Source organism: Sabethes cyaneus, chromosome 2, assembly GCF_943734655.1.
Source record: "Sabethes cyaneus chromosome 2, idSabCyanKW18_F2, whole genome shotgun sequence".
Classification (NCBI taxonomy): domain Eukaryota; kingdom Metazoa; phylum Arthropoda; class Insecta; order Diptera; family Culicidae; genus Sabethes; species Sabethes cyaneus.
The window spans coordinates 59804693-59874917 of NC_071354.1; the positions used below are offsets into that span (position 1 = coordinate 59804693).

The 70225-nt window shown below is 38.3% G+C and overlaps 7 protein-coding genes across 8 annotated transcripts; 3 read left to right on the plus strand and 4 right to left on the minus strand.

The window, feature by feature from the left end:
• Nucleotides 1-319: 319 nt before the first annotated feature.
• LOC128734474 (lysine-specific demethylase 4A-like) lies at nt 320-17633 on the minus strand. The gene is made up of 5 exons (XM_053828692.1): nt 17444-17633; nt 15480-15739; nt 3719-3900; nt 3530-3653; nt 320-3459 (listed from the first exon to the last, which is right to left on the minus strand). Exons 2-5 carry the CDS (start codon nt 15600-15602, stop codon nt 757-759), a joined length of 3132 nt encoding a protein of 1043 aa, XP_053684667.1. The 5' UTR covers nt 15603-15739; nt 17444-17633; the 3' UTR covers nt 320-756.
• Nucleotides 17634-24101: 6468 nt separating this feature from the next.
• Nucleotides 24102-26978, plus strand: LOC128734478 (zinc finger protein OZF-like). The gene is made up of 4 exons (XM_053828701.1): nt 24102-24300; nt 25713-26495; nt 26555-26700; nt 26762-26978. The coding sequence occupies exons 1-4, from the start codon at nt 24166-24168 to the stop codon at nt 26925-26927; spliced, it is 1230 nt and encodes a 409-aa protein (XP_053684676.1). The 5' UTR covers nt 24102-24165; the 3' UTR covers nt 26928-26978.
• A 6336-nt stretch (nt 26979-33314) lies between these two features.
• On the plus strand, nt 33315-40830 carry LOC128734485 (kielin/chordin-like protein). Its single transcript, XM_053828709.1, has 5 exons — nt 33315-33507; nt 39368-39452; nt 39625-39759; nt 39821-40203; nt 40268-40830. Exons 1-5 carry the CDS (start codon nt 33429-33431, stop codon nt 40456-40458), a joined length of 873 nt encoding a protein of 290 aa, XP_053684684.1. The 5' UTR covers nt 33315-33428; the 3' UTR covers nt 40459-40830.
• A 3164-nt stretch (nt 40831-43994) lies between these two features.
• On the minus strand, nt 43995-45495 carry LOC128737746 (uncharacterized). Its single transcript, XM_053832449.1, has 5 exons — nt 45374-45495; nt 45164-45248; nt 44974-45105; nt 44317-44699; nt 43995-44252 (listed from the first exon to the last, which is right to left on the minus strand). Exons 1-5 carry the CDS (start codon nt 45414-45416, stop codon nt 44044-44046), a joined length of 852 nt encoding a protein of 283 aa, XP_053688424.1. The 5' UTR covers nt 45417-45495; the 3' UTR covers nt 43995-44043.
• Nucleotides 45496-54433: 8938 nt separating this feature from the next.
• On the minus strand, nt 54434-55775 carry LOC128737836 (uncharacterized). Its single transcript, XM_053832572.1, has 5 exons — nt 55673-55775; nt 55519-55603; nt 55331-55462; nt 54728-55110; nt 54434-54661 (listed from the first exon to the last, which is right to left on the minus strand). The coding sequence occupies exons 1-5, from the start codon at nt 55713-55715 to the stop codon at nt 54462-54464; spliced, it is 843 nt and encodes a 280-aa protein (XP_053688547.1). The 5' UTR covers nt 55716-55775; the 3' UTR covers nt 54434-54461.
• Nucleotides 55776-58247: 2472 nt separating this feature from the next.
• Nucleotides 58248-59818, plus strand: LOC128737671 (uncharacterized). The gene is made up of 4 exons (XM_053832362.1): nt 58248-58394; nt 58508-58736; nt 58802-59178; nt 59241-59818. Exons 1-4 carry the CDS (start codon nt 58352-58354, stop codon nt 59432-59434), a joined length of 843 nt encoding a protein of 280 aa, XP_053688337.1. The 5' UTR covers nt 58248-58351; the 3' UTR covers nt 59435-59818.
• Nucleotides 59819-63027: 3209 nt separating this feature from the next.
• LOC128737575 (uncharacterized) lies at nt 63028-65311 on the minus strand. 2 transcript variants are annotated; one of them, XM_053832248.1, is made up of 3 exons: nt 65106-65311; nt 63875-64084; nt 63028-63816 (listed from the first exon to the last, which is right to left on the minus strand). In XM_053832248.1, exons 2-3 carry the CDS (start codon nt 64046-64048, stop codon nt 63427-63429), a joined length of 564 nt encoding a protein of 187 aa, XP_053688223.1. In that variant the 5' UTR covers nt 64049-64084; nt 65106-65311; the 3' UTR covers nt 63028-63426. The 2 variants fall into 2 exon arrangements, with proteins under 2 accessions (XP_053688223.1, XP_053688222.1); XM_053832247.1 differs by having other exon boundaries at nt 63875-64089; nt 65106-65308.
• Between the last annotated feature and the right edge of the window lie 4914 nt (nt 65312-70225).

A 70225-nucleotide genomic window follows, 5' to 3' on the forward strand; every position in this document is an offset into this window, starting at 1 on the left:
TAATCTCTTTTTAGAAGAATTAGTAACGCCGTTTAAGCAACTCTTGAAGTGTTCTGAAACACTTTTCATTAAATGAGCTTTAAACTGAAATCCCCGTGCACAGTACACGTTAATAAACGGTATAGATATTTTTAAATGAACAACCAAAATAATAAACAATAGGTAAACACACAGTGAAAATAAAAACGAACAACACGTACAAATGGATAGGTACTAGAATGGATTTTTCTCAAACAATAACAAAAACAAAAGCGGGAGTCTAATTGACATAATCATAGTTTTATATTAAAACAAGACGAAAGAAATACTATTTCACATGAATAGACAGTGCGAGGTGGCACTTCCACTTTAAGCACGCATACATTCTTTCCGAAAAAACGATAATCTACACAGCATGAACTGAAATACAGCTCACGGTATCAATCAATATAATTAGGAATTATAATTTACACATCTTTTATCTTTCTCAGTCCTTTTAATCACGATAATTATGTATAGTAATTTCTTTCATCGAAAGAAAACTTAATATAAAAGAAGGTGAACTGAAGAGGGAAATGGAGTCGAAAATAAAGTGAAGATTTAGTTAATACTTAAAATTTCGAAAACTATAAAAAATAAAACCGTTCCTCGGAACGGTACGCGCAGCGAATATCTACTGGACTCAGGGCGACTGGTGGGATGATGGGGAAGCTGTGGAACTTACCGGGATGCAAAAAAAAAGACACAGATAAAACGAACGATAAAACGCTACTAGTCCTAGTGATTAAATTCTACTATTCGTTCACTCAGAAAACCGTTCTGATTGTTACTACTACTGTTCGGCCAAACGAAGCCGGTGCCGACAGCGCTAATGACAGCGGCGGATTGCACCTGCTGCTGCTGGTTGAGTTGGTTATGGCGGTGATTACCGTTTACTAGCAGCATCGCAGCGATTTCACTTTCCATCTGCAGGGTATTGGAAGTATGAATACTGTCAACAATGGTAGGTTTCTCGTAGACGACCGACTGCTGGTAGGGACCGGGAATTTCGTTTCCAGCTATATCGAAATATCGAAACTGTTCTTCTCCTGGGAACGGTTGCAACGACATCGACGATTCGGTTAGCTCCTCTAGCTTTTGCGGGGAAGGTTGTTGCTCTATTACTTGCGGCGGGTGGAGTACATAATCCGGTGGCTGGTATTGGAGATTCAGTAGGTTGTTGCTAGGGGGAATCTCGATTATCGAAGCTGCAGCTGGCTGTAAATTGTGTAGCTTAATTTCCTCTTCTTCCGGTGTTGGCTGCTGGCGGATGACAATCTGAATACTGCCCGCAGAGGTCTCGAATGTTCGACAGCTGTTTGCCAGTGGATTATCGGCCACGGATGGACGGTCATGCGATGGTTTCAATTCGGGCACTTTTTCTATCTTTCTGTCCAAAATTGGCAAAATGTCCGCTCGCGCAGTTTTCACTAAGGGTCTTCTGGGTGCCAGAGTTGCTGTTGGTTGTTTATTATTAGTTTCAATGAAAGCATTGAATGCACTCATGTAATCCATTCGCTGTTTCAATGGAGTAGGAGGTTTGGGAATTTTGACTGGAGGAGGAACATATTCTGATGGTCGGTGAGGAAGTTTCTGTCCCTCCGTCATTTTACCAGTATTGCAGTGAGCTGGAACGGACGAACGGTTGTACGAGGGATGACTTTTAGCTTCACTAGCATCGATTTGCGTGACCACCAAGTGCGGAATACTGCTAATTTTCTTGGCTAGTCCACTGTCGTTCATTGGTGGCGTTGTTGATTTTCCATTCACCACACCATTACTCATCGGTTCCCGTTTAATGCCGTAACCCGGTTTATCTATCACAGTCAACGTTGTTGATGATGGAATCGGTAAAGTAAGTTTGCCAATAGGCGTTACCGATTTGGTTTCACTTCTGCTAGTGCTGCTGCTACCTTCCACATTGGTATCACCATTGCCATTGACCTCCTCGGCACCGGGCTTCTTTAGATGCGGAATCTTACCTTCAAACTTCTTGTGATGCTCCAACATTTTCAACTGAGGGGGCAATTCCTTCATCAGCTGATTTTTTATCTTTTTCAAGGTGGATGTTCCATTCGACGATTTTTTCGAAGGCGATCGTTTCTCTTTGGTCATCCGATCTTTTATTCGTTCCATCGCCTTCCGCTGCAATTCCGACTGACGATGTTCTTTCTTTTCCATTCGCTCTCGTTCTTTTTTCTCTCTTTTCTCCGCCTGTTTCCGCTTCCGTAATTCTTCGCGGATCTTTTTCTCCTCCTCACGACGCTTTCGCTTTTCTTCCAACTTCGCCCTTCGTTCTACTCGTTTCTTTTCACGGTCTTCCTTGGCTGCCTTTTGTTCCTGCGAAAGCCGCTTCCGAGGAGAACCAATTTTGCGTGTTCTCCCGTGTGAAGAATACCAATCATCGTCGTAATCGCTTCCGGTGCGTTTCCTCTTCTTTCGCCGTTTACTTCGGGAACCAATTTCTTCATCGTCATCGTCATCGTCGTCGGAATCGAACGGATCGTACGATGTAGATTTGAAGCTGTCAGATGTGGTATCAGATTTGCTGGGTGATTTGCCGGAATCTTCCTCATCAAACTCTTCCTCCGGATCATCCCCTACTGCCATTGTGAGTGCTCCACTAAGGACCATCTTCACATCGTCCGGAATATGGGGATTGTTTTGAATGTCGTTCAGATCCAAGTCCGGATTTTTCTCTTTAAACGACATTTTGCGAATATTGATGGCTGTCATATTGCAGGCTTTCTTCATAGGCGTTTTTTCGCCGTCCTCAGTGAAAGATTCGATACCTTCATCTTTCTCATTGTCTGCGAAACGCGGTGGAGGACCAACTATGTGCGTCGGATCCTCTGGGTGTGGCCCAAAGTCGGTTCCATTCATCCATGCTTCATACTTATCTGGTTGAAAGCGTTGAACGAATGTGTCCATAGAGATCTTTACCATGTCGGAGCTGCAATAGCACTGGGTAGCCCGTTTGCCGTATTCGATCCACCGCTGGAGTGCGAAGTTAGTTGATTCGGCACAATTAAAACCATGGTTAAAGCCGGCATGATATCCGAACGGGAAAGTGATCATGATTTCATTCTCCTCCTGCGTTATCTTGTCGAATGGGATGTTGTGTTGCTTCAATATTTGCGGGCTTATGAGCGTCATCTTGTGCCTTAGATAGGCTGGACACGTTTGAAAGCTTGCCGGAAAGCAACTGTTAGCTAGCTTCTCCAGTTTGCGACCATGTTCCGGCGGAACAGCGTACCACGTTTTGGGGGCACCAAAATGCAGGTAATTTATCGAGTACAGATCCATGTCTTCTGTGTGCCATGCAAAGGTAGTTTTCCACATTCCGAAGTACAGATAAGCCGTGTTCACCCCATCGATGGAGATACCATAATCCTGATTAACGAAATCCAGTATCGTCCCAAGACGATTGATGTTCCAAACCTAAAGGCGCATAAAATTGAGTCAATTAGTATCTGGCTATTAAACCAATGGTGAAAAATCATTAACTCACATTGCAGTCATCATCGGTAATACTGCCACACACATCGGCACCGTAAATCGGGGCCACGTAAGTAATATTCTTCCAATATTTGCGTTCCAGATCTTCAAAATCGAAGTGCTTCGGAGTTGCATACCTAGAGTAGCAGAAAAAAAATTAATTTCGCTAACCATTTAAAGAATGTCGTAAGCCATATCATACCTTTCTGTGTTGGCTAATTCGGAAAACTGTTTAACCGTGAGTGGATTCTTTTGAATATTGATCTGCTGGTATAGTCCCTGTTTACCCGCAACGACTTGACAAATCGGGGCTGGTATTGTCAGGTTTAGACCGTCCAAGTCGTAGCCGGCTTTGCGCGGTTTCCATTCTGGTGGCGGGATGATCTGCAACATGAATAATAACAAAATATTATACCTATCAATATAGTATGGAATACTATGAAATCTATGAGAAACTTATGACGTATAAGTCTGTTTTCTTGAATAATAAAAAAATTTAGGAGAGATTCAACAAATAATTTTATGCACTTTTACAAATGGTAGACATTTTATTTTTTTTTTCTTTTTCCGGGTAATCCAACTGGTCACTTAATAGTGTATAAAACTTTGCGCTGGGCTCTCAAACATCCGTTCTACCTGACGAGACAGGCAATGTCGCCCTCTAAAACACAGGTAGAGCCCCAAGCATAGCCTATTACGCAGGCGGAGGCGTTCCGGCCCTGCGTGGACTCCACGAAGTGACTGTAGGATCTCTCTACCAAAGGCCGGAATGTGACATTTTAAATATAATGATGATGATGACGATGATGATGATGAAAAGAAAAATGATAGATCGAATTTGTAAATATGCTTTGGACTTTTTGTACCACTCGAGTTGCAAAATGTGGTTTAGTGAAAAAGTGGAGGATTCGTCAGCCCCACCTGGCACCGGTCCTCAACCGGGCGCTCGCCTTCAATTTTCCAACACAAACAACCACAAATGAATCAATAGGCAAGACAAATTTCGGAGCATTAGTGGTTATCAACTTATCAGGGCAAATATAATCTTTCATCCCCCTAGCATTCATGCACTGTCCCAAGATACAAAGTAAACTGAGCGCAGCACAAGCTGGACGTTCGCGGTAGTCGACAGAAGCTTCAAAATATAGAGACTCATCCGCCTTCCAACCCTCGAGACCAAAGAGCTAGTGCAGTAAAGCTGTGGGCTTAAACGTCTCTCTAAGACTCGACCCCTCCCCATCGACAGACCCCGCGGGCGGCTATCAGAGCACAGGACAGCCACGGGGCCAGTGCAAAAATCCTACTGACTCCAGCTAGCAGCACCGCCCAGCCGAGACTCGAACACACGATACGAATTGATCTAATTTTCCCATCTACCTAAGCACTTCTGTTACTACCCGTAATCATTATAGAGTGGTCCTTCGGCATCCAACCGTATCTGGTATCTCGCTTACATCCCCTAACTAACCCTAAGCCCCCGACCGACCCAATCAATCCAACATTTTTCAGAGATATTTATGACAGCTGTGATAAATAAGGATGAATCCCGGAAACATTCATCTATTAATTATAAGAGATCCCCATAATGGCCTTATTCTAGCTCTTTTTTGACAGCAAAGCTCTTTTGCGATACAACATGTCACGTCCTGTCCTAGGTTAAAAAGCCCTACACTACGACAAAGTTCAGTTTTATCGTAGGGCCAAAGTTTTTAAAGTTTAAAAATTACTTTAAAATTAACATACATACCTAACATTTGTTGATTACATTTTACAAGAATACCTACAGCGTTCTAGACAATTTTTAGAGCACGCAGAACACACCTCTGGCAAAAGATTACAAATCTGAAAGGCATTTCTTTGTGTTGCAGACCGATCCAATAGAGACGCAAACACTTTTAATACATCTTTTCACGAACTTCTAATTCTAACAGATAATAAGATTTAACAGATATGTGTAGTCGGCGGTTTCCGGTTAGCAACTGATTGATAACAGCGCTATATTCGATGTAGGTTGTACCCAGTGCTGCTATTCCAAGGCGTCCAACACTTTGCAAAGTTAGTGTACTTTTTTTTAACTTACCAAGCAAATAGGATAGAATAAAACAAATGAAGACATGAAATTAGTGTTTCACCTTGAAGCTTGGGTCAAGCGCTATAAACCTGTATAGGTGCATAAATATGCATTAACTTTGCAAGGAAAAACCTTAGGAATTTGTCACTTTTTCAATGCCGTGTCTTTGGAGTGCCTTGATAATAGTCTAAAATAATGTATTCTTGTAAAATAGCACTAACAAAAGTTAAGTATTAAAGGATTATTACGCATAGCCACTCGAATTTTGAAAAAATAAGTTCAAAAGTTTTTGTCACCTCCCCCCCCCCCTTGGAAATTGACTTGAAAAATCGAGGGGCAAAAAATAATTTGTAGGACGAGTTTATTTTTTTTCATAAAATCGATTGTCTGTGGGATCTCCAGCCTGAAAAACTGAAAAATGAGTGTACGAGTTGAGTTAATGCCTCTAGCACGATTTCATTTCTGAAAATTCGAACAACAGAATTTCCGAAAATCGGCCGAAACAATTTTCTTTCGTTTTTGTCTTTTTTTCGTAGATTTTTGCAAGGAAAATAATAGCGTCTATATTAAAAGCAAGAATAGATTTGGTTTTCACGTTTAAACTTTAAGTAAAAGTGCCTGAAATCAATTTTTTTGCTCGATTAAAAAAATCTTTGTTTTTTTTTCGACCCCTCCCCCCCCCCCCTTCAGTGACCCAACACCGGAAGGATAAAAGCTTTATAAAATATTTGTAATGGCCTTATTAATATTATTCCTACTGCAAAAAGCTTCGGCGCTGTCCCCAGCTAATGCCAAAACTTTCATCACGAGCGTGCTGTGGCTTCTCCATGCACCAGCTACACACTGACCACGACTTAAATATACAAAGCTAGCTAATCAGAATGTAAACATCAAAAGCGACAACCTCATCAAAGTCGTCTGCGTAAAAATGTGGTATATTTTCACAAATTTATCTACGTTACTAACTTGATTGCAAGAAAAGATACATTTTTAATAACAAAGTATTTAACAACATCGATAAAAAATCGATACTGCATACTACATATCGCCGAAGTCAAGCCTGATGACGTCACAAAAAGAATATCCACGGAGTAGCAAGCCTTGTTTACACTTTTTTGTTTATCTTCTATCTTTTTGGCAACCAAAACATGGCTGCCAGTCAACTACTTGACTATTTCATAATCACCGAGTGGAGCAAGAAAAGAATTGCACCAAAAAACATTTCTGGTGCCAAAGCAACTACACCAAAAAACGAATATAACGAGAAAATACCTATTGAACAGCTAACAAGCAGAAAAAACAACCGACCTATTGTTGAAAATTAAAGTTCTAAACAACCACAACGAATTAGTTAACCGAACGCGGCGCGGTTCGAAGATAGTTTCACTACTACCAGAGCAACACTGTTTATTACCGGTCGCATTCACTAACACATGAAACAGGACGTGAATGATTTGCCGCAAGCGCCGCATGTAAACAAACCGAGATAGTATTGGTGCGGCAGCATAACTGTCAAAATCAGCTGATCGTGGGACTACACCATTTGTCAGTGTAACAGAACTTCCTTTTACATCGAGTTAAATGTAAACGTAAATTTGTACGTGACCATTCAGTCGTAGTAACGAATGACTAATTATTTTTCAAAGCCACTCGCAAAAAAAATATGAATCACACAACAAATTTCTTCTGCCCAGCGCCAGCTCTATTTATTTTCTGCTGTATTCGTATCACACAACACTTCAACCGACTCCGCTCCCTCTACCGCAACGCGTCGCACTTTCCATTCAAATACGAAAACCCCGTTGTACAACGGCCGCACGGTAGCAAGAAGTGGAAGAAACGTGCTGCGTGCTGTGTACAAAACACCAACCAGAGAAATACGTCGTCATAGTCTTTTCCCACCGGAGAAGCGCTTGCTACGGGCAGTGCAGTGCAGCTAGTCAATGGATGAGAGTGCAGAGATGATAGCAAAAACAGGTTGATAAACACAACAAACGTACGCCAGCCAGACGGACCGACCATGTGCTTGGTCGGAACTGTTCGTGTCTTTGCTGTTGTCGTTCATTCTTCGCAATGAGACGCGCTAGCTTCGGGTGTTATGAAAGTGTGTGTAGGCGGCGACAACGCAACGAAACGAAATCAAAACAGACAGCGACAAAAAAGAAGCTGAGAAGCAAATCACCGCCACAAGGCTCGCTGCGCATAATCAGCTCATTCATTTTATGCGACCAATCAACTCTGTCGAGCCCCCATCAAATCCTATCATTCAACAGGATGTAGTTAGGAAGGGTTGCCAATCTGTTAACAAAAAGATTAGACCGTACAAACAAAACAGTTTGCTGTTGTAGCTGACCGTGCAAATCTTGTAGAATTTTACTGGTTTATTCATACAGCCTATTCCTAAAAATACATGTGCATACGATCCATTTTAAATAAATTTTAACAAAACAATCATTGAATAAAAAGTTAATGCACTTTACGTTCGGGACGTCAACGTTGTCTAATCGTTTAAGGCAAACAAGTCAAATTTGCACCAAGATATACCCAAGATAGAAGCATATAGATTTTACAGGTGGAGCGATTATATACCTGAATCTGTGGAAATGTCACCGAACTGATGTAGGGCTCATTATAGTTCACAGCAATTGTTTCCCATATAGCTTTGGAAGCAAAAATGCGATCCATTGGTGTTGGCTTTTCTGGTCTTCTATTGACTGCACGTGGCACCTGGCTCTACCCATTTCTAATCATCGTTCGACATTCCGAGCTAATAAACACGTTCTCTTAAAATGCTCCTTGCAGTTTTGCAACTGAGGAGCCTCGTGTGCAATTTTTAAAACCGTGTTTATTAGCATTTTCGGAACGCACGCATTCAGTTTTTGCCTAACATGCCACCACAAGTGATCAGAGCGTTTTGAAGAGACTGGTATTTTGGTTAAGACGCTGACAAGCTACTAATCTGCTTAATGCGTACCGTACATAACCCCACCGAGGATTTAATCATTGACAACGTCAGTTTTAATTTTTCTCTCCATCATCATTTGGACATCGTATCATGCTACAAGAGAAGCTATTTTTGAAAAAATCATTATCTGAAGGTTGCTCATTCGAAATCGGGAAAACAGGCTGTCGGCTATGTTTACATATAGTACGTATTCAACATTGTAATAATGAAAGTTACGCTTCGGATAAGAATAAAACCTGATAATGCCGATGAAAGATCTGCTGTAATCTGTAAGCGAGGATTTCGGTCATTTTAAAAAACGAAATCTGTGGAAACCTATAACTTTTTAAAATATCTGTTGTTTTATGATCACAGTTTCTGTGCTGTAACAGTGGAAAAATCTGTGATTTTCAGAAAAATCCGTAATGGGAAGCAACACTGCTTATAACCCACTCTGGAATAACAATATAGCTATAGCTAGCCTTAAAGTGTTATTTCTTATTCTATTACCTATGTTTTCGAGTAAGAAATCAGTTTTGCATCTTTAAAAAACGGTTTACTTGCACGACATTAACTTGGTCTAGGTTTAAACATAATAAATTTACCTATTACGTCATCCCTGTTCGGAAAACTGTCAGTTTTCCCTGACATCGAAGTAAACGAAATCACAGTTTTACCATCGGTCACTGTCCGATGTCCACCATCCACATTCTACATGACGCCGAATTCACCACATGTCCAACGTCCGCAACATCCAATCCAATTCGACCGATTCTGTTTAGAAATTGTATAACCATCTTTTTGGAGATGGAAAAACACTAGCTATTTCAGCAAATATGCGGCCGCCATCAAGAAATTTGCGTAAAATAAATTGTTTGCTGGCCTTATGGTTTTACATGGTTACCAAAAACGTTTGTTTGCCGTTGCTAGATAACCTACCGGTGAATTTAAATAGTGAAACAAATGAGTTCTTGTGAAGGGACGGTGAGTTACTTTCTCACGTCCCTTCTGGTACCTGGAAAAATCGTTCGCGTGTTGTCTGTATAGTTTGTGGCTATAGGGGTAATAGGGGCATAATGAGCATACGGGGCAAAATGGGCCACCGTTCGTTTGGGCATATTGGACAGTCAATTTCGCTAATTTGATTAATGAACTTGTTGATAATGTTCTTAATAAGCATTTCAACAAAAACTGCATCCAAATTCGTTGACATGTCTGAGATATTGAGAAAAAACTCGAGCCGACTCAGGATTGTAAAAATGCTATAAGAATTGCAACCCACAAAATAAGCTCTATAGCTATTTGTTGCGTGCTCTGGACTTCTCCACTCCATATATGGTTACTATTACCATATATGAACAATCGCTTTGTATAATTGAGATATTTTTTTGTGTTATCGCATTATTATAATTATTTTTGATTAACATAGCTGTAAGGGGCATAATGAGCATACCTGGCAATGTGTTTGTACATAAACAATAAACGCTGGAAAGTAATATAAACATTAAAATGACACAGCCAAGTATAATGCTGCGTGATTGCACATAACAATCAACCCGAAAATAGCGGTTACAGAGCAAAAGTGGTGTCTTTCATCTACCTGCCACTTATCCGCCATGTTGCCTATGTTGTTCAACTGAAAAAAAATCGGTAAATAAAAACAATCATAAAACAACCGCTAAATGAAATGAAAATAGTCACCATTTCGCTTTTCTTTGTATTGATTTAATCTTTTATGTTATTCTCTAGTAAAAACTGGCTAAAATGGTAACTTCAACTAAAGTGCCCATATTGCCCCGTATGGTTTTTGAACGAAGCAAAAAGTATCATTTTTTAAACATTCAAATTTGATGGCTGTTCATAGTTAATCAATATTCTAACATTGTTAATTTATCATAGACATATCAAATCGTAAGTTTATGGCAATTACCAGAATTTTGATTACGCGCTACATGTTTTATGACGCGTTTTGCTTAGGTGGCCCATATTGCCCCTACCACCCCTACTGTTCGATTTTGTTATTTCAAACTTTTCTAGTTCTTTATTCTGTGTAATGGAGTAGTAAATTTGACGTGTTTGACTACAGACTGTCGTTTGATATTCCCGCATAAGCGCACACCATTCACCATGAGACACGCAATGCCATTTTTACAATATCTAATAGATTGCCTTTTGACGTAGAACTACGTCTTACAGCAGGGTGTTAATCCAAAATTTGGATTCAAGCCAGCGTCACGGAAGAATGAAAGATTTTCAACGCTAATCACTCTTTCAATTAAGAACGGATTTTGGTAGTTAGCATACCCTTCGATTCAGAAAAGATGCAGCAATTGTATGGCTTTTTTAAAAAGATGATTGTTTTCCAATCGCTAAATACTGAAAATTAACGAAAACTTTCAAGCTAAAATTTTCCCACACATTTTCCGTGTGTTAGCTTTGCTTCCCAGGCACGGACTACCATTACAAACGCCAAGCTTGTGGCTACTGCTGCTGCTTCAAGACAAGGTAGCAGAATAAACTTGTGATGGTTGCGTAGTCCCGCCGTGTTGACAAGGCTATTGAAATGACATAAAAAGAAAAGCAGAGCTATTATTGTCATTCATTCGCTACTCAACTTCCGAGCTTGAACTTGGAATGCTCGATTTAAACTTGGTAAGCTTCATTTTCGATCATATTTAAAGCACAGTACGGCCTAGGCGCTACATTCTGTTCTTAATCTTATACGATAGACCTCACAGCCAGGTGTAAGAGTACAGGACAATTGCAGGACTAGTGCTACAATCCTATTGGCTCTTACAGCATCTCCCAGTCAAGAATCAAACATGCGACGTCTAGCGTGTTAGACCAATGTAGTAGCTTGAGCCGAACTGAGAGTCTCAGGTGTTTTGCTGGCTACATAATGCTGTAAACAAGCGACATATGCATTCATGGACTGGCTAATGTGAATCGATTTTCATGACTTGCCGGTTACAGCCGCAGGAATGTATAGAATTAAGTGGTATCTGAACGACAGACTTGCTTTTTGATAATTGTCTGCGGATAAACGTACGTTAAATGTAGAATTATTTAAATTTTGATGAAGTAAGATTAACCGACGACTCTTAATCACATGTTATTTTGAATTACTTAAGTTTTCTCCTCGAATTTTGTTAAGAGCTGGGTGCGCAAGGAAGATTTCTAATCTGAAATTGAAATACTCCGGATTTGGCATTGGTAAAAATATGGCATCACAAAATAGCTCACCTACCAAAAATACGATACAATTTATTAAGCAAGTTTATTAAGCACAACCGTTTTTATGTTAGGTTTTGAAACAAGCCGAACTGTGCCGATGCTGTACCGAAAGTGCCGAACTGTCAGATTTGTTAAATTCGTTATAATCTGATAGATCTGTCAACCGTGGGAGATGATTTCGACAACTGGCAGTGCTCCCATTTCATATGTAAATTGAACCGGAGGTGTGCCGCTTGATATCTCTGGAGTACCGGGGCACAATGTTCTGAGTGTCCGACCCCTTGGTCGCTATCCTATTGTAAACCACAAGGTCCATAAAAGGAAAACGGACATTCCAATCTGTTTTAAAAAATGTCCAAAATATAGAGATTTGCAACATAAATTGATTTTTTTAGGCTTTATCGAAAGTTACTCGTATTATAGTGCCATCGGTTGCGTGTTTAGCGTTACCAGTTTAAAATAATTCGCGGAAGAAAACTACTCAAGCACTAACACGTCCACTAATGGTTAATTTGCCCTACATGGATCAATATGGTGTAGAAAGTTTTCTTTAATATTCAAAGTTTCTACGCAAAAACCAGCCTAACGTAGTTCTACGCCAACTACGCGGTCGTGTCTGGAACACAACCCTTCTGTTTTTTTTCTTTTTATTTTGAGAATCCAAGATTTCACGCCACAAAACGTCGATTCGAACATTACGACGAATAGAATTTTTAGCACAAGGTTGTTTACAAGGAGGTTGTTCCATAAAATGGTTTGATTTTTTTTTCTAATTAAGTCAGCCGTCGTATGACCGCTTACCCTTCCATTATCTGAAACACTGAATCAGTAAATTTAATACCTTTAAAAACCTACCTACATCTACTACGTTCAGAGATAGAAATATGCATATTTAAATGTCTTAAAAGTTTTATCTATTAATTTTGGTATCGAAAGTCACAGATCACCTGTGCTACCATGGGACTAGGTCTGTCGGTATTGGGCGCTTTTGGTGAAAACCGGTATTTCGGTATTGGAGTAGAAAATACCGGTAAAGTACCGGTATTGGCAGATTATTCGAAATCAATGGAAATGTCGATGTTTTTCAGTAAATATTTTTATTTTAGCTCTTAGCTTTAAACTTTAGCTTCAATATTGTTGCTTAGCAAAGTTGAATTTAAGCAAATATAATACTTTTAGCGATTTAATTCCCTTACTAGAACGAATTTTATTGTCAACACTTCCAACAATTGAAAAAATTTCCGCTTTCATCGATGTCTAGTGAACGGCTCTAAGCACATAAGGAATTTTCCATTCATTTCTTCAAATATATAGTAGGGAAACCCGCCTTTAATTATTTACAAAATATCTTGTATTGTAGCTTCCAGCATAATTATTGCCCCGGTCTCCTACAGCCTCTCAACAATTTTTTCTCCATCCCCAAACCGGATTCTGAACAGAACCCGGCATCGTCGAAACAAATAATTGAAGCTAACTTTCCCTTACCTTCGCTTCATACATGAAGCGACTTCATTTGTTGAACAGAACGTTTCAAGCAAGCTTCAGCTGAAGCTACTGACTCTGTCAAATGACGACGATTGACAGTCAGGCACGATTTGTCGATGTTGAGTAGATTAATCATAATATGCGTTAAATTATAGGAAATGTTACTCAAAATCAATTCAATTGCATTCAAAGTCTAGGCTGATTTTTTTTTTCTGAATTCACTCTCACAATTTCACTCTCTTCATTGTTAGTAGTCGAAGAATCTCGTTGGCATTAACACCAAGTTATTTTTCTAAGAGTTTTATAATCTTTTATCAAATTTAGTTCTTATTCGAATAAGGAGTTGGAAAAAACAAGCAGATTGGAAAATACCGGAAATACCGGTTTTTTGCCTTTCCAAAACCGGTATTTCGGTATCCAAAAATTGACCGGTATTACCGGTTTCGGTACTATCGGTACTACCGGTTAGACAGCCCTACATGGGACAGACAGGGTATAGGAATCCGAGCTCGAATGTCAAAATTCCAAGCGGGTCACTCCGTATGAGCACTTTTAATTCAAAGGATTCCTACTGTTTCTGGCTGAATACAGTCTAAGGAAATGCGGTTCATTTCACCCAGGCAAAAATAAAATTCTTGAAAAAAGTTACAAAAAATGAAAGAAGCACTAGAAAATAATTTAAAACGACTCAATTGGGAAAGTATGTATGTATGTAGGATCGTTTATTCATTCAGAATGCTTATTTTCTGACGACAAAATGTCATAAGAAATTAAAGCTGTTAGAACGATAACCAAATCATGGAATTATGCTAACAAGTGCATAATATTTTATGTTTAACATTAAACCTTACTTCGCTTCGGCACAATTTAACAGTTTGCGGGAGTTTTTTTTTAACCAAAAGATGTTTTACATATGTGAAGTGCCGGGTTCCACTCATATATATTTCATTGTTGTTTAAGAAAAAGAGCTTTTGTAAAAATATTAGCAACAACTTTAAAATTAATGTATTGTTATCAAGCAAATTGCTGTAGGGGAACTGTGGGTAAGACGAACAGGTTCAGAAGAACATCTAATATAATACAGAGAACTTATGATTTCTAAAAACCTAAATACAGTTTTCTTCAGTTCAATATATCGTTTTCAAATGCGGCTAGTGAAATATTTAACAAAAAATGTTTGTCAATGTAAATTTTGAGGAAGGACAGGTATTATAAATCGCCCCAACAGAGAGCATATTAATTTTTTTTTGACCATTAACAAATTGAATACGCCAAGTATGGAGGTGTAGCGTGGAAAAAGTAAAGGGGACAGTTCACGCCCTCCCACCAGTGGCAACAAATCGAAAATTGTTTGGCAGCGGCAATATGAACAAGCATTCCAAAAAAATGTATTTCATGCCTGGCTGCTGCTAATTTGTTTGAAGTCCACATTTGCCGGTTAAATTTTTATTTATATGCATGAAATATTACTAAGAAGCAAAATCAACAATTTTATTGTAGTATGTTCACTGACTTACCCTTTCCCACACACATTTTTTTAAAGCGTTCACTATTTTTCATATATTTGCATATTACTTATTTTTTCAATGCAGTCGTTACTTGAAGAGGTATTAAATCGAAATACTTTAGTTATGGGTAACATTTTAGAATTGAACCACTCAAAAAGCTTAATTTCGATGGCAAAAAAGTTACATCCGCACGCACAATCATTTCCAATTTTCAGTTTTTCTGTACATTAGCAAAATTTGAAAATTCCAGATGATGATGGAAACGTTCAGACACCATGAGATAGTAAGATGGTTGGATGCCCATCAAAACATTTACGAACATTAATGCTTAGCTGGTAGAATCAATCACCTGTCCGTCTTACCCACCCTGTTCGTCTTACTCACAGTTCCCCTACAATTCATACAATTTATGCTCTTCTGGTGGAAGAAGGTTCAATACTAAATTTTCGCCAAATTCGGTCAATTTGATTTCGATAGCCTTTTTTACAGGCTACTAAAACACATCAGTCTAAAATTCACAGAGGAGCTGCTACAACCGGAAAAACACTGTATTTAAAAAATATTCTAAATAATAATTTATTAACATTAAGTAATGTACCAGTTTGGCAACATTCAACTTTTACCATCCTGTCACAACTAGTTTAGCAAACCCGTACAGGTAAAAAAAGAACTTAGATAAGACAAATTATAGACCTGCTAAATATAAGAAAAACAGTCTTACCTTTGCCAATCCAGCACGATGGGCACCGAGAGACTCTATGTGTTCGATGTATTTAGGAAAATCCTTGAATTCCTCCCAAGTTGGGCGAAACACTTGTATCTTTATTTTAGGTTCTTCAGCCATTTTTCTACGTCCTCACGAAATGAAACTAACTGATCCAGTATCTGTCGGAAATATTATACACTATCACTTGAACACCGTTGCCAACAAACAGTTTTCGGCCACTGGAGCACGCTACACGCCGTTTCTACACACCAATTCTAAAAAGAGAGACAGAGATATGATTATGCTTTAATGCTGCAGAGCATAGTTGAAACGCGAAAGCAGTGGAAGGCAATGAAAATGGCTGCTGATGCTGCTCCGTCACCAGCAAATAAGTGTAAGAAGAACAGAAGAACGATATAACCTATCCTGCGTGCTCTGGATGGCCAGTGCACGTAAATACAGGTTTAAATTCGGTAAATGACAAAGACGTATAACGTGGAAACAAATGCGGCTAACCAAAACGGTTGTCAAGTACCTACATTCGACTCTATGGCGGCTGTTTGTCGCTGCTCGTAGAACATTATTTTTATCATGAAAAATCAAAATTATCTCAGCAGATTTGTATTACAGACAACATCCGCACGTTTTGAAATGCAATGAAAATATGTATAAACATAATGAGCATAAATTTTATACAGTATTTTTTTCCCTTAAATTTGGTTTTGCTACATATTGCGAAATACGAAGCTGAAAATTATGTTAGACTGTCAGTATACACGCTTCTCCTTGCCATTATGTTTTACTCCCGTCCAAGATCACGTTTAGCGTTTGTCTTTAGGAATACCGCCATATCTAAACGTAGCAAACTGAATATCATAGGATAATTTCGATATAATTAATAAAAATATTATTAGTACGATATTTTAGTGTTGTTAGAACGAGTATTTTAGAAATCAAATTGTATACTAGTTTAAAGTTGTAATTATTGTTTATTTAGTCAATCTGTTGGAATGGATTCATGTACTTTTCTGGACTTGACTAAATGTTTTATGTAACCGACAAGGTTTTCGTCAAAATTATAAATAATTTAATTACCTAATACAATTTTTTATCATAATATATTTTTAATCTATAATCATACGGATATTCAAACGCAAATGCATTTTTTTAAATATGTTTCATGAAAAGTAATGTATTGTAAAACACATGATAAAAATTATCAACAAATTTTATTACATCTTAATATGTAATATTAATGAACTACTTAAACTTAAACTTGTTATGAAAATATATTTTTCTCATCACAATCAAACTAAAATTAGCACTTGTTTTTGTAGCACGAAATCAATTTCAATGACGAAATTAATTCCCAGTCATGCACGATTACAGAAGTGATATCCCTGCAATTGTGATTATATTTGCGCAGGCTTACAAATTAATGCTCTGAATGTTTTGTAAAATTAAAGCACTAGGTATACCTAATCGATCTGTTTGCAGCCAATGGTCAATGGTACCTAATATCGATCATCCAATATAATATGAGCTGCTATTACTGTTGCTAGAGCAAAAGGCACACATTGCAGCGGCAGCATCGTTGGCCGTGTTTGCCTTACCGCACAAAAACACTATAGCGAGCAGTGGCCTACGTGACCAAATCGCTGAAAGATACTCTAAAGGCACTTTTCTCTCTCCACCTCTGCACATTTACCGTACGTCCAATCATACGTTTTAAATCGTCACCATCCACAGCAATTCTGCAATATTTTTAAAATATTCTGCAATATCCATTCAAACCTAGTCAAGAGCAACATTCAGAAGTTCACATTCTTCTGCGAAACATTAACACCAATTCAATAATCGAAAATAGAACAAACCCTGAGCCCTTCCAATACCTTCAAAACAACACATACACAAAATGGAGGAATCGTCAGCCTCCATAACCAGCAATAAAAATAAACGAAATAAAGCTAAAAACACACCTTCCTGGTTAAATTAACTTCACACCGCTAAATTTCACTGCATCAATACACTTTTCGAACGTTTTGCCAACGAATTTGGCCACTATCGACCATTTTTTCACTTCAATAAACTTTCCCTCAGAAGCTCTTCCACTGCTGGCTGATATACGAAACGAGGAAAAGGTCCGTGCGCGAGCAATTTTTCTCTAAACTGTCGGTCGGTCTCGGTCGAATAAAAATTGGTATCGGCCGACCGTCTCGCACTGATGCATACTACCTGCAGCCAAAACAAGAAAGCACACAGTCGTCCACCGGTGGCGAAAGGGAGAGAGCGCTAGAGTGCACGTAATGCCGAGCTGAGCAGAGCACTGAATTTGAAGTTTGAAACATCGCAAACATCATCTACCAGCAGTAGAATGAATGCGATGCAAAATCTATTCCCGTAACACATTGACAGATACAAACTGATAGTTTATAAAGAGTGAAAGAGATCATACTGGTATACTTAGGTGAGCTCCTGCTTCTATTTTTTTCAAAATCGTGCGATGTTTTACCGTTATGTTATGAAGTGAGGGGTAAGCCAATACACATTAAGGGGAAATGAACAGTTATTAACTTTTCGTCGGAAAGTCAAATTTCGGAAGCAGTTTTTGGGTCCAAAAGAGGGCTCTGTTTTTAAAAATGTATTCACTCTAGGGTGAGGACGTAAGAATGCAAATTGTTGCAAGGAGGTGGAGAGCTCGTGAAAACGGGGTTTTTGCCGTAGAGAACTATAAGTCTTACTTTAATAGGGTGGCATGCCGCGAAAACAAAAATCGTGACACGCAAAAGTGATAGATTTTTAACAACAATAACTCAATAGATTAACCTCGAGTTTTTAGTCTTGACCTTGAAATGCGGTCAAACATATTTTATTAAAAATTTTTTGAAACGATGGTTGTACAATTGGGTCCTAAAGCCCTATGTCGTTTTTAGCTTGAATCGATGAGGTTAGGGTTAGGAACACATATTTTGATATTCAATTTTATATTTTTAGCCTATTGCCGTTAAAAACCTTTTTTTTAATTTTGTGAAATTTTGAACAAAAAATAAACATTTGGGCAATCTTATATCCAGCTTTTTACGAGTCATAATGGTGGACGTGTTCGTAATGTTTGAACAGCATTTTTGACATTTCCCCAATACATCGCACGTTTCCTTTTCGCGTGTTCACGGTAAAACTAAAGGAATGTACGGAAAGAAAACGTGCGATGTATTAGGGAAGTGTCAAAAATGCTGTTCAAATATTACGAACACATTCGCCATTATGGCTCGTAAAAAGCTGGATAGACAAACTATAGTTGTGCATGGTTGTGTCAAGCGGTGTCTAGACAACACGAATTATAAAAAGAAACCATAGGTTGTCTTGAAATGTCACGGAAAACTTTTTGTTTACCTTCACGCTAATGTGATAGTGTATCAAAAAGTCAAAAGTTGCAAAGTCAGAAAATGGCTTGGTAATCGCGACCTAAAACATTTTCTGAGTTTACAGCTCATTTTCCGGTTCCGGTCATCTCAGTTTAATTAAGGCCTTTGTCAAAATCAGCAATAAGCGTAGTGACTGCACTTGGTCACATCGTGGATGGCTTCAGTTTTCGGATGCAACACCCGCCATCGAGATGCGACCGTGTTTGGTTAGAAACGCACAGAAATTTTTGGTCTGCCGTTCGCCCTACTGCTGATTCACATCGGAGTAGCAGAACATACCAATCTGATTGATAATACGGTGCCAGTTTTGGTTGGCGTTTTTTTTTTCATACTGTTCTGCGGGGTCGATTGTACCGAGATTATACTGTTGGCCACTAGGTTGGCCATCAGTTTGACATCGTTTAGTCATTCTTAGCGCAAACTAGATTTGGACAAAGTCTAGCACCGTGAATCGATGGATTGGAATACATTGCCCGAATCAAAACTTTTATCCGATAACTAGTACAAATTTGATGTTCCACTTCCTCACGACCAGCAAAACGCAGACAAGCACAAGAGATAACTGCGAAGCTGTAACTGTCAAAACGATCAGCTGCTCTAATGTCAAACCAGAGTTGCCAGTGAGAAAAAGTTATCATTGTTGCCAGAAACGTGTTATTTTCGTTATGTCAAGGAAGATCTCTAACAGTGCTGTTAATATTCATCAGCATAACGTTCAAACTTTTGGATTATCAGTCTAACTTGCACTGAAAATCTGCTTGCTATACTCAAACGCACATAATAACTAAATGCAGTAAGCATGAACTTCATGCACGAGAATATAGAATATCAGCGCCCTGTGATATTGTAATAAACTGATATTCACGTTTGAACAGTGAAAATCAATAAAAAAATTTATGTTGTGGTTTAGCATCTATCCAGCTTTCCACGAGCGATAATGGCGGATATTGAGCACAAGTGGGCACAATCTTTTGACATTCATTGGAGGAGCGTCGAGTTCGCCCTGACGGAGTTACTATGGATTTGTTGTTCGAATGTAAAAATGTAAACATTGTTAAATTTTGCAGATCAGCTAAAGAGGAACATGATTGAACGGACAAGTTTTATGGATTGTGGCTTTCCAGTTTTCGCAAATTTCAAGGAGAATGTCCAAATACGCAACGGAAAGTTTCTTATCAAATCGAGACGCTGTTCGAGAGCAAACTTGATAACGGCTCCCCAGCAAACACCAACTCGTATATCAATGTACGAAAATTATCGTTATTGACTTTTAATAAATTCAGGATCGTAAAAATAGCCTAATGAAACGCGCACAAGTTTATATTCTGTCGTATTTGACGATAGCAAGTGATTGACTTACGACTTCCAGTACAGAATCGTATATCATTATACAACTAATCGCTTTGAGTCGGATCTTATCGCATACAAAGAGTCACAAAGTGGAATTGTTAGCGTATATTTTGTAGTACGTATATGGCCTCCAAATTAGTACGCATATGCTAGTTTTGTGCATCAGATGCGATTTTTCAGGGTATATAAAAGTACATATAACTCATTTGTTACTCTGATATGCATATGAAAATGTTTACTGGGTCGACCAACATGAAGTTAATGTTTGCGTTAATGTGTAATGTTTCGAATGTTTAATTCGCACGATTGTGAAAAAGTATTCTGAGCGAGTGCCTTCAGCAAATTATGGCCGCAATCCACTATAAAAGTTGGAATCCGTTTAGTAATGTTCCACTTCAGCTGATCTGCAAAATTGAACAATGTTTACATTTTTACATTCGAACAACAAACAACCATGAATGTATCCATAGTAACTTCGTCAGGGCGAACTCGACGCTCCTCCAATGAATGTCAAAAGATTGTGCCCACTTGTGGCCAATATCCGCCATTATCGCTCGTGGAAAGCTGGATTGCGTTCAGCTGTTGGACATAAGATTTTTCTTTTCATTAACTGCATTTAAAATTGTTTTTACCTGAAGTGAATATCACCTTCTGGGTTTGAAAATCACTTTCTCCTGTTGTATTTTCACGATATATTGAACTTGTATACTATGATGAAAATCATTGTGCAGTTGTACATGCGAAACTCAGAGGTATAAAAACAATGTATGCTGAGAAAAAAGATTTTCTGTTTTGTTTGAAATTCGGTGATAAATTAAGGCCCTGATCTCTAATGTCAAGGGAGAATAAATTACAATATTTTTGTTTTTTAATTTTTTAGTGCTCTGCGTCTTTTTAAAAAAGAAAAAACTATACTCTGGTAGTCATAATGGGAAGCTTTATCGTTCCTTCTAAAAAAATCATCTTTTTATCACAAATTTTAGGACTCAATTGATAAAGGGGACGGTAGGGGAAAGTAATGAAAATTTTTTGGAAAATGGAGGGGGAAGAGTGGAAAGGTAAGGGATGGGAGAATACGTAGCCACGCTTAACAAGTCGTCGTAGTGACCCCTATCTTTTGTCCAATGCTGGAGGGTTGGTTCGACACATAGAAACTTTCCACCTTTTCGCGCGCTTAATGGCTGCTAAGTAGTGGGTACACTTTTCGACAATGTTTATTTGCTTTTAATAACTCCGCTCACGTATGCTTGAAAGTTCTACAACAATAATTGGGTATTTTAATTTTCCCAAAAAAGTTGCTTTTTGCCTCATTTGATAGCCCGTCGTTTTCTGAATCTAACAGTTCTTTTTTCATTTCAATTAAGTCTATCCAGCTTTTTACGAGCCATAATGGCAGACGTGTTCGTAATATTTGAACAGCATTTTTGACATTTCCCTAATACATCGCACGTTTTCTTCCCGCACATCCTTTAGTTTTACCGTGAACGCGCAGAAAGAAAACGTGCGATGTATTAGGGAAATGTCAAAAACGTTGATCAAATATTACGAACATGTCCGCCATTATGGGTCGTAAAATAAATACCCAATTAAAGCCTAGTATCCAGCTGAAAAGAAAACAGCTCAAGAAAAAATCCTGCTATTTATCGAAGAAATTTTGACAACTGCAAGGCAAGCAATTATCTGTCATTTTTTCTTGTGGTAATAATTGCGCCGGATATTATTCCGTACGGAAAAGTGACGTTTCAATTCACTTGCATGTAAAACTGCGCCATCTGAAAGTAAAACAATATTTCTTGTGAGGTGCATACTGGTAAAGAAATCGCAAACGGAAAATCTTTTCTTTAGCATTTCTTGGCCTATCTTTGGCAGTGTTCTGGTCAAAATTACTATGCGTTACTTTTGGCGTTACTCCGATACATAACTAAAATAACAGAATCGTAGTCAAAATTACTAGACATGACCATGAAAGGTGCCCAGGAATCCAATAAGCATTAAAATAAGCAGTAAAACAGTCGTTTATTAGCATCCCTGGCGTTTTATACTGCAGGTTGCTAGGCAGGTTGTTGTTTATCAGCTTTTTGACTGCATAACTGTTGTAAATTGGCATTCACAACCCTATTTAAATTCTTCTTGTTGGTAACTAGCTGCAAATAAGCATTGTAGCATTGGTTAGTTTAAGTAGCATTTAAGGCAACTTAAATGCTTATTGGCTTGCTTTTAAATTGCATTGGAAATGCTTATTGGTTACCTGGGTGGTAAAATTATCTGAGAACATATCCAGCTTTTTACGAGTCATAATGGTGGACGTGTTCGTAATGTTTGAACAGCATTTTTGACATTTCCCTAATACATCGCACGTTTCCTTTTCGCGTGTTCACGGTAAAACTAAAGGAATGTACGGAAAGAAAACGTGCGATGTATTAGGGAAGTGTCAAAAATGCTGTTCAAATATTACGAACACATTCGCCATTATGGCTCGTAAAAAGCTGGATATCGAGCTGCAATGAGGAACAGCGTGAGGATGTCCCGAGTTCAAAATTTGACAGCGGGACAAAAGTTGAGTGAAACCAAAAACATCCCATCAAGAAGACTGGCAACTCTGCCAAAAGTCGAGCGACAGTAACAGCACTGCTATCTGCCGAGTTAAAGTTGAACTTTCACATACTAGTGTGTGTATATTAGAATATGCATGTACACAAACACGTATGCAATGCGTTGCCACGCTCGCACACATCTTTTCCCACCAATACATGTACACACAGTTTCAAGTTTTGTCGGGAGGGGTGCGCTGTTGCTTCTGTTTCTCGTCATTTGTATGGGCGCGAGGAGAAGATGCCAGTCTTCTTAGGCTGTGAACCATTTCGCGAAATTTTTAACTTTTTAGTTAAAATTTGACAGTTTGATGGTTATTTCTCCTCGAGTGGTTAAAATCCGTTCAGAATGCGAACCATTTCATATTTGACGGATGGATAGTTTTTTTTTGTTCAATGAGAGCCTATAAGGTGAGGATGAAAATATTGTTTATTCTGACCGAGTTAAAATTGGATGAATTTTTGATGTTGATTTGCTTTTATTTTATAGATAAAATTCATCTCATTTCAACCCGGGTTGTTTGAAAAAATTTATTATGCGATAAGCATCCATACCAATGCAAAAAAATTCCAACGAAAAATCAGTGAAACACGTCGAAGCTTTCTTCCTCACCTGTGCATATCTCATTGGCTCTGAAGCGAACCATCGAACTGTCAAAACCTTGGTCAAAGCTAACCATGCTCCCGAGCAGGGTTATTTTCGAAAAACCATCGAACTGTCAAATTTTAACCAAAAAGTTAAAAATTTCGCGAAATGGTTCACAGCCTTAATGGAATGTTTTTGGTGAAACGCAGTGGTAAAATGTTACCTCATTTTCGCACACACGTAATGTTGGCGGCGAAAACATGGTTGCCTGCCGATCAATGTGATATGTACAGGTGTGGCAATGTTGGTAAAGTGGTGTTAGTGCAATGAAGTAATTTCATCATGGTGTGGGTGGAATCGTAAATCGACCAATCACGATGAAGCGTGACGTCAAACTTTAAAAACAAACCCCATTACCCGATGCGGTTTGTTTTTGTAGTTTGACGTCGTTTTCTGATTTTTCGCTACTAATACCATCAAATGTCTTCATCTGCCACACCTATTTAAACCTCATTGGCTGCCGATGGAGTAATAATTTCACCTCCCTAGATAAAACATGGTTGGTCGGTTCGATGTTTTACTTGCTGACCAAGATAAACTACCTTCGTTCATAGTTCTTGGGTTAGTTTATTTGAGTTTGACAGGTATAGGTGGACTTGAATTTGAATCTGACGAGAATAAAATTTTATGTTGTTTCCTCGCTCACAGTTTTAGTATAGAACTTCTAGTCTGTTTTGAAAAATGTAGAAATGTACGAAGTGATAAGCATAGAAGATTCTGAGCTGTGCCGGCTGTGCCTAACGGATGACGGTAGCATGTCCCCAATTTATGAGAGCAGCAAACTCGATCTGGCACAAATGCTACGTGAATGTACTTCCATACAGGTCTGTTTGTTTTGTTTTTGTGGTATAACCATTTGACTACCATTAGATCTTAATGAATGTAATATTATAGAAATGTATTTACAAATTTACGCTGTTTTGAACAAACGTTAAAAAATTGTTTAATATAGGAATTTTGAATAACCTATTTGCATTCCGATATTTTGTGCAAATTCGGGCTGCTTCAAAGTTATCACATTATTATTCACACGTTGAAGAAAAGATGTCTTGAATAACTTGTATTTTGTACATACTTTAATACTTAATTTCACCAGAATATTACAACTTCATTTATTTGGTAAATCAACAGACATATTGTCGTCCTAATTTTTTTTTAATGTTTCTAAGTATGTTTATTTACATGTTATTGTATAAATAAAATATGTACAAAGGTTTTACATGGCAATTTCAAAGTTAAACTTTAATTCATCTAGGTATATCTATTCTATCATTGCAATTATCAATGATAATAAGTCTAACGAAGAATGTTTAAAAAGTTTTAAAGTCGAATAGTCTAGGCCCAGACACAATGCGTACGGATTTTACTACGTTGCGGCAATCTGACAGTTTTTCCATGGGTTTTCTGTCAAATATCCGCAACGTAGTAAAATCCGTATGCATTGTGTCTGGGCCTTTACGATTAAGGTGAAAGTCGAACCAAGCTGACACTTGGCTAAAAATTCGTTGTAGTCCGACGATGGCCCGGTTTGCTGCATAATTTGTCCTTCGAAACGGTATTTGGAGACACATTCTGCTACGAAGAGGTCGTGGTTGAGCTCGCACACTAATATGGTCCATGGAATTGTCCAGAAGCCATGGACAATCGGCCCTCGCCATCAGGATATCAGCTACAAGGATTGCTCCAGTCCAATCAGCATCAGGCGCTCTTCGTATCTTCTTGGATCCTCGTAGCAAAGATTTTTCGTTGTTGATATATAGCACGAAGATGAATTCATGAAAGTATATTCGCTGTGTTCAGCTTGGCAAGAAGAATGCAGTGAATACATTTCTAAAAATAGGACCCCGCTTTTGGGTACAAAAACTGCTTCCGGAATTGGGCTTTCCAACGAAAAGTTATTGACTGCTAATGTCTCGTTAGAAAGATGTTTAAAATGTTCAGTTTCTAGTTTAGTTGCTTTACTAGTTTAGGGAATTCAACATAGTCTAATGCATTCTTTTGAAATAAATCATACCTGTTATCGGTTTCTATATTATTTGTTGAAAACATTTGTGGATTTATAAATAATTCCACGAGGCAAATAGCATGTTTTTGCTAGTACTATTTTTATAGATTAGTGTAAGTTCTTGGAAAATTGGATGGAAAGTTGCACAAAGATTTTGGAACGTGTTTTAGAAACTTTACCTGTCTTTATTCAATAATCTCTTTAATCATGCTTTTCTTTTTTTTTTGTCAGATTGAACCAATCGACGGTGTCCCGTTGTCGATATGTGAGGTTTGCAAATCGAAGCTGATTATTTGCTTTCAATTTGTTCAGCAATGCAAGAAAACAGAAGCTCGCGTTCGGGAAATTTTTGCACATCATTTCGAACAAGCCAAGAATGGCAACAACAAACGCAAAAGTCAGGAAGATGAGCATGAGGTTGCTGACGAGCTGATCGAAGTAATAATACCCTGCGAAGAGCCCGAACTGGAATCAGAAACGTTGTTAATGAAAGCGAACGGGACCAGTAATGAGTCTATTGTATTTGAAATAGTTGATCAGTCGCAAATCGGTTTGGGAAGTAAAAAGGAAACTGTTATAGTCGAGCTAAAAGATGCAAATAGTGACAGTAAGGATGCTTTTGACGAAGCAGAAAATCATGGTACAGCGGAAGTAGAATATTCCAAACCATGCAATGTAAACGAAGAAAAAGGCACGTGTCAGAAGAGCCAGAAAGCATTTAAAAAGTTGAAATCAAGGATTAAATCGAATAACAAACCAAACGTAGAAAGTAAAACCGATAAAATCGGCGCCAAAAAAGAATGCCCAATTTGTGGAAGCATGCAGCTGAATCTTAAGCAGCACATGCAGGTTCATTCGGGCATCAAAAAGCATGTGTGTCAGTACTGTAATAAAGCTTTTTCACAGCGAGGGAACTTGACTTGCCATCTTAATATTCACACAGGAAACAAACCGCACAAGTGTGACCAGTGTGATAAAAGTTTTGGTGATCCTACTGCTCTGAAGATGCACAAAGTATGCGGGTTCATGTTTTGTAAACGACAACTTTGAAACTAATAAAAATCCTTCCGTAGGTTATACATTCCAACGACTTGAACTACAAATGCGAAATTTGCGGTAAGGATTTCAAGTATCGCCATTCGTTGCAGACCCACATACGCAGTCACAACGACGATCGGCGGCATGCCTGTACGTACTGCAGTATGGCGTTTGTCACTAGGTCAGTATTGATTATCGAAATGTTTTTTGTGCTAGTTTCTCAATGATGTTATCTTTAACAGTTCCAGTTTGAAAAAACACGTGCGCAAACATACAGGAGAACGGCCCTACAAATGTGAACAATGTTCCAAGTCCTTCACCACTGCAGGAAATTTACTTACGCATAGGAAAAGCCACACAAGAATTCGTAAAACAAGATCGGAAGCACCGAAGGGAAAAGCGACGTAAAATATAGGTAATTTATTTAAGTTTTTTTTTGTTTTTAAAAAACTGATGAAGTCAACCAAAATAGCTTTATTAGCTTTGATACTAAAGATCTTGTTCATAGATTTCTTTCCGAAATTCCCACCTACTCAAGTTAACTAACACGCAGATTCGCGCTTCTTTGTTTACAAAATTGATTAGCATAGGGGCGGTAGGAAATGAGCGTTTTGTTAATCTTTCTTAGAATCAGTGCGTCCTTCGTGATTACTATTCACGTGATACCACCACCCGTTGTGCGGTATGGGGATGAGGTATACACCTGGCACCTGGGCACATTTGAATTATTGCAGTTTTGACCTTGTTGATTTGTTACGTTTAAAAAATATAGGTACACAAAAGCGCGTTCAAACCCTAGTTAAGGAGAGAAGGGGTAACGGCAAAGATAAACTAATATTGACTGTTTATTTTATCATTAAGCAAGCATCTTAAATTGAACGAACGCCTATTTTAGGTGTGCTTCTTTGCTGATTTGAAATCAGGTGTTCGTATCATTGTTTTGAACCACTTTGAAGAGATAATTATATTGGATCTTCAAGGATGGTGTATTTACTACAACAGTTAATTGGCAATACATTTGCGGTTTTTACTTTTCATTTCGCGCAAGATTTGTTTTTGTTACTCTATGGAGAAATGTATAAAAAGAATGAAACATACTAGTATCAGGCACATGGTAAAATGTCAGGTGCCGCTAGAATTACTCATGATTTATTCATCATGAATAAATTGTACGAGATCTTGTGTTTAGTAGTACATTATTTTCAATATAGTTTTTGAAATACCCACATTAGCATGAAGCCAACAACATGTGAAAACTGTGTGATATGTCACGTTGTCCCATTAAAGCATTATTCTACTTAAAAGCAAAAATTACTGCCTTATTCTTCTTCTAGCAGCCGAGAGCCGGGGTGATGCAATTCATGGTTCGTTCGCCTCCTCCACGTTCCGTCTTCCATCTGCACTCCGCCGTAGATAGTGCGCAACACCTTCCGTTCGAAAACACTAAGGGCGAGCATGGCCCATGCCTCATGGCCGTAAAGGACTACCGGTCTAATCAGCGTCTTGTAGATTGTTAACTTCGTGCGGTGGCGAATTTTGTTCGATCGCAGCGTCCTAGGGGGTCCAAAGTAGGCACGATTTCCTGCCATGAAGCGTCTTTGTATTTCTCTGCTGGTGTCGTTGTCTGCGGTAACCAGTGAGCCCAGATACACAAACTCTTCTACCTTCTCGATTTCATCACCGTCTAGATGAATCCGGGGAGGGAAGTCAGCATTCACTTCTCTAGAACCTCTTCCTTTCATGTATTTTGTTTTCGATACATTAATGACAAGTCCAATCCGTTTGGCTTCAGCTTTCAGTCCGATGTACGTTTCCGCCATCCCCTCAATGGTACGTGTAATAATGTTAACGTCGTCAGCGAAGCCAAGAAGCTGGACGGACTCCAAAGCGATGTTGAACAGCAAACATGAAAGCCGTAACCCTCTTCGATTTTCAAAGGGACTCGAGACTGCCCCTGATACTCGAACAACACACATTACTCGATCCATCGTCGGCTTGACCAACCTCGTTAATTTATCTGGAAATCCGTAGTAGCTCTAGAGCCTCTCCCTACCATATATTTGGTATTCGACGTATTGATAGATTGCCTCCGCCATCTCAAGCTTGCTAGCAATAATGTCGAGGTCGTTTACGAAGGCTAGGAGCTGATTACTTTTGCCGAAGATCATTCCTCTCGTTTGGATGTTCGGTCGCCAGATCACACATTCAATAATGATGTTGAATAACATACAGACAGGACAGTCCACCCCCCTGCCACAAACCTCTGCACGATTCTAAAGGGCTCGAGAGTACCCCCGAAACACGCACATAGCAAATCACTCGCTCTAGGATAGCGTTAATCAGCCGCGGCAGTTTGATCGGAAAACCATTCTAGTGCATTATCTGCTATAGCTGTTTGCGCTCGACGCGTTCGTATGCTGCCCTGAAGTCCCCGAAAAATGAGTCGACGATTCTACTCCTCCTGCAGTTTCTCCTCCTCCTAAATCCTTGAAATTAATCTGTCAAGTGCCGGTGCTAGCGATTTTTTGCCATTGTACAGTTCTGTATCTGTCCAGTTAGCTTCGGGACACGATGCTGGCTTAATAAGCCAGCCGTTTTGCTATAGAGTTACTAGGATCGTTGCTCTAGCCGCGTAATTGTCCTGTACTCTTATAACCGGCTGCGAAGTCCTTCGATAAAGAAGGGCCTAGTTCTTCACAGGACGCTTATACCCATGGCTTTGCTTTTTAGCTTTGTTTTGTACGCGGTTCTATTATTCTTCAGCTGACTGATTTCTTGTCGGATCTCTTTGAGATCACTGTTATCATTTGTAGGCACTGCTAGGTTCTCTTACGTTCTGTCTCCTTCTGGTATATCGCCATTGAGATACCCATCGAAGAACTGCTTCCACCTGTCGATCACGTCACGCTCCTTTGTGACCAGGTTTCCGTTCAGTTTCCTCACATATCAGGTTTCGGTATGTATCCCTTATGAAATTGTTTCACATTCCCACAGAGCTTGCGCGTCTAGTTCTATTTGTTCTAGCTCTTCACAATCTCTGTCCTCCTTGAGGCGCTTTTTCCTCCTCTGAATCGTGGTCAACTGGTACTCCCCGTCAAACCAGCCATTTCCAGCACTCGAGGTTTCTTCGCTTAGCACTGCGGTTATGGCCTTATTGACGGGCAAACGTATCCACAGAGTAAGGTGGAGCTTCATCCAGTAGGCACTCGTATTTCTTGGCAACTTGGGAACTGTGTAATTACCGCATGTTCAACTAAGGAGAGCAACTTTGTCGCGAAGTATAAAACGTCGAAAGTTACGAGCGCATATGTACTGCTACTAGGTGATGGTTCGAGACAAACCTGCCATCGGTATGAATATGGTCGATTTGGTTCAATGTTCGTTGATCAGGTGATCTCCAGGTGGCTTTGTCGATATCTGCGGAGTACTTCTGATCACCAGGCTTCGGGAAGCTTCATGTGTGCATCGCTAGCCGCTAACGTTCGTGCGAGTGTGCAGGCTATTGGGGCTCGATAACCGGTCTATACTTCTCTTCCCTGCCGATTTGGGTCTTCATATCTCCAATGACGATCTTGATGCTCCGTGGCGAACAGCTATCGTACGTTGCCTCCAGCTGCGCAAAGAACGCTTTCTTCTCGTCGTCGGGTCTACCTTCGTGTGGAAAGTGCACATTTTCCCAAGTAACAAATCTACAGCTGCTTGGTTTTATTAAATTTTATGAAGGTTCTTATTGCGGAACAACGATCACCTCAAGTTTTATATTGGACATACCCATTGCCAAGAAGAACGAGATAGCTGACTATTTAACTCGAATAAAACTATCCTTAAACCCGCATCACTGATCTTATTGCGGTTGCTTATATTACCACAAGAACACTAGTTGGCTATATAACATCTCTTACAAAATCCCCAGAGAACGCGTACCAATACATTGGCGTATCAATACAAAACTGTCCTTATGGAGGTTGTTTGTCAAACTGCAATATAACTTCAAGGCTACATTATTTATATGCACACACAGGCGGACAACTCATAGTTTAATAACGCTTTTGGAATGGTAATATCCAATCAAGCAGATTTATCGCAGTTGTCATAAAGCGTTGCTAGATTTATCCATAGAACAATATTAGGCCATATTGATATTCCAGCAACTGAAAACCCCCAAACAAATATTCTGGCTATTTCCTCAAAATAAAGTGCGAGATGCACAGACGAAGTTATTTCCAAAGTGTACGTATATTATAGAATAAAGCTAGCTAGAGCAATATTATGGGAAATTTAACTTAACTAACCGAACTTATTTATTTTTTTTAGACAATAAGTTGTTAAAAATCAGCACTGTTTCGATGGCGCATTAATTTTACGTGATTTTTATTCAGATATGCACAATGAAATTTGAAGCGCACATGCCTTGTAACTGGAAAAGTTGGTTAAACATTTCTATTTGTTATTTAATATATCTTCAGAAGATCACGATAAAATGAAATTGCTTGACAGCAAAGCTTGATCTCTATTTCTTGTGAAATTATAAGTTTTCAAATGTAGTAAAGCAGAATATCTCACTGTTATAGCTTTTTAGCGCAGCAAGTTTCATGTGAAGCTTTGTAGAACATAACAAATGCTTCGTAGGTCTCAATCATATATAGGTTTAGCATGAATCTCAAATAAAATCTTAGCTCTGCAGATGGTTAGCATATCGGGTTTTAATGATTGCATTAAACCTGGTCCAAATTATCATAACGTGGTCGTATTTGAGTCCTCAGATGGTTGTTATAACAATAAGGTCGTCAAAGTGGGGTTTAAAATTTGGTTCTGAAATCTACTTTACAATCAAAATAAAACCAAAATTGATACTTGGGATGTATGCTGGTGTTGGTGTAGAAACGGCCTTTTTCCCTCGACATACATATCCGCTCGTCGATCGCCTTAGTCCGCTCCCAGCTCGTCGGTCGTTCCACCGCTCTGGTAAAATTGAGCCTTGCCGTCACAGATCCTCCACAACTTCTCGCCTTTGCAACAGTGCACGATGCCGAACTTTCGGGGCTCTAGCTGATCCAGCAGCACCATTAGGTAGGTTATCTTGGTGGGGTCACGCTATCGAGTATCGTGATGGGGCTGCCATTTTAGGAGTATTGTCGAGACAACACATTTCTTAAATCGGCCGTCCGTTCCGGATCAGACGGTATCGTGAGCCGCTCCTAGCTTGGAGAACAACCGCGCAATTGGTTGAGAAATCGTCAAGCCACTAAGAGCCGTTCATGACTTGGTCAATGCTTTTCCTCGTCGTTAAACCCGGCATCCGCACGAGTGCCTTTTTCCCTGTTGGTATACGACCTTCGTTTCCACCGGGGTTGATCTGCCAAGAAAGCTTGTATTCCGGCTGATGTGCACCACAAGTTATTTACTTGGGTGTAAACAACAGAATCCATCCGAAATTAGGTTGCATGATCAAGCATGATCTTCTGGCAGCAATTGAAATTCCACCGAAAGGATAAGCACATAAGGAATGATGATAGCAGCAAAAAACTTGGCATAATGAATTCAAAGGAGGTCAGGTTGGTATTGAACCAATTCAAGTATAGAACCAATATTTGGTTTGTAAAAAAACACAATGGAACAGATTGGAAGACATCGAACCGAAATGGCAAGCAGAACAAAATATTATTAACCTCGCGAGAAAGCTGTACAGGAAGTGATCAATAAAACTGTTCTGCATTACGAACGATTCAAAAATCTAAGCTGCGTTCCTAAGTATGTAGGGAAGAAGAAACGGTGGAAATTCGTCAAAAAAATTCCTTGTCGAATTTGAACTCTTAACCGATGCCCAGTCGGGAAGGCAAACCTTTGTAAAACCAGTGATTGAAAAAGTATTTGAATTAAAGAAAGCGCTGAAACCATCTAAGTCAGCCCTGCTTTCTTCACTGGCAATGGGCTCTAACGAATCAATCTAGCACCGAACGGGTGGTAGGCGTCCAACGTCATCGATCTTGGGTCGCCAGTCTCCAATAACCACGGTTCGACCTATACCATTGCCTAAACCTGATGAAAGGGGTCAGGGCAAAGGGTACGGGCGATTGGGTTGAGAGAGGAGGTAAAAGTTGTCAAGTGGTAAAAGTAAAAGTGGCCTGAAGGTCGGGACAAATCGAGAAATGTGTTGCATCATTGTCCCTAAAAGTTGTTTAAAAGGGCAAGTTTTATTTTTATGGCGGCTTATAACAAACTAAGTTTAACTGATATGAAAGTTATTGAGTGCACTTGAAATCAGGTCTACTATTTTGGGTTTGAAAATGTAATTTACTGTATAAAGATTCCTACAGGGTGAATATTTTCTTTTTTATAAAAAGTCTAATGTATATTTCAAAAATTTAGTTTGCATCTGTGCCGCAGATATGTCATAATTAATTGAGAATACAGTCAAAGATAACAGATATTATGAACAACGAAATGTCTACGATGAAAGCTCCTTGAAGTATCTTCCAGTATGTAGGGTACCATTCGGGTCATTCTTACACTTCAGCTTGAAGGTGAAATATGGAACATTACCCAAATAAACACAGTTGCTTCACGAGTACCAAGTTCTTCAGGTTGACATTTCGCGCAAAACTTTTTCTCCTCTGGTTCGCTTGGTCGAAAAACAGTAGGTTCATGCCCGAAGATGACGTGATTGTTGTATACATATTTTGCAACCGCGCGCGCCGTGGTTGCACGTGAGACGTCATAGTCGTGCTACGAACGTATAAAAAGTTTGTGCTTATCAGAAATCCAACCAGTTCCAATACCGGTTCGGTGCTGGCGTGTTATTGATTCCTGGACCTAAGTTTAGTAGTGCGCGGATTGCGTGGGTAGATTGATTTACATATTTGTCCGGTAGTGTTTTCGGAAGTACTTCGATTGTTACCGCCTAGCGCAATGATGGACAAGGTCGCCGTTGCAGCAGTGATGCTGCTATGTTCTATTGTTTTGTTCTGTGCTTCAGCAAGTACCTCCAGTAAGAGCATTCTTTTTTTTCATTATTTTCACTAGCGGAAATAATTAGCATTAGTTTGTGCACATTTTTGCGGAGAAGCGGAGTCTGTGGGAAAAACCCGCTGCTCGATTAGTGTGATTTATGGATACGCGAGATGAGCGAATGGTGTATCGCTGTAAGCCTTCAAAAGTGATGCTGGTGAACTTGAACTCACCATATAGTTGATAGTATTTGGCATGAGATATGCGGGCGAACTTCTTTTGTCCAAGGTTGTATCTTTTGACAAAATAAACACTCTGTGGTTTACGTCGCAATGCAATGTGACTCGCCGATTATCAATCAATGCTAAACAATTACCGTGTTTCAATATTCGAAATAATGCCGCTTTCTGAATGTAGTGAGATAGGTGTTATCATCTAAGCTAACGATTGTGTCTAGTTGAGTTTTAATGTGTCAAAATATTTTGCTTTAGAGTTATTTTCTAAAGCATTTAAATACAATGCCACGTCAAGTTAGAATTATAGATTGGAGAAAGTCAAAATACAGATTTCTTCAATCGAAAGGCTTTTGTTCGTTACTAAGAGCTGAATTCGTTACACTAATAACCTTTCTCTGATCCGTTTTAATAGTTATGTATGGATGGTTAAACTTTTGGAACAAACTAGGCAATTTTTCAAACCATTGTTTGAATGCATGTTTTTTAAGTTGATGAGCTAGACCTTTTTTGCAATGTCAACTATTTCCTTGCATCTGGTGGAAGTCGTATATGTTCCCGGTGTTCAGAAAGGGTGAAAAATGTATTGTGGAGTAGTATAAAGGAGTTTCCTGTTTGTACGCCTGCTCGAAAGTTCTAGAACCTATTATATACGATCGTCTAATTTCAGCACAAAAAAACTACGAGTATATTTCAATTGCACAGCACAGATTCTTCCCTGGCAGGTCCGTGACTACTAATTTAATAGAGTTCACTTTGTTTTGCTTGTGAGGCACTGCTCAAAATATCCAAATTGACGCTGCATATACTGACCCGAAGGCTGTATTCAATCGTATCGATAATGGGTTATTATGTGCTAAGTATGATGAACTCCGAGTATCTGTCACGATAGTTGTATGATTAAAATCGTACCCGTAAGATCGTACAATCGCTGTAAAGCTGGAAACGTCACAATCTAGCTGGTTTAGTAACAATTCAGGAGTCCCCCAAGGCAGCATCTTGGGGCCTCTACAACTAAAACATGTTTATCAATGTTATCACAAAGTTATTACCTCGTGGCACACAATTGTTGTATGTCGATGACACAAAAATCTACCAGCTTATTTAAACCTGCGATGATTGCTTTAGACGCCAAACATTAATTGATTTGTTTCACCGCAAAAAACAGCCTTTGTTGTTTGACTATCGTAGATCAGCGCAAGGAAGTTGTCACGGGCCTTGGTGTTATTCTGGATGCTAAGTTGACATTTAGGCATATTACTCCATAATCATAAATAAGGCGAATCGGTAACATGGCTAAATTATAAGAATTGGAAAGGATATGATCCTGAAACTGTGCTATGGGAATGGGACCCGTACTACAACATCTGAGTAAAGCGTATTCAAAAACGTTTTCGCTTTAACCGTATTTGTCGCACTCTGCCATGGAGAAATCCCTAGAGCTTACCTCTGCAGCCTTGTTGGAATAAAACCCCTCGAACAGTGACATAAGGATATAATAGGCCGTATGAATAAAAGAATATTCATCCATAAGGTTTGCACGAGAAAAGCAAAGTAAACTGTTTTATTCATATAGCTTAATATCTCAAATAAACTTCAAAATTCTATCCAGTAGCTATGATTGTTACACTAGACGGCGTTTAGGCCGGTAAACCCATGCGTTCGCACAGAGCCTCGCGCTTCGGAGGGGGGGGGGTCTCGCGCTTGGTGATGACTAGAAAAAAATGTTGTAAAAGTCTAGTGGATACTCCCGGGCTGTTCAGAAATATTTGCATGATTTTCATTGATTCCTTTTCTCTTTCATTTAAATGCAGAGTGTAAAGTGCTTAAAAAATCGATGAAATCAGGCCTCGCTGCTTTGAAATGGGTTGTTACATCATGTGCCAACCGGCTCGGCTCAGCATGCACGCCGATTGTTTATGGAGGTTTCGATCAAATGGGCATTTAACTCTTTTGAATCAATGAAAATCCAGAAAATAGACGGTGTTGTAATGTTCGAGTTCATCAACCTTTTATGAGCCAGTTACGCTTTGGGACATATCCCGGAGAATTTGCGGAAAGTAAAGGTGGTGTTCATACCTAAGGGAAATGAAAAAAAGAAAAGCATCAATAAGGCTTTCAGACCAATAAGTCAGACTTCAACATTTCTTAACTTGAAGGAGAAAATCACAGATATCCGCAACGGGATTTTCAATAGTTCTTCGTTGCATGGAAATCAACATACATACCAACACGGCAAATCTACGGAAACCCCACTGCACTGTGTAGTGATGTTAATTGAGAAACCACTCAAATATCAGGAGACGGCACTTTGTGCTTTTCTTGATATTGAAGGAGCTTTCGATTACACGTCCTTCGTTTCAATTATTATGGTTGACTTTCCAAATGGAATTCCCACTCTACAATTAAGTAGATTCAAGCATAATGCTTTTGAGCAGAGAAATCACAGCAGCATTGGGAAATACGTCGGTCACGATTTTGGTGATCAAAGGATGTCCACAAGGAGTACTCTCCTTCTCGTTCTATACACTAATGACCGATGCATTTCTTTACAAGATATCGCATATTGGTTATGAGCCTATTGCTTAGGTCGTCGACGTAACTTGTCGTTAGAGCAAAGTTTGACGCAGTACTGTCAAGTTGTTAGGAGCTCTAAGCACCACCATGTTATGAAGCTTACAAGACGAGTTTAATACAAGCCTCACAAAAATAGTTGTTATATCATTCACTAGGTGAAGAAAACGTTCCCCTATACTGATTGGTACCAGGCTGAGCTTCAGTATAAGGGCCAAACTCCTCAGAATAATTCTGATTAATAAACTCAACTGGGCTGCCCGCCTAGATTATGCAGTAAACTCCGTTGGAATCAAATACAAGACTCTAGGCCAAACAGTTTATCTATCCAAATCCTACAGTAGCTAAAAAATGTTTAACTCAATTTGCAGTCTATCATAGGAGCACAATCATAGGACTTCTAATTGGACACTGTCCAGCTCTTTATCATTTAAGGAATATCGGATGATTCCGATACATGCCGCTTTTGTAGCTCTGAACATGAATGTTCAGTGCATCTACTTCAAAATTATGGGGCTCTTGCTTTATCTAGGTATAACTTCTTCGGAAGTTTCATTCCTAGAGCTAAATTCCCAAAGGGTCAATGATTTTATTAATCATGTAGTACCGAATCGGGGCTCAAGATTACAACTATCTAGCTCAACTCCAACAATGGGTATGGGCAGTCCGTAAACTGTGATACAGCAATCGGAGTCTGCTCCTTAAAGATGATTATTAATACTGCCATGGTGACCTTTTAATCCATGCGATTGTGGCATACAAGAAAGCCCCGCTACTTAATCTGCACAGGGCCTCGCTCCGTGTAACGCCGGCTCTGCTGTAAGCAATGTCGCTTATATGATTCCACGGGAATATAAGACACTCCTTCCAGCATAGACTTCCGGTTTCTAGATACATAACTTCGCCGTACAAACTTATCTTGCGTAATGCTTTATGTGCTAGAAGGGCGCGTCAAAATCCTCACGGGCCATATATGACTTGGGCTGGTTATCACATCCCTCATGCAGTCTTCGATTCATTCGCTACCCTGATGCTCCTTCCCCTTTACGATAATGACGATATATGGCATTGTAGTAAAATATGTGTTAGGTATATGAATATACATTATATGGAGATATATGGACAAAAATAGAACAATCTCACCAGCAGTCCTTCGAATGGAATAGAGTTGCATCATTTGAGTTTTTATGAGTGCTTCCATTACTAATTTAATTTTGTCTTCTGGTATCCATGAACTGTACAGTAGGAGGTGCTTCATGAGCTAAAACGAAACAAATAATTAAAATATCTCATATTAAGCTTACCTGCTAAGAAGTCGTGTGGCTCAGCCGGAACCCAAACCCACAGTTTTGAGATCAGGCAGCCGGGAACCACCCAGCATCGCACCTCCTAGCTTGGCTACTCAATAGAGTTAGAGTATTACCGGGTAAGGCCACGTGGAGACGCTAGGTAGGGGCTTGGGATGGTTGGAGCTATGTTGGGTGCTTCCTCATTTGCCTTTCCCATTTCATACCCTGTTTATCGCATTATGATCAACACGAACCCATTCGTCTTCCAGGTTTGTTTATTATTATTATTATTATTATTATTATTAGTACTCTTCGACGTATAAATATCGCACAGATACATTACTTATTACCTAACTAACTCTTCGTCTAAATACACAATTTGTCATACCGAAATCAAACATATGAGCAACTTCGTTTAAATGGTTACAATACATTGCTAGTGGGTTGTTCATTCCATAGGTAGTTCGGAGAGTCGATCTTCGGAAGAACTCATATTGACGTATTACTCGGGTCGGGATGTTGAAGTCAGGGTATCAAATACTAACATGCGTTGAAGGAATATCCGCCAGCAGGCCGATCAGAATGCACCGGCTTTCATACGGTGGCAGGTTTGTTCTACCCTTCCAGTTAAGATTTCGGAGAGCGTATCGGACGAAATATTTTTGCACTCGTTTAATCCGGTTTATGTGAACAGCGTGATACGATGCCCAAACTTGTACTCCGTATTCCAGAACAGTGCGTACAAGCGAGCAGTAAAGTGTCTTCAGGCTATACACGTCATTAAAGAATTTCGTATTTCTTCTCAAAAAACCAAGCATTGCATATGATTTGACCGTAACTGTAACGATGTGTTCCGAAAATCTCAATTTGCTATCAATGAGAATTCCCAAATCCTTCACTGTGCTATTCCGCTTCAAGCTTTTTGTTGCCATAGTATAGTCAAAGGTTATCGGCGCACGCGATCGGGTAAATTAAATCACACAACATTTGTTGACATTCGTTTCCATACCGTTCATGCTGCACCATTCTACAAGCGTGTCGATGTCTGTTTGAAGCACACAGCAGTCAGTCAAAGTCGTAACCACACGGTCAAATTTAAGGTTATCAGCGTATAGAGACTTTGATGATTTCAGTTTCACACAAATATCGTTGATGAACAGAATGAAAAGCAAAGTCCTCAAGACACTGCCTTGGGGTACACCAGATAGAATAGGGAACGGAATAGACTAAGCTCCGCCAACTTTCACTGATGCGCTGAAATTATGAAATTATTAAAAAATAACAAACAAGAAAAAAGCATCGAATACGTTTACTTATAGAGTGAAATGATCCTACGTGGTGGATTTAGTGTTAATCTTTCGAAGTTATCAATAAAAATCGATTTTCAAGCACCAAAAGTTTCTATACCCCCTCAATACCGCTGCTTGTTTAAGATTAAGTTTTCAGGAATAATAATAATCTAATCTGGATTTGGAACCATTTCCGCACATTGATTGATATGGATTTAGTAGGACACAGGTATTTTATTGGTGCTGTTATTGGTCACCATCAAATGTCACAACAGTTTTTATTGATACTGCTATCAAATCCATCAATGACTCGTTCTCAGCATTGTATTTGAATGTTTATTATGCTTTCAACTGCAAAACAGACAAACGATTTTTTTTTAATTTTACAGTGCTTAATTAGAAACAGACGATATTTCAAGATCAAAATACAGTTGTCACACCTAACTAATGTCTGCCAACTATCTAAATCACCATCGTCGCCACTAATAAAAAAATATAATTTTTTTTTATTTCAGCTGATTCTTGTCCGGCACCCCCGAAACACTATCTAGAACTCGGATGCAAACCCATTAAAGATGAAGGACATGAATGCCCAAATAGGTGAGTGCGATGACCCTCCAAATCCCAAACATTTCCAATAGCAACAATGTTCACGATGCAAGTCAAAAAGATGTTCGTCGGAGTGATCGTGCGTGGCAAACGTGACGCCCAGATACTATTGTTCGCACTGCCAGGCATTATCTCACGTGCGCTAATTTATCGTTATTCGCAGGTTTGAGTGCCCGACGCTTACCGATCGTGACGGTCAGAAGTGCTACTTCAATGGAAACATTTACGAGTCCGGAAGTTCGCTTTCCTCGGCAGACCAAGATTTGGTTTCTTGCGAACCGGGCTGTCGCTGCATTAAGTATTTAACGAAATTCTAATTATTATTCAGATCATTTTATAACTTTTGATGTTGTTTACAGTTATACATCTCCTGCTTCCTTCGTGTGTGCGCACATCGATTGTCCAGAGTTTTTCGATTCTTACAAAGAGAACTGCATGTTCCAGTATGAGCCACGCGGATGTTGTTCCGCCCGGCAAGTTTGTGGCGAGGAAATGAACAAATTGAGTGTCTGTTACCTAGAGGGTGCCAAGTATCTAGAAGGCCAGAAAATGTACCCGAAGGAAGATAGCTGTTATACCTGCCATTGTCAGAAAGGCTTCGATAACAGTACCGTCGTGAATAATCCTAACTGCTATGAGATTAACTGCGGCATTGAGTTACACAGTACCAGGTGGCTGGCCGACGGGTGCATTCCGATCTACTTCGGTACAGATCGTTGCTGCCCAATCTCTTGGAGATGCCGTAGGATAAAACATGTTCGTTTGGGATCTTCAGTTTATTGATTGTTCGTTTTGTTTTATTTTAGCGGAAGATAAGGACACCGTAATAGTAGAAGGACGTTTGGACCTAGTAGATGACGCTAATCCGTTGATGCAGTGCACATTCGGTAACCTTACAATGAACATCGGCGATTCGATTTCATCTGACGATAAATGTGTTTCCTGCAAGTGTACCGTTCCTCCGATGCCACATTGTATACAGACTAGAGATTGTTGAGGAATTCGATGTGGAATTGTAAACTAAAAATGTTATGATAATATTTTTCTAATTTTAAGTGAAGTTGAATGTATGAACAAAGAGACCTGCCCAAATTAGATATTGTCGAAGGAATAAAAGTTGAATGCATAATACAGTGTAAACGCTACAAAAATGTTTGATGTTATCAAACGAGACGTAATACAATAGAGGATTGCAACGATTTTTGTCGGAAATTTGAAATAATTTTGTTTGACATAGCTTCTAGGGTTTCAACACCAGTAAGTCTATGTAATTGTAATGTACAAAACCAAGGAGGACACTTCAAAATCATTTTCAGGCTTTTATTCTGAATCTTCTGAAGACTCTTCTTCCTTGTAATACAACAACTTGACCAATTCGGAACGGCATATAACATTGCCTGTCTAAAAATTTGTTTGTAAATCAATAATTTATTTTTCAGACAAAGTCTAGAATTTTTGTTTACGAGATATAACATCTCATATATTTATTACATTTTGCTTGTATACTTTCAATGTGGTCTTTAAAAGTAAGTTTTTTTTATCATAAATCAATCCCAAACATTTAACTTGATCAGACCAGCTCAAACCAACTCCATTCATCTTGATAATGTGATTATTATTTGGCTTGAGGGAAGAAGCTCTTGGCTTATGAGGAAAAATAATTAATTGCGTTTTAGAAGCATTGGAAGAAATTTTCCACTTTTGCAAGTATTTGGAGAAAATATGCAAGCTTTTCTGCAGTCGACTACATATGACACGAAGCCTTTTTCCTTTTACGGAAATGCTTGTATCGTCGCAGAATAACGATTTAGTACAGCCAGCCGGTAATTCAGGAACATCAGACGAATATATGTTATACTGGATTGGGCTCAGGATCGACCCTTGAGGCACACCTGCTTTAACAAGAAATTTAGCAGATTTAGAATTCTGATAGACAACCTGTAAAAATCGATCAGTTAAATAATTTTATAAAATTTTTACAATGTAAATTGGAAAATTAAAATTTAGCAATTTCGTGATTATGCCAAACACTGTCGAATGCTTTTTCTATGTCTAGAAGAGCAACTCCAGTAGAATAGCCGTCGGCTTTATTAGCTCGTATCACATTAGTAACTCTGAGCAATTGATGAGTAGTGGAATGGCAAGTTGAAAACCAAATTGTTCATCGAAAACCAGAAATATACACTAAAAGTCGCATAATAATGGCTTAGAACTTGAACTTTGTCAGAATAATTGTTTAAACAGACCAGCTAATTGGGTTGAAAGCCGTCTTTGAGAAGACTGAAACTGAGCTACTATGGTTAATGTACCGAATTTAGTTAGTTCTTGTTTTAAAACTAAATTGTGAGTAAGAAATTAAATGGCAATAACTATTTATAGACGTACTAGCTGACTGCCCGAGCTTACTCGGGGCGCCTTTGTCTCACAGCCATTTGTACATCAGTTATTGTAACCGAAATGCTTATAATGCAAAAATATAACGCTTGTTCCTCTTTTGGACGTCCCTCCCCATTTGCCAGCTTCCCCTTTTTGTCTACCCGGGCACTTGCACATCTGTTTTCTTTATGGAAATTTCTGTAAAACCCTGTAAAGAAAGAGAAAAACAGACATTTATCCTATTTGCACCTTCCGCTTTTAACAATGGCCACCCCACGCATAGGAAATGAATAGTTTTGTTAATGTATACCTTTTTATTTATTTATTAGTTTTTTTTCATGTGTGGACTCATCACTGCGACCAGTATAGGTGATCCATTGTGATATCGTCCGGGTGTTTGCTGTATGACCCGCACTGCATTTTTTTTGCTATAACTCGCTATTGAATGAGCGATCTGCTTATTAAATTTTATGCGTGCTTGTGTGTATTGGGATTTACCCTTCCTTCAAATCTTGATCTACTTTACCCACTTAAGCCTAGTATCGACCTGAAAAGAAATGAACAAAAAGATAGGCCAAGAAATGCCAAAGAAAAGATTTTTCGTTTGCGATTTCTTTACCAGTATGCACCTCACAAGAAATATTGTTTTAGTTTCAGATGGCGCAGTTTTACATGCCAGTGAATTGAAACGTCACTTTTCCGTACGGAATAATATCCGGCGCAATTATTACCACAAGAAAATATGACAGATAATTGCTTGCCTTGCAGTTGTCAAAATTTCTTCGGTAAATACCAGGATTTTTTCTTGAGCTGTTTTCTTTTCAGCTGGATACTAGGCTTTATTCCTAGCTGCTAGTACTATCCCATATTATAGCTGTCCCTGGCGAGGACTCATTCGTACCTTTCGGACTCATTCGTACCGACCAGTACACTTAACTATAGGAGGGACATTTGCACTGTCGAGAGGGTTCAGAGGGTAAATTCAGGAAAGATAAATGGAGGGGCCTGAGAACTCATGCTAAAGTCACTTGACATCGAATGGCTTGATTCTACTAAGATTCGAACCCACGACCACTCGCTTGTCAAAGCAGACTCTTTAACCTTGCGGCTACGGAGCCCCCCGTTATTAGTTTAGTACTGCATCCTATCCTGAAATCTGAAACATGACACATAAAGCTGACCATGAGAAAAACATGGTGTTCTCAAATCAACTCCACACTGTTTGAATGATTGCCCCTGTAACTCAAATAGAGTCGGCCAACAACACTTTACACTAATGAACGAACACTTTTTATACGAGTCACTTTGATTCGGTGCATAATTACACTTGACAAATCTACAGCTACGAGCATTGCAGTTTAGTGTTTCGTATTCTGATTTTTTCTATTGTACTGATAAATTGTTACAGTCATGTGGGCGTTACTCCCCCCTTCCTGTCCCACCGTCACTTATGGGAGAACCGTGCAAACATTTCGGAGCCTCACCCTGTTATGAACCCTGCCCCCCTTTTTGTCAACCCCTTCAGTTCCGATTCCCTTATGTCAAGGAACATGTCAAAAAACAGTCAAGGTGTTTCGGAGCTATGGTCTCCCCCCTTATTAGCCCACTCTCTTTGTCAACCAAGGTGCAGATTCCGTGATGTTAAGGAACGTGTGTGCCAAGTTTGATAAAGAACGGTCAAGGCGTTTCGGAGTTATGGTTTCCCCCCTATTAGGCACCCTCCCCCTTCCTATTGGGGAGCCTCCCCCTCCTTTTTGTTAACCCCCCAGTGCTGTTTCTCTTTTGTCAAGGAACATGTGTGCCAAGTTTGATGAAGAACCGTCCAGGCATTACGGAGTTATGGCCTCCCCCTGTTATGAATCCCCAACCGCCCCCTCCCTCTTCTTGTCAACCCACTAGTGCTGATTCCATTATATCAAGGAACATGTATGCCAAGTTTGGTAAAGAACCATCCAATCATTTAGGAGTTATAGCCTCCCCGCCCTCTGTTATCAACGTCCCAAGTGCGGATTCCTTTATATCAAGGCATATGTATGCCAAATTTGGTGGAGATCGGTCAAGGCGTTCTCGAGTTATGGTGGAACATACAAACTCACGCTCACTTTTATATAGATATAGAGATAGAAGAAGGAGATTGAACAGAAAATAGTCAACGAAACCGGATAATAATCGGTTTCACATCGATTTATTTTAATCAGTACTGCTGTCAATCGATTTTGACTACAGCATTCCTTGATTTAACACATTGTGCTAGCGGGGGAATCGCACAGGTACACGTGTAGGTAAATCCCTCGGCTTCCTCTGGATCCAATGTGTCACCAATATTCATGGTTAGTTTGCCGTATTTGCACTGCAGAGCTGGATCGCCGGAGGTGGTCCTTCCGGATTTTTCAATTAATTTGTCCGATTCCTTAGCTGAGAGTGAAAGAAACAAAAAATTATCTATGGTATGCAGACAGGAAGTAATTTGTATACTAACGCATTCTCCATTCCCATGGACAGCATCGATCTTCAAAATAGACTGGAATGCCTCCACTGTAGGCCTGCTTAGAGTAGAACAACTCGAACCCGCAGGTTGATTCGTAACAGTTCGGATCGACTGTTATGTTTGCCTCGCTGAAACCCTCGTGGCAGATGCAGGTGAAGCACTTATTTGAGCTCGGGTACATACGCTGGCCAGCTAGGTATTCACTTCCGTTTAGCTCACATTTCGCCAACTTCTTCCTCTGCTCGCCACAAACTTTACCCGTTGAACAACAACTCTTCGGTTTGTACGTTCGGATGCAGTCGTCGTAATTGAATCTTTGGAGAAAGTCGGTGCAGTCGATGTGTGAACAACGGAACTGGGCAAATGGTGCCGCACTGGAATCGAAGTAGATACATATTAATTTTTGTAGTTTGTATATTTTTTTGAGGGGCATTTCAGTAAGCTGGGATGAAGGTTATAGTGTGGTATCATATTCTGGGCAAAGACTAAGTCTAGGAGGTTAAAGAAATAGATTCTACAGACTGTAAGTTCATTCATTCTCTCTTAGAATAGATTTTTGCAGTTTACTAGGTCAACGAATGACGCCAGCTTAACCAAACAACCACGAAAATAAGAATACGTTCGTTAATCTTAATAGGCTTAACTTACTTTCGACAGTAGCATTGCGCTGAGCAGAAGGGCGACACTAGCGCGTTTGGAATCAACTCAGTCAATTCATACGTCTTTCCATCAAAATAACACTTAGAGTTATCGTGTTGTGTTATACTGGGACACTCGAACCTTTAAATATAAACATTATTAGGGACATGAAACACATAAATGCAACAAACTCGTTAACCTTGTTGGACAATCAGATTTGCTGTCTCTTACGGCCGTGCAAGCCATAGTTTTGTAGTGTTTGGTTGGAATTTTGCATTCGGATGCTATAACGAAATAAGAAGCACGGTATTTCGTTTAAATTTTAGTATATGTCCTGCAGAAGCTAGGACTAAAACGCAATATTTGAATAACATATCATTAACATTGATCATGCATGAAACAAACTCACCTGCAACGGTAATCAAAGCTAGGCCAACAAGAAACTCCTTCATTTTGAATAAGGCGCACCAGAAATCAAACCAAGGTCAAAATAATAAAAATCAGCTATTAGAGACGCGTCTCGTTGCGTCGTTAATCTATTGTACACTGTCCCAAGTTGTTGCTATTCCCGCTATTTAACTGGGCCTCCTGGCTTGTCGAATATTATTCAATAAGCCAGCGATAAAGATGTGTTTGCCTTACACGACTTTTAATGCAACTGATTACCTAGAAGAATAAAGTTATGAACTTCTTCATTCCGAGAATTAAAAGGAAAGTAAGAAATGCTGCAATTATTTTGCAAATAAAATTCCCAAAAGAAGTAAAAGATAGTAGGTCTGTTTTCTGATGAATGAAATGAAACATGATCAAAGAAAAAATTGCTATGACTAAGAAGGTAATAATTTGTGTTCCCGCATGGACATTTTTGATTTAATATTTGCTGAGTTGTTGCTTTTCGTTTGGAGTACATTAACCTGGTCGACGTCATTAAAAATTGAACAGTATTTAATTTTTCTACTGAAATATTCTAAAAACAATGGTCCTCTAAGGGATACCGCAGGTACCATACCTGTTCAAACATTAACATATTAGTTAACAAATTTTCATTAGCAGCGTATATAATTATTATAATAATTATTATTATTATATAATTCGAGTATTATTTAATAGGCTGGCGTTAAAAATGGACTTGCTTAAGCTGATTAATCATTTGTCTGATTACTTAGAAGAACAATGTTTCGAGCTTTTTTGTTCTGAGAATCGCAAGTAGAGTAGAAAATCTAATACTCAGAAGTGTCGTTTATTCCTAATCTCATGAGAACTACACATCTAAAATTCTCACGAGAAGTGCCATCAACTGACACTGTATTATATTTAAAATTCATTGTGCAATATGATACAAAATTGATGTGGAGATAATGTTTGTTTTAAATAATTTTTCAAACGAAATACATAAATCCATGTTAGTTAGGGTAAACCTAAACGAGGGTAAACGAGACTGTATCGTGACGCGACTTCACTCGCATTCGGAAAAATCACAATACTGCTTCCTGCAAAAAAGCGCTGCTCTTCTAATTACAGCAAAAAAGTAGCGTCGCAGGTCGTTTTTACTTCGGCGATACTCTTATTAAGCGCTTAAAATCAATGCTACGGCTTTATTAAATCGGGGATGCGATTGCGTGGCTATCAAAAAACTTAATTCTTAATCGTTTCATTTTTGAGTACGTTCCCTTTTCAAAACTCTTCCTCCTCTAATCTTATCATCTATTTACACTAACTGGAGTCAATAGGATTAGCCTTAACGCTGTTCTGGGACTGCGAATAAAAACAAACGATGAAACGTACGTGACAACATATTATGGGCAACTTCCCGGACAATAGTTCTACAAAACCACTAGTCGAGATGATATCCCTAGCAAATTCGAATTCATTTTTGCCGATAAATTCGTAGAAAAGCTTATGATTTGGCTAGGTATTTGTATTTGCGGTCACAAATTCTTGCGGGACAAACTAGACTTTTGATTCCAAAAGCTACAAGCAAAAGTGCCTAAAAACATATTCTTCCGTACATTAAATCTCACAATGAACCTGATTTGACAAGCTGCCACTTCAGCGGAGAAGTACTACGGTGGTATAGAGACAACGGGGTGGATTTTTTCGAAAAGGATATCAACCCCCCCAACAGCCCCCCCCCCATTCCCCCCCAATGAGAATTATTGAGCAATTTTCAAACCGAAGTTGAAGAAGAGTGGAAAGGTAACTTGGGATGTGTCAGAAATGAAGAGATAGTGGTACAAAATGGCCGTTCAGTTAGCCAACAGAGTGTTTAAAATATAATGAGTTGTGTTCGACGAAAAGTTCAAGATTTCTCCAAAACCAAATCGGAATAATTTCTCCGCTGTTCTTCCTTTAAAGTGCAATAAATGACCTTCATTTTGAGTACTTAACATTTTTATTTCATTAACAAGAAAATAGATCCATTTTTTACATCCAGATATTACATGACTCAAGCTTCAGTTATATCTAAATTGTCAATATTTTTTTCTGTTCTATTCTGTGACTGAATATTTTTTGTATCAGGATAATTCGCATTGTCAGAGGCGTAGACAGTATCCTTTATATTGCCATCCTCAAAATTCTCCGAATATTTTACGAAAAATATAGTATGGGTGTGTTTCGGGGGCACTCTCGAAAAACAAAAATCAGAGGGGTTGTGCACAAGACACGACCGCATAGGTGACGTAGGGCCACGTAAGTCTCTTTGTAGCGATAGTAGGATGTATCCATGTATGTCATAATACGATTCTTCATGTATACAAGCTACATATGTAACGTTTATCAAAGTAGAAACATTGTATACATTCAATCCTCAACCGATTTTGGAGTTATATCCATGAATTGACTGAATATATTTTATTAAAACGATACCAAGTCAGTAACTAAACCAAACAGTAAATAAATTTTTATGATGTTTCTACGTTGAATAGTGCTTTTCCTCTGGTAATCGGTAGACGGTACGCGCGAGTTTTCAAAAAGTTAAAAATTTTTCGCAACTTTTCTGCCGCTTAGAAAAGAACACTGATAAAGCATTTACAACCTGCAGACGCTTTGGAAGTCGCAGAAAATGTCGCCCGTAACCAGAAAACTTATTTCCGTCATTTGTTGGTCGTCCGCAATAGCGAAAAATTCAACTTTTCCCTCGTTGCCTGTGTTATTATGGTATTAACTGGGCAAGAAAATATAATAAACTCTTCAATCGTTGTGTGGCCCTTGAAAGGACCGATTGTTTGATTATCATAACTCCAGCTTGCAATAAACTTGCACTAACGTACTTAACGTAATTCTCTGTTCGGTAAATTGGAGTACCGATACGGCAGCGAAACGAGTGCTCCAGCTCCATCACACTGCACTGCACACACTGCAAACGTGCACGAGTCGAGCGTGACTTTTGTTTGCCCTGGCAAACAATGTTGGCAGTAGCTCAGCTAGCGTTTGAATAATGCTGTTTGCCGGCTTACCACGTGTTATGTACCAGAGCAAGCGACAAGAATCGGTCACCATAGATGCCATTTTCACAGATTTTTTCACACGCATAAATATGGGACCTTATCATTTCCTCCGCAATATTTAATTTTTCTAGTGAAATCTAGTGAAGTTTATGAAGTACTTTAGTTATCAGACACATTGGTAGAACCAGAACTCACAGGAACTGACATAATTGGTGGGTCCCAAATTTATTCGTGTGAAAAATCTGTGATTCTGGCATCTATGTCGGCCACACCTAATTTTAATGGTCCTTCATTCTATCATGTACGTAAAATAAAATAGAGCATTTCAATTTCAGTCTGAACAAAAGAGCAAAGTTACCAGTGAGCCGTTCGCTTTTTGCTGCCAAAGAAAAATTTCGCTACGTATTATTACTGTAGCTACTGTAGGATAAATTTGTGTTGCTAAAGAAAACCGAGTGAAAAGCCCTAACTTCCAAGTTTCCTAGGTTTCATCAATTACCGAAAACCGTTCTTTGAAGAACGAACAAATTCTCATATGAAGATGCAAAAGATGTTACTAAAACTATTTCATTTTATTAAACCTATAGTTTCATCCATTTTGACGCTTGACCGAACAAATTTACTTGGAGCTGGAATATTTGTTGGCTGCTTTGGTACCTTCCGAGACGACCAACTTCTTAACCAGCACCAGCAGCAACAAGCGAACAAAAGCGCGTGAGGTGATCAGTTAAAATTATTTGATAAGAAGTGAACAATAAGATCAATCTAAATTAAATAGAATTAAAATCAGTGAGTGGAAACTCCTTAAATCTTCATGAACATATGTTTCGTTCTTAAAAGACACTTCTCTGAGCAGTGGCGACACCGTACAGCAATTTGTTAAACTCTTCGTTGTTGCGGATGGCTAGGTGCAAGTGACGATAATTCTGATCGTTTCGTTGTCGCGAGCAGCATATTTCCTGCCAATTCCAGAACTTCAGCAGCCAGATATTCCTTCACGGTAGCGAAACGAGTGCTCCAGCTCCAACACATCGCTTGGTGAATTTGCATTTCTTCGTTGCCTTATCCGTGGGAAGCAGCAACAGCTGAAGCTCAACAATTTTCGATCGGATTCTATAGGGCGTAAATTAAATACAGTCATAAGGAAGCTTAACCCATAGTTTATATCGTATATATTTCTGTCATCCGTGCTAGGGAAGCACTGATGAGGGAAGGCAAAAATATGAAAATATTTCAATTTTTCAATGACGCGGATTGAAAATTAATAGTTTTCTGTATTTTCAATCGATTTTCCGATCAATTGGTGTAAATATCTTCTATTGAAAATTGACTGAATTATAAGTCGAAGCGTCAAAACGCGTTTCTACTTTGATGACGTCATTTCCAACAACCAATCACGAAGCGAGAATTCTGGTAAAACATAGGTTCATTATTTTCAATTTTTCAATAGTTCAACATCGAAAATCCATACTTTTCTTCATTTGGGTCAATTCTTAGAAGATTTTATGATCGATTGGTGTAAGAATATTGAAAATCGATCGGGAAATCGCCGAGCTATTAACGCTCAAAACCTATCATTTTTCGTGACGCTCGCATTTTTCGGTTTTTTGGAATGACACCCTATCTTAAAACTTGCCGTAAGACGTAGTCCTACGTCAAAAGTTGCAAATCTTATGGACTATTCCTCTACAGCTGATCGCTTTCCTCTTACTTCACAAGCAACAATGTCAATTTTATTGTACTATTGCGTGTTTTATGACTAATTTTGCTCTTAAATACTATCATAAGGGTAATAAAACCCAAATTATGGGTGATTAGTATGAAGCCAAATGTGCATTCTTCCTAAAAACATATATTGCCATGATTTGCAAAGATAACTGTGGAATATTGTCAAAATAGAATCTAACGTACTGGATGTCCGAATATTTGTATGACTGACATTCTTCCCCGCTGTGGTAAGTGGTTATCGAAATGCTATCGAAACATGAGTAGATCCGTTAAAAAATTATGCAAAATTTGACTGCGTCCTACAAACGGCTCAGGAAATACCTAGAAATCCAACATTCGATTGTATCTCGGATGGTAAAGTAATTCAAAGAGACCCAAGTTACCTCGAAAGCTGACGTGGCAGTTGCTGGAAAGAGGTGTTGAATCGGTTAAGCCTTTTGCCAAAACTTTTGATTCGTGATGCGGCTAAGAAGATGGAGGTTTGCATTCGGTTTATCTAAAACATGAGGAAAAGTGCCTGCTTTCACGTCTTCAAGATCCGAAAGGCACCGCACCGGAATGCCAAACAAAACACGATGTCAAAACCCATGCCTGGAAGTTCTGGCCAGGAGTGACTGACGAAATCGACGTGCGAATAATTCCTCAGTCATTTCGAAGGTCCTGATACAAGCGGTGATGTGCTTCTGGTAACCAAACGACAAGGGAGATCAAGCAGGGCAAATCGGACGAATCTTTTCTGGATACGTTCAATCCGCAAATTCCACGAGAACTGATGTGGAAGCCAAATTAGTTCTTAGGTGCGCACAAATTCCAAAGTGAAGTTAAACCAAACCAAGTTCCAATTTTCCAGTAGTGGGCGAACCAAGGAGCAATAAAAAACTTTCAGCCAGTGTGGGTCTTTAAAATACCGCCCAGCTAGCTTCGAGGTACGATGCTGGTCTAACAAGCCAGTCGTCGTATGTTCGCATCTCGGCTAGGCGGTGCTTGCTAGTTAGAGTCAGTAGGATTGATGCACTGACCCCGTAATCTTCCTGTACTCTAACAGCCGGCTGCGAAGTCTGTCGATAAAGAAGAGTAATGTCTAAAGACGGTATAAACCCATGGCTTGGCTTTTTTTGGGTCTTTAAAATCGGGCAATTGTGGCGATGAAGCTAAGCTAACGTGTGACCTTCGGTATCAAGCATGCTGTAGGTGAAATGTGAGCTTAGAGCCCAGAAAAACACCGAGATCACTTACCTGACTCTCTTTAGTTTTAGTCGTCGGTATGATATTCAAAATTATCGAGCGAGGATTGCGAACGACGGTGATATTTATTTATTTATTTATTGTCGCCAATCAATATTGTAGGCCATTTTGAGAAACACTTAATATTATCTTACAATCTAGCTTATTAAATTAATGTTAGGAATTATTACTGCGGAGTAAACTACCAAAGTATTGCTTAAGTTTTATTTTGGACATTGTGAAGTCAATATTGTTGCAATGTATATTGTAAACTGCCATCATTTGATTAATAGGTCCAAATTTTGCATAGTTCGTTCTATAATTGTTAATTGCAAATATTTGTCGTTGTCTCAAATGTCTTGTTGGCACATAAAAGTTTAATTTTGATAAGATTTCAGTTGAATCGATTTTATGCAAGACGATATTATTAATAAAAGATGCCATTGCAAATTCTCGCCGTTCCTTTAATGTTTGAATATCAATAAGCATGCATCTATCTTTATAAGACGGTAACGGGAATTGAGTCCAACCTATTCTACGCAGTGCATATAATAAAAATTGTTTTTGTACTGACTCTATTCTTTGTTCATGTGTGATTGTAAATGGAGACCATACTATACTGCAATATTCTAATATTGATCTAACATATGTAACGTATAATGTTTTAATAGTGTATGGGTCCTGAAAGTTATAACAAAAACGTTTAATAAAGCCCAACATGTTATTAGCTCTGTTTATAATTGTATTATAATGATCAATGAACGTAAGCTTTGAGTCAAGGATAACCCCTAAATCTCTAACTCTATCGCACTTTTTCACATTCTGGTCACCTAAGGAAATTGACACATCAGGTTGGTTACGTTTTCTACTAAAAGAGATTAGATTACATTTTTGGACATTTAGTTGCAGTAAACTTTTGTTACACCATGTGTGGAATAGCAATATCTCATTTTTAAAAGTTTTCATATCTTCAGCATTTTTTATTTCTATAAAAAGTTTCATGTCATCGGCGTAAATCAATACTTTGAGCTTCTTAAGGATGAAGGATAAGTCGTTAACAAACAAAATAAAGAGTAGAGGTCCTAAATGAGAGCCTTGAGGGACACCTGACTTGGCATTAATAGGGTTTGATTGTTTTCCTCTGAACCTTACAATTAGTTCTCGGTTGGTCAAATATGATTCAAGCCACTTGAGGAGTTTGGGTTGGATTCCCGTCTTTTGCAATTTATAAAGAAGCAAAGGTATGTCAACGCGATCAAATGCTTTACTAAAATCAGTGTACAAGGCTTCAACGTGGTTACCGTTATCCATTGCATCTAGAGAATAACTAATGAATTCGAGTAGATTTGTAGTAGCCGAGCGGCCTTTATAAAAACCATGCTGCGCAGGTGTTATTCTATTTTTAATTTGGTCAAACATTTTAACATTTACTATTGCCTCAAAAAGTTTCGGGATGCAAGATATAAGTGCTATACCACGATAGTTGCGGATGTCCGCTTTTTTACCAGTCTTGAAAATTGGCACCAGAAAAGATTTTTTCCATACTAGTGGAAAAACTCCGGACTCCAATGACATATTGAAAAGCCAATATAATGGAGCAGTTAGTTCTGTAGCTAAAGTTTTCAAAAAAACTGGAGGAATTCCATCGGGTCCTGATCCTTTCGCTATATCTAAATGATTTAATGCATTTGAGATATCGTTCATATTGATTTGATTAACGCTGATGTCATTAAGAAATTCAGGAAAGTAATCAAAGTATTCAAGATCACGTTCTGCCTCTGGGTACGTTATGTAAACTTCCTGAAAAAAGTTAGCGAATAAGTTGCATATACCTGCTGAATCAGTACACTCATTACTGTCAAGGCACATTTTTGATGGGAAATTATCTGATTTTAATTTAGTCCTCACATAATTGTAGAAATTTTTTGGGCAAGATTTAATTTCATATTCCGTCTTAACATTGTACTCCTTAAATGCGGTATTTATAGCCAGATTAAGCTGATTGCATATATTTAAATAATTTTCCAAATTATCTGCAGTTTCGTGATCTTTGAAAATTTTGTGTGCCTTTTGCTTACGATTTTTTAAGTTTTTAATTTGCCTGTTGAACCATACTGGATCTTTGGTGAAAACTTGGCGTCTGCGTTTTTTAACTGGTACTTCTTCCATAATTATTTTAAACAATAGGTTGTAGAATGTTTTGGTGGCACTTTCGACGTTTTCGACGTTCAGTAAAATATTTTTCCAATCAATAACGTTTAATTTATCTCTAATGCTACCATAATTAGCTACTTGATAGTCAAAAAATTCCTCATACTCACAATCAAACGGCCTCTCATTACCATGTAGAAATACAGAATATTCGATTGCCGTGTGGAATGTTTCATTTCTCCATAGAGGCGCAAGTGATTCGCATACACAGAAATCTTCGCTAGTGTTTGTCAACAGAAAGTCTAGATAACAGTTTTGTTTGTTTTTGACGTGATTGATTTGATTAAGCCCTAAACTTGCGATTTTGTCAAATATGAAATGTAGCGTTCAACAGCTCGAACTGGTCAGTGGTCAGGTACAATTTTAGATCATCAACATATACTGTCAGTAGCAGAGCAACTTCGATAAAAAAACAGCATGAATAATAATGGTCCCATGTTACTTCCTTATGGAACTCCAGAACTATTAGTAAATTGCGAAGATATATAAGTACCCAAGCTTATCGCAGTAGACTCTACCGCGTAAGCAGTGGCTCAATAATTCAACGAATCGATAAGAAGCCACAGGTAGCGCAGTTTACATGTGTAAAGGGATTCCTAGAAAGTGTGGGACAGTCGTAAATGGGCCAAGTTAGTTTGCGGAACATTATTATGCAGATCAAATTCTAAGGAATATCGTACTAGGTTAAGTAATAAGTAAGCATAAAGCAATTGCCAGGGCAGAAATTTTACTTTGCCGGTGGTACAAAGTGGCATATGTTTCAAAGGCAAAGTGAAATATCTCGGTATTTTATTGTAAAGTTAGTAAATGTATGCGCAACAACATGATAAGCAAACAAAGTTTCAAAATTAGTCTTGATTTATTACAATACTGTTTACAATCGATTCAGACGGCAGTATTCTTTGATCTGGCGCATTGGACCATCGGTGGAATCGCACAGGTACAAGTGTAGGTAAATCCATTAGTCACTTCTGGTATCAACATGTCGCCAATATTCATAGTTAGTTTACCGTATTTGCACTGCAGTGCTGGATGACTGGAGACTTTCTTTCCGGATTGTTCAACCAATTTATCCGATTCCTTAGCTGAAAGTGAAGAAAAAACACAACTTGATCTCTGGCATACACACAACAAGTGATTTGTATACTAACGCATTCTCCATTCCCATGGACAGCATCCATCTTCGAAATATACCGGAGCGGCCCCACTGTATGCCTGCTTGGAGGAAGAGGACAATTCAAACCCGCAGGATGATTCGTAACAATTTGGATCCACTGCTATGTTTGCCTCGCTGAAACCTGCGTGGCAGATGCAGGTGAAGCACTTATTTGAGGTCGGGTGCATGCGCTCACCAGCTAGGTACTTGGCGCCCTTCACCACACATGTGGCCAACTTCTTCCTTTCCTCGCCACAAACTTTGCCCGTTGAACAACAACTATTCGGTTTGTACGTGCGAATACAGTCATCCCCAATTTTTTGGTAAGTGTCGGCGCAATCAATATTCGAACAGCGAAATTGGGCAAATGGTGATGCACTATAAAAGAAGTATATATTAGTTTATCTAGTTTTTTTGTGTGCTGAGGTATCATATTCCAGCAAAAAGAGGTTCAAGAATTGGATTCTACAGTCTGTACTAAAATTCCTTTTCTCTTAGAATACACTTTCGCAGTTTACGATGTCAATAAATGATCTCAGCCCAATCAAATTACTACGAACACAAAAAATTGTTTTGTAATAGGATAGGGTTAACTCACCTTCGACAGTAGCATTGCGCTGAGCAGAAGGGATTCACTAACGCGTTTGGAATCGACTCACTCAGTTCATAAGTTCTTCCATTGAAATAACATTTTGAGTTGTCGTGTTTGGTTATACTAGGACACTCGTACCTTTAAATATAAACATTAAAGCAAATAAAACACATAAATGCAATAAACTTGTTAACCTTGTTGGACAATCAGATTTGCTATCCGTTACGGCCGTGCAAGCCATAGTTTTGTAGTGTTTGATTGGGATTTTGCATTCGGATGCTATAATGAAATAAGAAGCACGATATTTGAACAAAAAAATTATTCATTTTGATTATGAAACAAACTCACCAACAACGGCGATCAAGGCAAGGCCAACAAGAAATTCTTTCATTTCGAATAAACCAGAAACCAATTCAGCGTTAAAATATTAGTAATAAGCTATTATAGACACGTCTCGAGGTGTCGATAATCTATTTTACACTGTTCCAAGTAGCTGCTATTCCCGCTATTTAACTGGGTGGGTCTTCTGACTTGTCAAATATTATTTCAAAAGCCGGTGATAAAGATGTGTTTGCCCAAAGCGATTGATTAATTAATAAGTGCACCATATGAACCTCTTCGTTCCGGGAATTGAGAAGAAAGTCAGCAATGATGCATATTTTCCCACAAAAGAAGTATAATGAAAAGAAGAATAACGAAAAAGAAGTATAAAAGTATAACGAAGTATAAAGAAAAAATAGTTAGATTAACAAGGTAATAATTTGCGTTTTTGATACCACATGGACATTTCACATTAAATTTTTGCTACGTTGTTGGTTTTCGCTTGAAATACATTATGATTTCACTAAAACTTGAATAGTATTTATTATTTAATAGTATTCTACTGAAATATTCCATAAAGAAAATGGTTCTCCGGGGGATACTCGTTCATACGTTATCATATTAGTTAACAAACTTTCATCATCTACGTATGTAAGTATTATTTCGTAGCTTATCGAATAGTATTCAATAAGCCGGCGATAGAAATGTATTTGCTAAACCTGATTAATCATGCGATTGGTTGCCTAGAAGAACAATGTTTCAAGTTTCTTTGTTCTGGGATTGGAAGAGAAGTAGGTAATGTAACACTCAGAAGTGTGTTTTATTCTTAATCTAATGATCACTATGCTTGAAATATTCCCACAAGAAGTACAACATGATACAAAATTAGTACCATCCCAAGGAACAAAACGGCAGCACTTAAGCTAACAAGTGTGGAATACCAGTACCACAGGTAGTATCCGGTGCTAAATAAGTGAATTTGCTGAAATACCTGTTGTTTAAACGTCATATCCAATATTTTTTCTAGCTTCTAATCAATAGAATCTTTTAACCTTTTAAATGCGCTCTGAAGACAGTTTTAGGAAAAAATGAGAAATTTAGGGTAAAGAACCAGTTTTAAGCAGTCTAAGCGAGTCACTGATTGTTTTACCTTATTACAAGCGATGGGTTGACTAAGTGGGGGATATCAGCATACCAACCTTCTTGCTATCTTTAGTTCTTCAAGCTGTTACCATTGGAAGACACTATTAATGAGCTAAACTTTTGATTTTTCGCTTTAAAAATTGGAGCGGTGGAACTAATTTTGATCAGACCGAACATATTTTCACCCGCAAGGTGCTTTTTTAAGCAATCCTGAAATCTGAATTTTTTTACGTCCCCATAAAAAATCCCTCGAACTTTTTCCCCTATTCAGTAAGTTCGCGTTCCTATCCGCGACCTACTAATCGGCAACTGATGCGTAATCGGCACAGCGTATCGGCATAGATGCGCAAAATGCCATCTGTCTAAATTGTTTATCGGGGCATACACTCACCGCACCGTTCGGCAAACGGTATTCGTCGTCTCTTTTATTCTCTAGTGTTCTTATGGGAAACTGCGAGTTTGACGTCTCACTCGCTGTTCATAAGGATGGTGGGAGAACAAAAGAGGTAAACATAGCAGTACGCACGGCCCGACTCAGAACAGTGTTGTCAAAGCAAATCACATTGAAACACATCGTTGCTTCATTAAATCACTGAGAAAATCTTCGAAAATTATTGAAAAAGCTGTCTTTTCTGTTGTTTTTAATAAAGAAAAATTAATTATGAACATACATTTCTCTTGAAAGTATCGAACCACGTTTTCACCATTGGAGGTTTCAGTTAATTTCAAACCTATAATTCTTATTTCCAGAACTGAAACAGTGTCTTGGCAACACACTTGGTTTCATCAGTTATGCTGCAGCTGCTGGTACTGGTGAACAGGTTCCGTCAATTCAGAATTTGTTTTCAGTTTTGTTAGAAAATAATAAAACTTTCGGCTAGTGACAAAGCCTTAGATAATAGAAAAAAAGACAGTGAATAATATGTATGTGACAATTGAGTGCTTGACTTTTAGAGTGGTTTTAATCAGTGCTGAAAAATGTGATGGATTCGTTAGTAGCGAGGTGCCTTCAGCAGCTGAAAAATGTACGTTTTTGGACGACAATTTTTAATTCATCATATTTCTTGTCGGAAACCCAGTAAATTGTGTTTGTGTGAATCAAATTTATGGTTAAGTGATTTGTGAAGATGATCCTATCAAAAGATTTTGAAAATATGAATAAAAAAGTGCATTTTCGGCTTATTTATGTTCAACTGATTAAAATAGGTGACACTGCTTAACTCGTTCCTTACCCTATATTGCAAATATAATATTATGACTAATATGTAGAGCTTTTCTATTTTCAATAAATTTATTTGTAATACATTACAAATATTTCCGTAAAAAATAAGCTGATGCAAATCTTTTCACAATTTCCTTTCAAGTATGTTTTTGGTGAGAAGTTTGCAAAAATAATTAGATTTTGTGAATGATTCACAGGAAAGTCCCTTTGTAGACACGATTCACATGAATGCGTCGGTTTCATAAGTACTGAGTATAAAGATGTGCATTCTTTTGGAGCTTCTGGCTTGCCAATAAAGCACCTGTTCTGTAACAAGAAGCTGTTCAGTTGTTTACCGGAAGATGAGCAGAACGTTTGTACTACTTCTCGTAGCTACTAGCTCGGGTAAGTATCTGAAACAAGAATTTGAAGCCAAAATGTGATAAACTGTTTTGAAAATCCATTAATTTTCCATGAAAAAATAATTATTCAAAATAAAATCTGTTCACTTGTTTAAGCATCCGCCTTGTCAGGATGTGGCCAGCCGACAAAACACTATTCTACGATGGGATGTACTCCCAGCAGCGAAACGAACGCCCAAGGTTGTCCCGTTAGCTACGACTGTCCGAACTTGACGAATCGCAAATCCGATGCTTGCTATCTGTTTGGCAAGGTCTTTGCTCCAAATGAAAAGGTTCCACACTCGGAAACTGCGTCCGCATGCATTGCTAATGTAAACTGCGTTAGGTGAGTAGGAAATTAAAATTTGAATTTTCGCTCGCATTGTAAGTAAAAATATTTTTGGTATTAAGCGATGGAACTTCAAAAGCTCACTTCATCCACACTCATGAAGATTGCGCAGATTTTCTTAAACCTCGTAGCGAGCTGTGCGTTCGACAGTACAAGCTTGGACAATGTTGTTCGTCGGGGGATGTTTGCGGTGATGATCGTAAGACCTTGGTACAGTGTAATGTTTCAGGCCAATCCTACTACGAAGGTGAGCGACTCGCAATACCCGGTAATCCTTGCCGGAATTGCATATGTGCTGCAGGCTTTGATGAGGAAAATCTTTCCAATTATGAACACTGCATCGAAGATAGATGTACCTTTGAAGTTCTCGGGAAAACAGATGGTGGCGCCATTCCCGTGTACAAAGACGGCTCCTGTTGTCCTTGGGACTGGAGATTGCGTAAGTAGTTTCTGTTTGTTGCATTTGTTTACACATGTTTAGCATTGGGGAACGAATTTCAGCTGCTGCTACCGATAAGTTGGTAAAAAGTGCCATTGCTTCGAGTGATTCCAGCCTTCAGTGCAAGTATGGAGAAATTATAATGCATGTAGGAGATTCCCTGGAACCAATTACCACACTAGAAGGAACATACACGTGTAGCTGTGCTATTCCTCCACTCGCGTACTGCAGGTTTGTGGAGGCGGTTGGTAATTGATTTATAATTTGCTATTCCGCAAGCTTTAGAAAAAAACAAATAAATGTTCAATCAGGTATATATTAGCTTAGCTTAATCGCCCGAAAAATACAATGGAACAAATGTAACGTTGAATTTAGAATTAAAAGTATATTCATAGAAAAAACTAACAAACGTAGACAATACGTGGGTTTTTTTGAATAATTGTGAATATTTCAGGTGTAGTAGGAACGCATTAAAATTCTATCATTTTTTAAATTTTAAGCGTATCTGTTGTTGATGGCAATACATCGATTGTATTCATCAACATTCATGTATCAGCCAAATAAATATCAAACGACGGTGTGGGTTTTTCATAGCAATAATGTAAACTACGTATTGTATACACAGCTGTTTAAAGCATTCCATCCAGTAAATTAGTGAGTTACGGTGAGTAAATGACTCATCGAAATGTGGGCAATATCCCATAATGAACATTTTGACGATAATATTTTGACGCAGAAAAATTTCTAGTTTTATTCTAATTGGTCAAAAGTTTGTGTGATTATATTAATCTTGGAAATCAAGGACTTTTCTTGCATCCGAATATAATTATAACGGGCTTCAGTAACGTGAATGTTGCATAGCTCTACGTAAACGATGCTTTTGTGTTGCACAGAAATTCCGCAGTAATGTAGATTACAGTTTGTGTTACAAGTGTTTCATATGCGGAAAATTAATGTCGACGTATTATTCAGCTTTATTATTTATTATTCAGCTGCTTTTCCGTTTGGCTACGAAATTATTGGCGTAGGTCTTTCGTTTGAGGTTCGGTTCGTCTGAAAATTTTCTATCAGTCGCAGCTTGGAACTGATAGCGGTCTTTGGTACAATATTTATCTTCAGTCGGTTTATCTCCTTCAGTGATCTTTTGGCATAATTGGCAGAGGCTATATTCGGCAAAAAACTAAATGTTTCTTCGCGTGAGAACAGCGGCTTGGACGTTCCCTTTTTGCTGATCGTCAGCCACAGAAGGACCTTCTTCGGGAACTTGGTGTGAGAAACATATTTAACAGCATCGCTTACCTCGTTGATGGGAGACGTCAAGCACCCGGTCCTTTGCCAGCTGTTGCTGTCCAGCGTCAAGAAGATTTCGACACCCATAATGACCACGACGCGACGTTGTGCTTCGACGGAATGATATTTTTCACCAGCACTTTCAGCCGCTCCTGCTGGGTGATGGTTAAGCCCGCTCTAGGAGAGATTTAGCTCCTCCTAGAAAAATTTATCTGGGTTTTTAAATTTAATTTAAATACTTTAATGATCGACAATCCATATTAGCGGATCCTGGCCGAATGTATTGAGCCAAGTATTGACCGCAAAATTTTTCGTTCAAATACACCAATTATACGCCGATCTGCTTCTCTCAACGTCCATGGCTCATGACCGTAGAGGGCCACCGGCAATATTAATGTTTTGTGCCTACATTGCTAATTTTGTACGCGTCCACAACCTTTGTGACTTTAACTGGCTATGGAGTGCGTAGAAAGCCCTATTTGCAGCAGCAATACGTCTCTTCATATCTCTAACGACGTCATTGTCGCATGTTATTAGAGTTCCCAGATATGTGAATTCGTCGACAACCTCGTACCGTTCCCCATCTATTTCCAACTCAGATCCAACATCATTCAAACTTCCACGCTCTCTGTCAACAACCATGTACTTCGATTTGGCAGTGTTTATGATCAGTCATATTCTCGCAGATTCTCTTTTGAAAGGCACAAAAGACTGCACAACAGCTGTACGATCAACACGAACAATGTCGATGTCATCTGCAAAGCCTAGGAGCATATGCGATTTAGTAATGATGCTTCATTCCGCCTTTTCAAGTGCTATATTAAATAGTAGGTTAGAGAGTACATCGCCTTGTTTCAATCCGTCTAATGTCACGATTGCATCTGATATTTCTCCAGCTATTCCTAGCTAATAAGCCTAATTCTGATTTGTCTAGCGTTGTACGACACAGTTTTATTAGCTTGGTCGGAAAGCCGTGTTCGAGCATTATCTGCCATAATTCATTTTTTTTCACCGAATCGTACGCTGCCTTAAAATTCACAAACAGATGGTGAGTCCGCAAGTTGTATTCCGGAAATTTGTCAAGGATTTGACGCAAGGTGAACATTTGATCCGTAGTCGATAATCCTTCTCGAAAACCACATTGGTAAACACCGAAAAAGGATTCTGATAACGGTCTCAATCTGTTGAACAGAATACGGGAGAGTATCTTATCCAGCTTTTAACGAGTCATAATGGCGGACGTGTTCGTAATATTTGAACAGCATTTTTGACATTTCCCTAATACATCGCACGTTTTCTTTCCGCGCGTTCACGGTAAAACTGAAGGAATGTACGGAAAGACAGCGTGCGATGTATTAGGGAAATGTCAAAAATGCTGCTAAGCTACAGTTTACTCCAATCAGACTAAATAAATGTTACAAACAACCAGAGTTATGTAGGGATGATTGTAGGGATCGAGCGGGGTGAACAGAGAAAATATTCTGTTTTGTGAAAAGTGAGAAGCAGCAGCGATAGGGTCGCATACGCTCCGCACCGAGAGAGCGGTACGGAAATGGAGAGAAGGAAGACGAACTCTTGTGATTGATTGTGCCGTGTAATGACGTGTTTTATTAAATCGCAGGTCGCAATTAAGAAAATGTCCGGCTATTCGCAAAATCACCACACTGATGAAGTTCGGTTACCTGGTGATGGACGCCAAACCCTATGTTAAGGTATACTGTAAACAGTTTCATTGGTAAGAATTCTATACGGCAACAGGAAAACAAAAGATGGCAAACATTTTTAAGTATATGAAACTACCGAAGTTCTAAAAATATCAAGTTTGGCCGGTTGAAGCAACACGATTGTTCCGCGTTGTTTTGGCCGGATTTGGCATCGGAACAAAGGTCATGGATTGGTATGTCGTCAGTAACGAAAAGCATTAGGACATCATCAACAGAACCCGAAGGAGATAGAAAATACTGTTGATTACTAGAATCGCTAAAATACGTTTCTGAAATCAAGAAAAGGCCAAACGAGAAAGTAAATAGTTTCTCAGAAGACACTCTGTCCTTTTTAAGTAGGGTAACCAACTTAATTTGGACCCCATCAGCAGTGGACACTTTCATTTGATTTTGTTGTAAGTATCTAAACTATGCACAGCTGCTAATGAAATCCGCAATAGGTTGATAATCCTACTATATATCTATCCGTACATATACAATCTGCATCCTAAACTTATTTGACGGCTGAGGCTTGAAGAGTAATGTATACTCAAAATAATCCACACGTCCTTTCCACGTGAAAAATCGCGTAGATTTCTCTACAGGGAGTTACGTGATTTTCAGCTGATTGTTATTGGAAAAAATAATAACATCCACCTGATTTTCACGTTAACTCATTAGTATGCGTGCGAACTATCTGAAATTCACGTAAATAGTATAGGAAAAGCTAGATGGAAAATATTCACATAACTTGTCCTGTAATTTCGACGGAAAATTATTTTGAGTGTATACTAGCACAAACGGCAGAGTACGCAGTTTATTAATTTCAGCAGAAACAATTATTTGAATAATTTGCGTTTCCTCTCTATAAAACATTTATTTATTTAAATAATTTACTCACTACAGAAATTAAACTGTCCGTGCCTGCTTCGGAACTGAAGATCTGCCACCGCTAAAATTAAAAACTAGTTTCAAACTGCGCTAAGCAAGGTAACTAGTGGCAATATTTGTCTATGTCCCGTGTACAAATATTTACTTTTTCGCTAGTGTAAAAATGCTACTAAACTGCATTATTTTGACTTATTGTTATACAATAGTAAAAATCCTTATGCTTAAAAGCATAAATTCCACACAAGCTTAACGCTATCAGTGTCGGTCATTTATCGTGTTAAAATCACGTATTGTAAAATCGACAATGCGAGTTGTCGAACTGTTCTGTGTGTATGTATAATAGACATTTAGTGTTCGATGCACACTATTCTTGCACCTTCAATTTTTGGATACGACTAGACACGAATTCCATTTCATGCGAAGGCTGTGACCCGTCCACCGACCTTGCAGCCTGTGCCAAATTTTCTAACGATTTTGATTTCACCAAAGTATTGCGCTTTTCCGGCATGCTTGCCATCTGTTGTTGGTGCTGTTGATTTGAAGTGTCCATCTGCGAAAATGATGGATCACAGGTCTCCATCATGAGGCTGCAGTTTAGGCTAGGCCGGACGGCGTCGGTGGCAGGAATGGTTTCCAAATTCATCAGGCTCGATGTGTCGGAGTTTTCGCTTTTAGTCCGTGAGCGCTGCGGCACGAAATACGGTCGCATCCGAACATGCGGCAGTGAAACGCGAATCCTGCGAGGGCAGCAAATCTGTAAGATGAACCATTTTTATTTGTAATATCTTGTCACATTAAACACTTTCACTTACTTGTGATATATAGCGAGTGTTGAGTTGCATTTGGAGCTTATTATAATTGCTCGCCATAAGGCTGTCGGTGTATTCGGTTGTGCTTTTGAAGTGAATGTTCTGTTGTATAGGCATTGGAATACCCTTATGTTTTTGCACTTGTTCGTCGTTCTTCTGATCGGTTTCTGTCAGCATTTTAAGAGTGAGTTGACCTTGACAAGGAAAAAAATTCTGCACTGAAAAGAAAACCATAATAAACCGTGCCATTTTACTGAGAATACTTATTTTATTTTAATTTATTTAAATTTACTGTGATTCTGGTACAATATGTTTTCAGCAAGTTTTCAGATATCTTTATTACCTTTCTCGTAAATTTGAGTAGAACAAGTTTTAGCCAAACAGTAATCTTTTTAGCTAAAAAATACTATCATCAAGTTTAGCTTAAAAATATATCATCTTATTACACCACATAACTTCTGCTCACGACCAAGACTTCGTTTGTCGGTAGGTTCCCAACCCATAGTTGATTCGAAAGGTATTTCGTTTTCTCATTTTCGCACACCCAAACCGGCGGCATAAAATAGCTTCTGGCTTCAGTTTTGTGTGCGCAAACAAAACATTGGCACAGTATATAAGCATACAAAACATATGGCACAGAAGTACAAGGTACAACATATTACACATTAGAACGAGAAGCTAATCAGTAGGTAAAACAGATTAATAATTATAATTATTGTAAATGCTAAAAAAGGGTGCTTTCTGGTGGCATTATTGCTCTAATTAGGTTTTATGTTGTGATTATCAATGTTATTCATTGTGCAGGGTGTTTGTTTAACATGGTTATTTCTCAGGAAAATCGATATAGATAATTTTGTTAAGGTTCAAGAAACCTATATAGATAATTCTGTTGTGAATAAATGCATTTTCTGAAAAATATGTTAGGCGACGGCCGCTGTGATAATGGTTTTGCGCATTAACTATATTAATAGTTTGACATAAAATGAAGTGATTCATTGCCACCGATCACAGACTACAGGAAAAGGCTGATATTTTACAGCCAGAGTTCACAGTATTGGGTATCGTTACCGAAAATTGTGAAGCTCTAAATTGTACACCAAAAAGTAAACAAGAGAAATAGGAAATTGAATTATTTGCATTGTTTCTATTAAAATGTAAAAAAATAACATGTAGCACGAAGTAGCATGATTTGTGTTGGGTAAATAGTTATTATTTACAAAAATTATGAAAGTACCTGATTGGGATGCAAAACCTTTTTTATTGACCTAGTATGCTAAATTCCGATCAATACAGAACCAAACAAAACTCGGATATGCGACGTATTCTACATCGTCGCTTGCACAGCACAACACGTATACACCAGAGCCAAATTTTTTTATCAAGTATATTTATTTTATACTGCTATCGAATGAACTGCACAAACGGTATCAGTTTTGTTTTTACCTAAGACTTTTATTTACAGTACGGGCATCTCCTCCGTTACACGGTGTAAACCACACTGAACTGACACCAAAGATGCCATATATTTTATTTTAAACTATGCAACTGCTCGAAATCCAATACCCGCACCGCCCGGGAGCTTAAAAGCCGATAAGTTCTTGCCGTCCCCGCTTGACAAATATTTTTACAAAAATACAGTCACACTTGAAGGTCGTTTGCGTACAGTAAAAAATTTAAAACCCAAGAGAGTGCAGATTATCTACAATAATTCATCAAAATCTATGCATAGAGATTTTAATAATCTACTTATCTGGCATCCCTGAACTTGGCGTTACGGCTTACACACTCGTGGAAGGTGATAGCAAAAGGAGTAAAATTTAACTCACTTTCAGGAAGAGATAAACCATAGATACAGAACAGAAGTTGAACTTCAAACGATATGTGATGATCTAATAGTGATAACAGAAATTGCTTGATTCTATCTCTCTTTGTGAAGGTTTTCGCATGGAAAGAAATAATAGCAAGGAGGAGAACGCTGGTTTGATGCTTGCTGCTGTGATTTCTGAGGCAAAAACATACCCTATTGACAGGCAACCATGTTTTTATCGCCAACATCTCAGTGTGTGCACAAATGAAATAACATTTTTCATCGGTACGTTTCACTCGATAGCCAACAGCGTGATTTGGGTTCGCTGTCAAATTTTGAACCCAGGAATACTTACGCGAGATGCCAATAGGGTGCAAAAATAGTACCTACCACATTACCACAAGATTGTAATAGAAAGTCCACATTGGGTCGTATTGGCTCATATACAACTTATGGCTGTGAATTTTAAAGTAGTATAGATGATTGTAATGTAACATTTAGTTATTTATTAATAGTATACCACATGATTTCGTATCTCGCAACTGTGAACCGTCGCAACCAAGATAAAAAAAATCAAATTGTTTGCTGGGAAGTCAGCAAAATAGATTCACTATCTGATAGGAAGACAGATAGCAGAGGCACTAGCGTGCTCAAACATAAACAGAAGTAGGGTCAATTGACCTTTCAGAAGAATGTTTTGGCCTGGAAAACCAAGAAATCCTTGGATGGCGAAGCTATTATTACTTATCACCAGCCGATTAGGTTGAAAAGCCCAAACTTTCGGATAAAATTGGATTTATAAACAAAGTTGAAATTAAACCAGAATTTAGACTAAGAAATGTGTTATAAATTGATGTTGCAATTAGACTTGATATAGGGCGTTAAATTAGGCTTCTTTTAGGACTGGACTTTGGACTTCAAGTTTTATTTTAAATTGAACTAGAATCTGGACATCAAATCAGATTTGAAATTGAATTTCAATTTGGAGTAAGTTAGACTGGAAGATTTATTTGAAATCACACATGAAATCGGATTTAAAAGAGAATTTAAAGTTTTTACTTGAATTTGGAATTGAATTAGACTCGCAATTTAGACCTGAAATTTGATTTGAAATAAAAGTTACATTTGAAATTACATTTAAGATTAGACTTGAAGTTAGAATTGAAATTTTACTAGAAATCGGATTGGGAACCAAATTAAAACAAAACTTAAGTAAATAAGACCTGAAATTGGGCCTGATATCGGACATATATTTGGACTTGAATTTAGACGTGTACACAAAATTAGTGAACAATGAAGTGTTACTATAGAGCGATAGGCATATTTTATTTTTGGAATGTCTGTCAGTGTGAGTTCGAAAACAGACACTGAGGTCAGGTAGCCTGAAAGTCGTAGGCGAAATACGTATCTGTCAAGAATAAATATACATTAGAATTAAATTGGATAAGTTTTCTTTTTATTTAATTACAGGTTTTGTATTCTAGTAAGGCGCTCCAAAAACTTCAGTCATATTTTATTTTACTCTCTCACACGTTTGACCACTCTGTTTATTTGTCTCTTTTAGGACCGTTTTCTAATTTTTTGTTCTGTTATCTTTTCTGTAATGTTTTCTTGGTTTCTGCTCTAACTTTTCTGTTTTTTCCTTCCGTTTTCCGTTTTTTCTTCGCTTTTTTACTATTTCTGTTCCGTGTTTTTAGTTTCAGTCTTCCGTTTCTTTCATTCTCTGTCCTCTTTTGTTTAATTTACAGTCCAGTTCATCCAAACTTCTTGCTTTTTACTCCTTTTTTGAAACTTTCTTTCTAGTTTTGCGTCTTTGCTCTTTCATTTTTCCTTATTTCGTTTTCACTTTTCGCCTTTTTCTAACCTTCCTGTTTCGCGTTTTTCGTCTTCCTCTGTTTCGTTCCTCCTCTAGATGCTCCAGTTTTTTTCCTTTTTTGTTACGCTTATTCTGCCTATGTCTTCCTCTTTCCATTTGCTTTCCAGTTTTGGTTTTCTATATCTCGTTTTTATTTTTTGTCTCCTTTTTCTCTTTTTTACCTTTTTCTTAGGTTCGTTTTTCCTGTGCTTTTTCCTTTTTTCTGTCCCGTTTTCCCATGAAAACAGTCCCCTTTCTCATCTTTCTCCTTTGACCTCTTATTCCTATTTTATTCGTTTTCTTTATCGATTTTTGTTTTTCTCCCTTTCGTTATTCTTCTCTTACCTTTTTCTTTCTCTCTCTTTCTGTTCCGGTTTCTGTTTCTTGTCTCGTTTTCTCTCTTTTCTTTAGCTTTTCCGCAACTTTTTTGTCACGTTTTTTTTCTTTTTCTGTGCCTTTTTTCCTTGTCTTCTCTCTTGTCTCGTGTTCCCACCTTTTCTTTTTCCATTTTTCTGCCCGCTGCACTATGGACCAGAAATTAAAATTTCGGGAAAAAAATATTTGCGGTTAAACAGCATGTCTCAGCTCAATGTGGTCTTCGGCAACTTTTTGAATAAAGGATTGATGCATATTTTGAAGGGGTCGTCCAATATTTAAGCGTTACTTAAAAAACAATTTAGGTAACAACTTTTTAAGTAAACTTTTTTTCACCTTTTTGGTCTCAAAATATTAAAAATAAACCAATTTCAAGTAATTTTTCTGAAGATATGAAACTTCTACCTTTTACCCATTTTCAGCAATAGACCTTTGTTTATAAACGACCCCTCAAATCACATGTCTTCTTGTAACATGTTTATTTCAACAGACAGCTCAATGTGTTGTTCTAGAAAATATTTTGCACATAAAAGAGGAATATTTTTGCTAAAGACTATTTTGCTTTATATGCATTAATTAATAAGATATAACTGATTTTAGAGGAAAAACCGTCTGATGAAAAATCCGAATATCTTAGCCATCTGCAAGTATCTGCAATTAGTTTGCATACCAATTTGTAGGGAATTACTAAAGCTATCTACCCAAATGTGTATTTCAGAGAATACCTGGGAATACCATGGCTGGGAATACCTGGGAATAGTGAGGATTTTTTTTCATACATTTTATAACTTAATAAATATGCGTCCTAGCGTCAAACAGTTTTCACTGAAAATATGTATTTCAACATACTAAATAACTTTGTAGAACATTTGAAAGCAATAAAATAATCGTGTGCAAAGTTATTGAGTGTAATTGATTTTTAAGTGCTCTTTTTTAACACATCATTATATTTCGTAACCGGTAAGAGATAGACAGTTACTTTATTCAGCAAAGTTGCGTATTTTAGTATTTTCTGCAACTTTTGGAGAAAAAAAACTTTTTTTTTAATTATTTAAGAAAACAAAAGTTTGTATCACTCTAATAGGTGAATTCATGGTCATCCTAATAGTGCAGGAAGATGCGCTATATTTTATAATTTTACTTCTCCAAAGACACCACCTTTGAAAAAATACACATTTTTCATCAAACGGTTTTTAGCCTAAAAGCAGTTATATCTTATTAATTAAGGCAGAAAAAGCAAAACAGTCTTCAGCAAAAATATTGCTCTTTTATGTGCAAAATGTTGTCTAGAACATCACATTGAGCTGTCTGTTGAAATAAACATATTACAAGAAGAAAAGTGATTTGAGGGGTCGTTTATAAACAAAGGTCTATTGCTGAAAATGGGTAAAAGGTAGAAGTTTGATATCTTCAGAAAAAATACTTGAAATTGGTTTATCTTTAATATTTTGAAACCAAAAAAGTGAAAAAAAATTACTCAAAAAGTTATTACTTAAATTGTTGTTAAAGGAACACGTAAATATTGGACGACCCCTTCAATAGATGCATCACTTTTTCATTCAAAAAGTTGCCGAAGACTACATTGAGCTGAGACACGCCGTTTAACCGCAAATATATTTGTCCCGAAATTTCAATTTCTGGCCCATAGTGCGCTGTTTCCTCTTTCATTTGTTTTCCTGTCCCGTTTTTGGCCCATTTCAGTTCCGATTTTTCTGTTTTCTGTTTCGTTTTCCGTCCGTATTTACACAATTTCAGAGCCGTTTGTTCTCTTTTTGTATGTCGGGTTTTTTACTGTCCCGTCCTGTTTTCTATTTTTTTAGTTTATGTCTGTTTCGCTTTTCCTATTATTCTAATATCTGTATTAGAAGCCAGCTCGTTATTTGCTTTTACCACCTGGCTACATTGTTATACTGAAACAAGAACCATGGTATCTCGTACCGTTACACCAAAAGTAACGTATAGTTATTTTGACTAGAACACTGCTTAGGCTAAAAAGAAATCTTTTCTGCAAAAGTTCACTGGTGCAACCTCTTAATTTTATCCTCTAATATAGTAACAATTGTCATGATCCTGGTTTCAGAGTATATCATAAATATCTTAAGTAGATAAATCATCTCGCTCAAACCGTCATCTATTATGTTGTGCTTGTCTTCCTTTTCTGACGCATCCAGTTTTTCGCTTTCTTCCGTTTTCATTTTTTCCTTTTGTTTTCCTCTTTTTATTCTCGTTTCTCAATTTACCTGCTTCCGTATTTCCTCCTTTCCTTTCGTTCCTTTTCTGTCCGGTTTTTTTCCTTTTTTGTGCCATTTTTTCTCCT

What these genes read in the sequence shown, in the direction of transcription:
- LOC128737746 (XM_053832449.1), bottom strand. Translation starts at nt 45,416, where the DNA reads ATGAAGGAGTTTCTTGTTGGCCTAGCTTTGATTACCGTTGCAG. An exon ending in GCGCAATGCTACTGTCGAAA is followed by an intron (nt 44,700 to 44,973) that starts GTAAGTTAAGCC and finishes CTTCGATTCCAG; the next exon opens with TGCGGCACCATTTGCCCAGT. An exon ending in TCCATGGGAATGGAGAATGC is followed by an intron (nt 44,253 to 44,316) that starts GTTAGTATACAA and finishes TTTCACTCTCAG; the next exon opens with CTAAGGAATCGGACAAATTA.
- LOC128737836 (XM_053832572.1), bottom strand. Translation starts at nt 55,715, where the DNA reads ATGAAAGAATTTCTTGTTGGCCTTGCCTTGATCGCCGTTGTTG. An exon ending in GCGCAATGCTACTGTCGAAG is followed by an intron (nt 55,111 to 55,330) that starts GTGAGTTAACCC and finishes CTTCTTTTATAG; the next exon opens with TGCATCACCATTTGCCCAAT. An exon ending in TCCATGGGAATGGAGAATGC is followed by an intron (nt 54,662 to 54,727) that starts GTTAGTATACAA and finishes CTTCACTTTCAG; the next exon opens with CTAAGGAATCGGATAAATTG.
- LOC128734478 (XM_053828701.1), top strand. Translation starts at nt 24,166, where the DNA reads ATGTACGAAGTGATAAGCATAGAAGATTCTGAGCTGTGCCGGCTGTGC. An exon ending in GTGAATGTACTTCCATACAG is followed by an intron (nt 24,301 to 25,712) that starts GTCTGTTTGTTT and finishes TTTTTTTGTCAG; the next exon opens with ATTGAACCAATCGACGGTGT. An exon ending in CTGCTCTGAAGATGCACAAA is followed by an intron (nt 26,496 to 26,554) that starts GTATGCGGGTTC and finishes ATCCTTCCGTAG; the next exon opens with GTTATACATTCCAACGACTT.
- LOC128734485 (XM_053828709.1), top strand. Translation starts at nt 33,429, where the DNA reads ATGATGGACAAGGTCGCCGTTGCAGCAGTGATGCTGCTATGTTCTATT. An exon ending in TGCTTCAGCAAGTACCTCCA is followed by an intron (nt 33,508 to 39,367) that starts GTAAGAGCATTC and finishes TTTTTATTTCAG; the next exon opens with CTGATTCTTGTCCGGCACCC. An exon ending in GGACATGAATGCCCAAATAG is followed by an intron (nt 39,453 to 39,624) that starts GTGAGTGCGATG and finishes CGTTATTCGCAG; the next exon opens with GTTTGAGTGCCCGACGCTTA.
- LOC128734474 (XM_053828692.1), bottom strand. Translation starts at nt 15,602, where the DNA reads ATGGCTGAAGAACCTAAAATAAAGATACAAGTGTTTCGCCCAACTTGG. An exon ending in ATCGTGCTGGATTGGCAAAG is followed by an intron (nt 3,901 to 15,479) that starts GTAAGACTGTTT and finishes TTCATGTTGCAG; the next exon opens with ATCATCCCGCCACCAGAATG. An exon ending in GAATTAGCCAACACAGAAAG is followed by an intron (nt 3,654 to 3,718) that starts GTATGATATGGC and finishes CTGCTACTCTAG; the next exon opens with GTATGCAACTCCGAAGCACT.
- LOC128737575 (XM_053832248.1), bottom strand. Translation starts at nt 64,048, where the DNA reads ATGCTGACAGAAACCGATCAGAAGAACGACGAACAAGTGCAAAAACAT. An exon ending in ACACTCGCTATATATCACAA is followed by an intron (nt 63,817 to 63,874) that starts GTAAGTGAAAGT and finishes TTCATCTTACAG; the next exon opens with ATTTGCTGCCCTCGCAGGAT.
- LOC128737671 (XM_053832362.1), top strand. Translation starts at nt 58,352, where the DNA reads ATGAGCAGAACGTTTGTACTACTTCTCGTAGCTACTAGCTCGG. An exon ending in TCTCGTAGCTACTAGCTCGG is followed by an intron (nt 58,395 to 58,507) that starts GTAAGTATCTGA and finishes CACTTGTTTAAG; the next exon opens with CATCCGCCTTGTCAGGATGT. An exon ending in TCCTTGGGACTGGAGATTGC is followed by an intron (nt 59,179 to 59,240) that starts GTAAGTAGTTTC and finishes AACGAATTTCAG; the next exon opens with CTGCTGCTACCGATAAGTTG.